This window comes from Elaeis guineensis, chromosome 9, assembly GCF_000442705.2.
Source record: "Elaeis guineensis isolate ETL-2024a chromosome 9, EG11, whole genome shotgun sequence".
Classification (NCBI taxonomy): domain Eukaryota; kingdom Viridiplantae; phylum Streptophyta; class Magnoliopsida; order Arecales; family Arecaceae; genus Elaeis; species Elaeis guineensis.
In genome coordinates, this window is record NC_026001.2 from 95536466 (window position 1) to 95608554 (window position 72089).

At 41.9% G+C, this 72089-nt stretch overlaps 3 protein-coding genes across 3 annotated transcripts; 2 read left to right on the forward strand and 1 right to left on the reverse strand.

Annotated features, from left to right (window-relative positions):
• Window positions 1-15329: 15329 nt before the first annotated feature.
• Window positions 15330-21139, forward strand: LOC105051088 (endoglucanase 12-like). The gene is made up of 6 exons (XM_010931377.2): window positions 15330-15453; window positions 15855-16240; window positions 17179-17486; window positions 18878-19475; window positions 19969-20141; window positions 20301-21139. The coding sequence occupies exons 2-6, from the start codon at window positions 15859-15861 to the stop codon at window positions 20697-20699; spliced, it is 1860 nt and encodes a 619-aa protein (XP_010929679.1). The 5' UTR covers window positions 15330-15453; window positions 15855-15858; the 3' UTR covers window positions 20700-21139.
• Window positions 21140-22991: 1852 nt separating this feature from the next.
• LOC105051090 (uncharacterized) lies at window positions 22992-29852 on the forward strand. Its single transcript, XM_010931378.3, has 2 exons — window positions 22992-23479; window positions 28686-29852. The coding sequence occupies exons 1-2, from the start codon at window positions 23069-23071 to the stop codon at window positions 29604-29606; spliced, it is 1332 nt and encodes a 443-aa protein (XP_010929680.1). The 5' UTR covers window positions 22992-23068; the 3' UTR covers window positions 29607-29852.
• A 2273-nt stretch (window positions 29853-32125) lies between these two features.
• LOC105051091 (trihelix transcription factor ASR3) lies at window positions 32126-36457 on the reverse strand. Its single transcript, XM_019852733.3, has 3 exons — window positions 35576-36457; window positions 35080-35118; window positions 32126-32731 (listed from the first exon to the last, which is right to left on the reverse strand). Exons 1-3 carry the CDS (start codon window positions 36318-36320, stop codon window positions 32445-32447), a joined length of 1071 nt encoding a protein of 356 aa, XP_019708292.2. The 5' UTR covers window positions 36321-36457; the 3' UTR covers window positions 32126-32444.
• Window positions 36458-72089: the final 35632 nt, after the last annotated feature.

A 72089-nucleotide genomic window follows, 5' to 3' on the forward strand; every position in this document is an offset into this window, starting at 1 on the left:
GAAGGGCCATGGAGCGACAATAGGAGCGATTTGGCTGGCCGGTTGGTGCTGCACGTTGGCATACTTCTGGCATGGTTCGCACTTCCGGACCAATTCAGCCGCGTCCTTCCTCATGGTGGGCCAGTAGTAATCCTGTCGCAGGACTTTGTAGGCTAGAGATTTGCCCCCCAAGTGACTCCCACAGATTCCTTCGTGCACTTCTCGGAGAGCATAATCTGCATTGGTCGGTCCCAAGCACCTGAGCAAAGGAAGGAAGAATGACTTTTTGTAGAGTCGGCCTTCCATGATCACATATTGGGAGGCCGACCATCGAAGCCGCCTGGCCTCCATGGGATATTCAGGGCTGATCCCGTCGGTCAGGAACCGAACAATCGGATCCATCCAGCTTGGTTCAGCTGTCAGTTGTAGCACTTCTTCATCCCGATCGATACTCGGCTGCTCGAGGTTCTCCACGAACGTCCGGCCCAAAGAGTCGAAAGCGGAGGTCACCAGTCTGGAGAGTGCGTCGGCCCGGGCATTCTCCGACCTAGGGATGTGGAAAATTTCAAAATACCCGAGGTGCGTTACGAGATCCTTCACTTTCTGGAGATATTTGGCCATGGCTGGATCTCGCGCCTCGAATTCACCTTTGACCTACCCCACGATCAACTGAGAATCAAAGAATGCTCGGAGGCTGTCGATCCCAAGCTCCCTTGCCATCCTCAAGCCGGTGAGGAGCGCTTCATACTCGGCTTGGTTATTGGAGGCTTTGAAGTCGAATCGGAGGGCGTACTCGGTGACTACCCCATCCGAGTTGGTGAGCAGGAACCCAGCCCCGCTCCCTTAAGCGTTCGAAGCTCCGTCGATGTGCAGTACCCAGGTGGAGACCGGGTCTGGCTCGGAGACCGCGTCTCATCCCGGGTCCACACCTTCCGACCCTTGGTCGGCTGTCGGGCATTCGGCGATGAAGTCGGCTAGGACCTGGGCCTTTAAGGCAGGTCGCGGTCGGTACTGTATGTCGAACTCGCTGAGCTTCATCGCCCACTTCGCCAGTCATCCTGATGTATCCGATCGGTGCAATATCGCCCTCAGGGGCTGGTTGGTGAGAACCACAATGGCATGCGCCTGGAAGTATGGGCGGAGTCGCTGTGCGGAGACGGTCAGGGCAAAAATCATCTTTTCTGTCTTCGAGTATCGAGCTTCAGCGTCGTGGAGCACTTTGCTGGTATAGTAGATAGGCTGATGGGTTCGACTCTCGTCTTCTCGGACGAGCACCGAACTGACCGCCTCAGAGGAGGTGGCCAAATAAAGATACAAGGTCTCCCCGACCTCCGGCTTCACAAGCAGCGATGGGGAAGCCAAGTACCTCTTCAGATCCTTGAAGGTCCGTTGGCACTCATCCGACCAAGAAAAGCCCTTCGCCTGCCTCAGAGTTTTGAAGAACGGGAGGCACCTTTCAGTCGATCGAGAGATGAACCGGCTGAGGGCAACGATCTTTCTGTTCAGCTGTTGGACCTCCTTCTTGGTGTTCGGATGGCACATGTCGATGATTGCCTTTATTTTCTCAGGGTTAGCCTCGATTCCTCGCTATGAGATGAGAAATCCGAGAAACCTCTCCGAGGTCACCCCAAAAGCGCACTTAGTCGGGTTCAGCTTCATTCGATGTTGTCGTAGAGTGCGGAAGGTTTCTTCGAGATCTCGGACATGATCCGGAATCTGCGTACTTTTCATCAGCATGTCGTCCACGTATACTTCCATGTTGCGCCCAATCTGGTCCTTAAAGACCTTATTGACAAGTCGTTGGTACGTGGCGCCGGTGTTCTTCAGCCCGAAGGGCATTACTCGATAGCAGTAGAGGCCCTTGGGGGTCACGAAGGCAGTGTGCTCCTCGTCTTCGGGCACCATTCGAATCTGGTTGTATCCGGCAAAGGCGTCCATGAAGCTGAGCAGTCGGAATCCGGACGTCGCATCCACCAGCTGGTCGATCTTTGAAAGTGGAAAGCTATCTTTTGGACAGGCCCGATTCAGGTCGGTGTAGTCAATACAAATCCTCCACTTTCCATTGGTTTTCTTGACCATGACAACATTGGCGAGCCAATCGGGATACGTGGCTTCTCTGATGAAGCCCACCTTGAGCAGCTTATCGACTTCTTTGTCGATGGCCTTTTGTCTTTCAGGAGCAAAAGACCTTTTCTTCTGCCTCACCGGCCTCATCGTCGGGTCGATGTTGAGTCGGTGGGTTATTGTCTCCGGAGGGATGCCCGACATATCTGCTGCCGACCAAGCAAATATGTCGGCGTTGGCCGTCAGCAGCTCCGTCAACCGTTGCCGTTCTGGGTCGGATAGTTGAGACCCGACCCATACCTTCCGGTTGGTGTTTTCCGCTATCGGGATCGACACGAGTTGCTCGGCCGGCGAGCCCCCTTCTTCCTCCTCCCGTGGGTCTAGTTTGTCGATCGCTAGGGAGCCCCTCAACTCGTCGCTTTGAGCGGAGATCTGGAAGCATCGGCGAGCGAGCTGTTGGTCTCCACGCATCTCTCCGACTCCATTTTTGGTCGGAAACTGAACCAAGAGATGGTACGTTGAGACAATCGCCTTGAGGGCATTTAGTCCGGGTCTTCCAAGTATGGCGTTGTAGGCCGAAGGCACTTGGACGACCGCAAAAGTCAAATGAACCATGCTTTGTCGTGGTTCGGTGCCGACCGTCACGGACAGGGTAATTTCACCTTCCATCGCGACGGCGTCCCCGGCGAAGCCTATCAAGGGCGTAGGGACCCTCTTGAGTCGGTCGGTTGATAGTCGCATCCGGGAGAAGATCGAGTAAAACAAAACGTTCGTCGAACTTTCATTATCTACAAAAATTCTCTTTACATCATAGTTTGCTATTGTTGTCGAGACAACAACAGCGTCATCGTGGGGAGTTTGGATGCCCCGAACGTCTTCTTCTGTAAAAGTAATCACATCATCTGGGCGCAGCTTCTTCGCGGGCTCCCCCCCAGCAGACGTCCCCGGGCCAAGTCGTTTGGAAATCATATTGATGACCCCGGCCGTCGGCTGATTAGTGGTCGCTTCCTCAGTCGGCTGGGGTCGTCGGTCGGCCACTGGTCGAGTCGGCGGGTTTCTCCGAAATTTATCGAGATATCCTCGGTGGATGAGAGCTTCGATCTCATCCTTAAGCTGGATGCATTGCTCGGTATTGTGGCCGTGGCCCCGGTGGAATCGACAGTACTTCCGTCGGTCGAGGCCTTTTGCCTTCAGAGGCGGAAGCCGTCGCAGGTATTCTTCCCCCTCGATCTCCATCAAAATCTGCGCACGGAGAGCAGAGAGAGGAGTGTAGGAGTCGTACCTGGGGCGTGTCGGCCCTGGAGTCTGCCGTCGGGGAGACTTCTGGTTTCGTCGCGGAGGCGAGAGCCGACCATCGGTCGGGGGCCTGTTAGGTTCGGCGGGGTCCCGAACCTTCCTTCGTTTTTCCTTCGGACCTTTGAACTCGATCGAGCGTCGGTCGGAGGCTCCTTCGTCCGCGCGCATATACTTGTACGCGCGCTCCAACAATTCGGCATATGTCCGGGGAAGGGTCTTGTCCAGGGAGTAAGTGAACCGGGACGCCCTCAGCCCCCGTTTCATGGCCGAGACAGCCATGTCTTTGTTGAGGTCCCGGACCTCAAGCGTGGCCGTATTGAATCGCGCCACGAAGTGTCGGAGCGTCTCATTTTCTCCCTGTTTGAGGGAGAAAAGACTGTCCGATGTTCGCGGCGGCTTCCGGCTGGTGCTGAAGTGAGCCACGAAAGAGTGCTCGAGCTATCCGAACGAGTGGATACTTTTCGATCGAAGACCGGAGTACCAGGCCCTGGCAGCTTTATGGACCGTGGCGGGGAAGCCGATGCAAAAGAGAGCGTCGGTTGCCTCCTGAATCGTCATGAGATCTTTGTAGCTCTCCAGATGGTCGATTGGGTCGGTGGAGCCGTCGTAGGATTCCACGTGCGGCATCTTAAACCGACTGGGGATCAGTTCGTCGAGGATGAGTCGGGAGAGAAGTTGGGCGGTCTGAAAGTCGACATCGTTTGAAGACTTCTGTCCGTCCACCTGCAACTGTGCAAGCCGACGGTCAATTTTCTCGAACCTGCGTTCGTAGTCGTCCGTCCGTCGGTGCTGGGAGACCCCAGGAGTGGAGTCTCCAGAAAATTCCGAGAGGGAGGCGGACGGCGTTCGCGGTCTCTTCTCCTTCCTCGCTCGTTCCAGCTGGGAGGGAGAAGGCTGTTGGGACCGATGGGCATCGCGCCGTGGCCGCCCCTCCTCCTCTCCGTGGGAGCGCTGTGGCGGGCGCTCCCGCGGAGATGATGGAGATCGACACGGGCGTCGGCGGCTGCTCCTGGAGGGCATCGGACGTGCTGCCGGTTGGCTGGCCGGTGATGGCGGCAGCCGTGCCGGTTGTTGCTGGAGGCTTTTGATCGCGTCCGTCAGCACGATCATCTGCCGTACGATTGCCGCGATCTGCGCCTCCGTGGTGACCGCGGGGTGCGGAGAGCTGGGTTCTGCCGCGGAGGGTGGCGGAGAGGCCTCTTCCCGGCAGGAAGAGCGTCTCGCCGACCCGGTGACTCTCGATCGTTGAGCTCTTATCTTTGTCATTAGTATCTATTGCCCCCCTTCCTGGCGCGCCAATCTGTTGCGGCCAATCCCCTCGTCACCTGATCGCCGGGAACGAGCGCCTGCAAAAGAAAGTCCGCACTGACCGGAGGCGGCTCCGGCGGGGATCCTCCGACGGTCAAGTCAGAGAAGAGACTAGGCAACAGTGAGAAGAAAGCAAAGAACTCAACGAGAGAGAGAGAGAGGGCAAGCCTGTCCGTTTTTTCTCCCCGCCCCAGCACTGTAGCCTTCCCCGATATATATAGTGGAGCGTAGTATGGCGTCGTCATTAATGGCGCAGACAATTGAGGAATTGTCAACTCACTGTAGACTGTCAGAGTCGCCGTGAAAGTGTCACGTCGCCGTGGGACTGTCAAATCACTAGGGTTGACAATGCCCTAGGCGGGATGATGCCCTTAGGCGGTAGTGCCGCATGCTGCTGTCAGGACTGATAGCCTCTGGCAGTAGTATGACGATCGGAGGAGGCCACCGACCTTAGGTCGGTGGCCGGCTGAGTGGCATCGGATGGAGATTCGGACTCCTCCGACGGTCAGTCGGGCACGTTGCGGGAGTCGGCCATCGGACTCCCTGGTGCGGTCGGTCGGGAGAGCGGGAAAGGTCTGCCCGACCGACATATCCTCAGTCGGTAGAGAGCCGTTAATCGGTCGGTAACGGCACCTGGCAATCGGTCGGTCGGTCGGTCGGTCGGGTATGTCCGATTATTAGTCGGCATGAGCGGGGTCAATCGGTAATCCCCAACAAAGACCAAACTAAGTTAGCTTCCCATCATAATCTTCGTTTTAAAGCTTCCATCAGCCTCCTCAACCTGCCACTTATCTGTTGGAATCCTGATGCCGTCGCTAGCATTGTTGCTGGGTGGTTCAGTATGCCTTTCCGCGCGAGCCGGGCAAGTACCTCTGGGGAGGATCTCTTAAGCTTTGATCTAATTATCTTCTGTGAAGATCCCTCCTTAATACCAAACTTTGTGGATGTCTCTGTTGGTCCTTTCTCCTACCCTGTCCAGGTCATTGTGAAACACTCTTCCCCGCATGAGCACAACTTCGCTGATCTATCTTCCTCGGGTGATCAGGAGAATCTGGACAACGAGGATTGAGAGTTCTGGTTTGGGAACTCTAGTCCTCGTCGGGGGTTCAACAACGAACCACTCGGCCGTTCATGATTGGGTGGAATTCACTAGAGACTAACTGTTCAGGAAATCAGGTTGGTCCCAGGCATTAGACCCTAGGCTCAAGTTGGGGTTTGGACTCTCGAGCCATGTTCAACGGCTCATTGGCTGGGTCATTTGAAATATTGCTAGATTATTCCATTCACTTGACTGAGCCTCATCTTTTCTTCTTTCAAATTTCTAATGACCATCCAACATTCCTCTGACATGCTGTCAAATCCACATATCTTGAGATTCGTGTCTCGCATCATCTGTTGGATGAACGTCTGGCCAGGACACTACCTCTCAAGATCTTTTCAGTACCACGCGATGCAGCAGGAAGAAAGAAGAAACAAAACAAAAGAAAAAATAATCAAAATACGTGGATCAGCCACAAAAGGGCTCGCCTCCACGGGACATGCAAACTTCACTATGAAAAAGAAATTTTACAAGAGGAGACCTCACCCTCAACTCTTGTACATCCAATTCTCTCTCACCTGAAGTTCCCCTCACAAAACTCTCTCTCTCTTGGAGACCCCCCGAACCCCTGAAGAGCCTGGCGACCGCTGTCCAGGAGCCTCCTGCTCCTTCTCTCTCAGCACTCTCGCCTCTCTCTCTCTTCTCGGGTTCGTACGGCGCTGTACGGCGAGAAACCCAAACCACTACCTCTCTGTTTCACGCACAGGGCCTTTTATAGACCTTAATCACTACTTAGATCATGATTAGGACTCCTTAATCAACCCAAATCACGTCCCAGACCGTCGGATCAAGACCGGGAGCCACCCATGCCGTCGGATCGCGCTCCGGTCCACGAAATAGTGCCGTGGACCGTGAGAAATGCGTGGAAAATGCCCACGCGGTCCACAGGCCCCGCCGTGGACCGCCCGGTCCACGATGGACCGGGACAAAGGGGCCAGTAGGCCGCTGGGCCTGGGCCGGCCCGCACGCCCGGCTGGGCCGCGCACCCGCTTGGGCCGCGGGCCCCCTCGCGTGGGCCTGGGTCGCTCGTCCTGCGCGGGCTGGGTCGCGCGTCCCGCGCGCCGCCACCTGCGGCTGCGCCGCTGCCGCCCGCCGCCGGTCGCCGGCGGTCCTCCGCCACCTCGAATATCGTGCTAACTTTAAAAGCTTGTATCTCCTCCATCCGAGCTCCGTTTCGGATGATCTTAATCTCGTTTGACTCCATTTTTCGCCGCGAACCTCGCTGTGGGCTCAATATGGGCTGAATCTTGAGGCATCAAATCCTAACAATCTCCACCTCGACTCGATATTCGGCCTTCTCCAAACTCCGAGAGCTTCTGGATCTCCTCGTCCCCATGCCCTGGGGCAATCGCCTGCTGATCATGGATGGGCAAACATGGGAGTCGAGCCAGGCTGCTCGATCCCATCTCCATCGTATGCTGTGCTCCTCCTGACCTGAGACCTGCTCGGGGCATCATCCTGCGGCAATAGGAATCTCACCTTGCGACGTCGCCTCTCGTCCTCCCGAGTCTCCTGTCTCGTGCCCGATCCGCCTCCTAGAGCTCCACCTCGCTCTGGGCTCCGCCTGACTCCCGAAGCTCCACCTCGCTCTGGGCTCCGCCTGACTCTCGAAGCTCCACCTCGCACTGGGTTTCCCGCCAGGTAATAATGTCCTCTGCTCCCCTTCTTCCCCTCCAGCACAATCCTATCGCCGCATAGCACCCTCAGGATTCTTCCACCAGCTACCGTCCTGTAGCCTCTCGAATTCAGTCTGCTAAGTGAGATAAGATTCCACCTGAAATCTGGTATGTATCGGACCTCTCTCAATCTCCTCACTGCACCGTCATGTGTCCTCTAGCTGATCGTCCCAATGCCTCTGATCGCACAGCTCGATCCATCCAGCAGATATACAGTGCCCTCACTGTTCTCTAGGGAGTCAAACTGCTCCTCTCTGCAACGCACATGATAGGGGCATGCAGAATCTAATATCCACTATTGGAAAGAAGTAGATACCTCATCAGATATCTCCAGGACATCGCCATTTGAATCGCTGTCGGTCATCGCTACAGCAGCCACCGTACGATTTTTCAGTTGAGGGCAATCTCTGGCTAGATGCCCCAACTCCTCACACCGGTAACACCTGGTTTTGCTCAAGTCCCTCCTGGACTTAGACCGCCCTCGTTGCAATCTCCTGTCGCTCCGTCTACCGCCTCCTGCACCTCCAGAAGCCATCAAAGCTGAGCTACCGCCACCTGAGCTCGAAGCTGGGTTCTCCCTCCTGAGAACCTCGTTATGGAGTATCGCCGCGGTGACCTCGTCCATCTTGATAGTGCTCTTCCCCACTAGAAGAGCAGTCACCAAGGACTCGTACGAAGGTGGAAGCGACGCCAGCAAAACCAGTGCCCTGGTCTTCTCCTCAACGTTCTCGCCAACGCTGAGAAGGTCGGTGAGGATCTTCTGGAAGTGGCTCAAATGCTCCTGCACGCTCTGTCCCTCAGTCATCCACAGTTGGTAAAATTGCCTCCAGAGGAAAAGTGTGTTGGTGAGAGACTTCGCCATGTACAACTCCTCGAGCTTCGACCACAGTATCGTCGGGAAAGTCTCGCTCAGCACATGGATCACCACTTCATCCGCCAGGTACATGCGGATGGTACTCACCGCCTGCATCTGTAGCCATTTCCAATCCCGCACCTCTATGGTGGTCGACTTCTCATCACACAAGAGAGCATCGATCAACCCCTGTTGGATGAGCACGTCCTTCACCTTTGCGTGCCACAAGGAGAAATTGCTCTTACCATCGAACTTGTTGATCTCCATCTTGATTGTTCCTGTCTTCTCCATCTTCAGTTTTGCTCACCACCGCTGCAATCTGCGTCCTTGTACCAACCTGGCTCTGATACCACTTGTTGGATGGATGTCTGGCCAGGACACCACCTCCCAAGATCTTTTCAGTACCACGCGATGCAGCAGGAAGAAAGAAGAAACAAAACAAAAGAAAAAATAATCAAAATACGTGGATCAGCCACAAAAGGGCTCGCCTCCATGGGGCATGCAAACTTCACTATGAAAAAAAAATTTTACAAGAGGAGACCTCACCCTCAACCCTTGTACACCCAATTTTCTCTCACCTGAAGTTCTCCTCATAAAAGCTCTCTCTCTCTTGGAGACCCCCCTGAACCTCTGAAGAGCCTGGTGACCGCTGTCCAGGAGCCTCCTGCTCCTTCTCTCTCAGCACTCTCGCCTCTCTGTCTCTTCTCGGGTTCGTACGGCACTGTACGGCGAGAAACCCGAACCACTACCTCTCTGTTTCACGCACAGGGCCTTTTATAGACCTTAATCACTACTTAGATCATGATTAGGACTCCTTAATCAACTCAAATCACGTCCCAGACCGTCGGATCAAGATCGGGAGCCACCCATGCCGTCGGATCGCGCTCCGATCCATGGAATAGTGCCGTGGACCGCGATAAACGCGTGGGAAACGCCCATGCGGTCTACAGGCCCCGCCGTGGACCGCCCGGTCCACGGTGGACCGGGGTAAAGGGGCCAGCAGGCCGTTGGGCCTGGGCCGGCCCGCGCGCGCGGGCCTGGGCCGCGCCTGCGCGCGGGCCTACGCGCGCCTGCGCGCAGGCCTGCGTGTGCCTGGGCCGCGCGCCCGGTTGGGCCGCGCACCCGGCTGGGCCGCGTGCCCGCCTGGGCCGTGGGCCCCTTCGTGCGGGCCTGGGTCGCGCGTCCCGCGCGCCGCCGCCTGCGGCTGCACCGCTGCCGCCCGCCGTCGGTCGCTGGCGGTCCTCCGCCGCCTCGAATATCGTGCCGACTTTAAAAGCTCGTATCTCCTCCATCCGAGCTCCGTTTCGGATGATCTTGGTCTCGTTGGACTCCGTTTTTCACCACGAACCTCGCTGTGGGCTCAATGTGGGCTGAATCTTGAGGCGTCAAAACCTAACATCATCGTTACTGAACACCCCACAAAATCTACCACCCAAACTGCTCTCTCTAATCAGAAATAAACTTGTTAAACCAATAGCCTACGTTTGTGAGGAGTTGTCTCTCATTCCAGTCTCCAGCGTCTCTCAAGCATCTACCAGGTATTGCCCAGAATTCAATGACACCCTCAGGGCATCAAGAAGCAAAACGTAGTCCACGTCTATGGAACAAAAAGCTAAAAGTCTTGGGTTTGGAAGAGAGTAACTTGGAGAAATTTGACATCTTGTTCATCAACTCTTTGACATCAAGCGACATCATACAACTTGGCAGGAAATGTGGACTAATCTTCTCTGAGAAGGGTGCTGACTCACCCTTGGATAAACTGAAGGCCTTAGAGATTCAATGCTGCCACTGCGGCATCAATCTCCTGAAGATCCCGGGGAACTGATGAGACCTTGGGGAGAATACAAGTGCTGTTTAGTCAAGCATGAATAGCTATGTAGAAGAAATCATTTTGGTTCAGGGGTACGAACCCCCTTGTAGTAGTGTAGTGGCTAGCTTATCGACCACTCTCTGAGGGTTTTTTTTTTTGTATGTTATGGCATTTAGTAATTTTCAGCTGTGTGTCTGCCTAAGTTTATCGATTTTTTGGATCCGGTACATAGTGCTGCTTCTGGCTATGAAAACATATTTTGTCCCTCTTGGCCTTCTGGTAATGGTGCAAGTTGGATCTCAGAGATGGTGCCCGCATTGGAGCGCTCCATCTCTCACTTGGTGGACATTTGGAATGGTATGACGGTGTTATGTCGGAACATCAGAGGTCTGGGGCAGCCTCCGAAGAGACGTATCATCAGACAGATAGTTAAGGATTCCAGGTGCTTGATTGTATGTATGCAGGAAACGAAATGTAGGATCTTTAATGAGAGATTGTTGAGATCAACTTGTGGTGCCTCCTTTGACCAATGGCATAACATGCAACGCTCGTGGCTCTTCTGGAGGAATCACCACCTGTTGGAACTCATCATTCATTGACGCCATCCCATTGCAGTTAGGCTCTTATTCTATCAGCACCCTTATTCTTGTTAAACACACTAAGAGGAGATTTTTGCTAACTAATGTTTATGGTCCTAACGATCAGGGTGAAAGAGTTTTGTTTTATCAGGAACTTGAAAACATCAAGCGTTCTACAGCTGAATCTTGGATTCTAATGGGTGACTTCAATGTTACGAGATTCCCATCTGATAGATTAGGAGCTAAAAGCAGTAGTGCCGAATCAAGAAATTAAGTTTAATCATTTTATCAACCGACTGAAACTGTTGGAAATCAGTGCTTATAACGGAAGATTTACTTGATCAAATTATAGAGAATCTTCGAGCCTGGCCAAGCTTAATCGTTGCTTCGTCTCTATCGATTGGCACTCTAACTTTCTGCGAGCTAATCTGTTGGTCTTAGAAAGGCCGACATCTGATCATACGCCTTTGGTTCTATCACTGGGCGCTCAAAATGCTGTACCCAGCAAGTTCCATTCCCCGTTATGTTTCGAGAATGCTCGGTACCTTCCACCCAACTCCAAGCAGTTGATACAATACTGGTGGTCCTTAGCTCCAAGTGATCCCAATGCAGGCAAGAACTTTGCCTCTAAGTTGCGCTATCTTCGTTCCAAGTTACGGGTGTGGAATCGACTCCAGGTGCATAATGTACAGGGGAAAACAAGAGAATTGTTGAGTCTTCTGGAACGTTTGGATGGCATCGAGGAAGATAGAGTGCTATCTAACTCTGAAAGTAGGGAGTGAAGCTTGCTTAAGGATCAACCGACGAATGTGCTAAAAGTGGAAGAAACCTACTGGCAGCAGTGCTCAAGGAAACAATGGATCAATGATGGTGATAGAAACACTAAGTGCATCAAACCGATGTCGCAAGAATCTGATCATGGAAATTATGTGCAAGGGAAATCATATTACTTCAGAAGATGATATTCACAAATCTCTTCGCGAGCACTACGCTTCGATGTTTGGCAACTCCACTGAATCTAGCTGTGAGGTGGTCTGGGGAGATCTTTACCCACAAAGGAATGTTGACCTGTCTTCGTTGGATCGAGTCATTGAAGTGGAGGAGATTCGTCATGCTTTGTTTTGCATGGCTAAGAATAAGTGGCTTGGACCTGATGGGTTTCCCATGTCCTTCTTTTAGTTAAATTGGGGGAATGGGATCGGTACTCAAAAAGTACCATACAGTGCTATGTATATATTGGGATGTTCATCAAAAAAAAAAAAAAAAAAAAAATTGTTATGTAATGTTTATCTAAACTATATATTCAAATATTTTAGAATTTATCTATTTTTTTTTTCTTAGTATTTTAATGCACGCGCGTGTAAACGTGCGCGGTCACTCATCTTTAGATGAATATTTTCGAAGCATGTACAGTATTCTACGATACTTTTTAAGTACACCAAAGGATCTGTTCCAAAAAAATTTGATAATTCCTAAGACATCTGAGCTTGCAATTGTTTCAGACTTTAGACCTATATGCCTAGCTAGAACATGCAGCCATCAAAATTTTTTCTAAAATCCTTGCCAAAAGGCTGAGCAAGGTTATTGGGGAGTTGGTCTCTTATTTATTCTCAGAATGCCTTCATCCGAGGGCGGCACATTCTTGAAAGTTACATAACAGCAACCGAGATTGTAGCCCACTCTAAACACACCGAAAGAAAACGGGTTCTATGTAAAGTGGATTTTGAAAAAGCTTTTGATGGCATATCATGAAAATTCTTATTGAATGTGATGAAACATCGCGGCTTCGGAATAAGATGGATATCTTGGATTGAGTCCATACTTCACAACTCAAGCTCAGCTCTCATTTTTAACGGTAAGGTGGGGAGATGGTTCCCTAATAAAAAAGGTATTCGGCAAGGTAATCCTTTATCCCCACTACTCTTCATTTTGGTGGCTGATGTATTAGATAGAATTCTATGGAAGGCTGCGATGGAAAAAATGATTAGTAGAGTGGGTTCTCTAAACTGCATAGCTGAAACTTGGTGTGTGCAGTTTGTAGATGATACATTAATCTTTTGCAGTTTGGACATGGGCAAGAGAACTCTTGGTACTGAGGCATTTTGTTAACAAATTGAACCTACAGGCTGGACAGGATCACAGGGATTGGAAATGGCATCCATCCTTGGCTTACACAGCCAAACATGGTTATTCTTTCATCATCAATGGGGGTATAACTTCATTCTTCAGTAAATCATTTGGAAGTGTCCGATCCCTGAGAAAATGAAGATATTTAATTGATTATGCTATCACCAGAAGGTGTTAATGGCTGATATGCATGCGAAGAAAGGAATATAAGGTCTCAACCTATGCCCATTGTGTTCAGTGCATGAGGAAAACATCAACCATTTACTTGTAGGTTGTGACTTTTCAAAAAATTTGTGGTCTACTCTACTTTATCACATGGATTCTGTGAACACAGTAGAGATCAACTTTTGACTACATATATGATCACTTTCCTCCAAATGAAATTAAGGAGGTATGGAACAATAGGAGGTTCGGCCTTGGTATATGGTTGCATCATCGCTCTCTTATCTCCCTCTCTCTCTCAACTCAAGCTCTAGTTCCTATTTTGAAATGGAGTTTGCGCAGTTGAAGCTCTTCTGGCTACTTCACCTCTGACTTGAGTAACTCTCTTTGCTGGATCACTTGCTTTCTCTTAACGGGTGAGGGACTTCCTTATGTTAAATGATGTTTCTACAGCTTTGCCATCTTAAACTCTGCGTTTTGGGTAGAAAGCGTTTTGGGTAGAAAGCTTATCAGTATTTTTAATTTTCAATAAAATAAGGGGGGGCCACAAGCTTCCCTTTTTAACTTCAAAAAGAAATTGCTCTACTTCCTAGGATCAATATCCATCCACTGGTGGAACTATTATCTTGCAACCGGACTAGCATTGGTGTATCCTTCCAATAATTGGAGATTCCGTATAAAACAACTCAAGTTCAATAATCCTTTTCAAGACATCCAAGGACTCTATTAATAGCCTTCCATGATCACTTTTGGGATTACTAATATATTTACTTAATTTATATACTATAAAAGCAATATTTAGTCTAGCATAATGCATAATATATATTAAACTACTAATGATGCTAGAATACTATATTACAATAATTGCTTCGTTAGAATTTTTAACTAATTGAATACTTGAACTATGGGGGGGATATTTACTTTTTAAAACAAAGATGCATGAACTTTCAATATTTAATTTTTATTTTATTTTCCACTTCATCCACTATTTTGTTTATAATAATTTTAAAATGTTAATTATTCTCACTCAATATTTGAGTTTACTAATGGACCCCAGCAAGTTACCTTCAAGATACAATTGGGATTTGTAAATAGCAACCTTGAAACTTATATAAATCTCTTATCAAGAATTTTTGGATTTATATATTTCCAATGCAATCGATATGACAACCTAAAATTATGCTTTAGTAATAGGGTGCCAAAGGTTGTGTCAAAAAATATCCATTGAGAAAACTAACCGATAGGGGAAAAAAAACTAATGATAGAAAACTAAGATAATAGTTTAAAATAAATAAATTAATATAAAGATATTTTATCATATTTAAAATATCAATAGAAATTTTTCTACGGAAGGTTCGATCTACCATCAATTGTAACTAGGGGTGGCAATTTATGTTGACGGGTCATAAACGATATGGCTCATGTAATCTAAACACAAACACGATATGATTATTAAATAGATTAGAATTCACAATTCGTACATAAACTATTTATTAAACGGATCATTCATGTAATCCGATTATGAAACGCATCATATCGAATCGATATGAATACGATACGCTTATAATATGATTAACAAAATTAATAAAAAAGTTTTTAAAAACATTAAATAAATCTAATTTTTTTAAAAATTCAGTTAAATTGTAAAAGAATATCGGTATGTATAAATTAAAGTAAACAAAAAAAAAATAATTAGGCATTGTTAGGATTTAGATTGTTATAGATTTGATAAAAATAATATTTTTTTAATAAATTTATAAAAATATTAAATGAATTCTATAGAAATATTTTAAATTTATGAGCTAATTTGCGAATGATACGAATTTTGTGAATCGTAGGTATATCGATCTATTTTTGATCCGGATTCGCATAAGCTCAATCCATAATCAAAATTTTTCGTATTGTATGTGTATTGAATCCATATATCATATCAAAAATTATCACCCCTAATTATAACATGCTGTTGGATGAGGTTTGCAATTCAATAGGACAGGGACATAATAACCGTGCAGCTGGGCGTCAAAATTTGTGAAAACACCGTTCTCGTACGAATCACAATGTCCAGCCCACTTGCGTGAGACCCCAAAAAGGGAAACATTCTTCCGCCGCTTCTAATTCCCAATCGAGCTAACCCGCATGATCGTCCGCGTGCAAGGTTCAGCAGACGACAAGCAAATTACACAAAATAAATATCGCACACGTAGCACTCATCGGCGGGACCCACCCAAAATCTCGCGTAATTTTGGCTCTCTCTATGGGAGAAACGCATCCGGACGGTTGCCTCCCGCACGCGCGCGGCGCTCCTCCAAAGACGGAAAGCAAATCTACACTTTCCAAAATCGAGCGATTACCAAAGCAAGCATCCCTTCTTCTCTCCCGACTGTTATCATTTCTTCTCAAGTTTCAGACTTTCTCCTCGTTAGGATTCAAAAGGGTTAGAAGAAGGGGCGAAGGTGGGGTCCAAAAAAAACATCCTCTCTCATATTGACATAGAAGTCTTGGTAACAGACCACTCGCCTCCTTTCTCTTGTAGACCGTTTTTTATTTTTATTTGTTTAACCAAAACTCATCTTATCCTCATATATTATATTATATTATATATTGAAGTAAGTTTCCATAACAATCGTTTGGATGCGGGTTACAAATTGGTTTCACAAGTATATGCATTCACCTTATAATCCGCTTTCCGTTCTTATATTTATTAGTATTGGATCCTAAAGCCAATTTGGTGGGCTTTTGAATTGCTTTCAAAAGACATGCCAACTGATTTTTCTCTGTTTTCTAGACCTTATACTTCAATCTGGCGTCTTGGAGTTATTGATATATGATCCTAAACCAACCATTACTGAAGTTCTTTGTTTCTTTGCTCGATTCATCTCCGTTTGTTTAATTATATATGCAGCGAGATGTACTCAACCAACCATTGGGGAGGCCCGTTCGAGATCCATGTTGATCCGATGTTGTCGGAGGATGAGCAGAGCCGGAACATGGACTTGGACCGAGCGGCGCTTCAGAGGCAGGAGTTAGATGAGACCGAGCAGGGTTGGCTTCTCAGGCCGCAGGACACCGAGATGAAGAAGAAGAAGAAGTATGTCGACTTGGGATGCATTCTTTGCAAGCGGGAGATGCTTAAATGGCTGATATTGTCCGTGTTGATTGGGTTCATCGTCGTTGGGATTCCGGTCATCGTTGCTAAGACACTGCCAAAGCACAGGGAGCCAGTCTCACCGCCAGACAATTATGCTGTTGCTCTCCATATGGCTCTTAAATTCTTCGATGCACAGAAATGTATGTCCTTTACAAAGCTAGCTGCAAACTTCTTTCTTTTCAGCAAATGCAAACTTGTGGAACCTTGATGATGGGCATGAGACATATTAATATGTACGGGGCACTTCTGTATATTGCTAAGTTAAACACCTTGGATATAAACTCTTCTCAGTGCTTGTGAAATCATTTAGCTTGGTTGGCACACTGGATGAAGCTGATCTTATTCTATTTTTGTTTAAGTTGCATCGCAGGCATTTTAAAAGAAACAAACATATTTGTACAAGGCACTCTTAAGTACCAGCTAATATTTGTAGGGTGTTCATGAATTGCTCTAATTTGGTTTGCAGTCACTACTTTATTGAGTACCTAACTGAAATCCTTGGCTGTAATACATGCTTAAAAAAATGGTGTCTACTTCATGCTGTCTCTTGCACTTACTACAAGCAATGTAACTCAATCTGCATTTCTCTTTTGATACTTACCTTCTGCTTCCTCATTTTCTTTGCATGCATAGAAAATGTCTGATTGCATTTCCTCGAACATTTCAATATGGATTCACCTCTGTTAGATTTGGATCGGTCAGCATTAATGCATGGAGTTTTGTTCCCCACATATATTGATCTCACGAGGATAACAGTTTGCTACTGGTACTGTTCATCTTGTCTACTCTAGCATATCTCAAGATAAAATGATTAGGGCCAAGATTAGGGTGTTAAATTCCTAGAAGGTCATCTTAGTTGCATTTTTTCTCCCTTGTTGCCACACTAAGGTGCCTTTTTGGCTTAGAAGTTCTGAAAACTCCATAAACCATCACAAAGTCAGCATAAGCCTCTTTATTCATTTCTTTTCAAATATTTCCTATCTTCTGTTCATGGAATTTGTGCAACTACCCAGTTACTCTGTGGAATATAAGTCTATTCTGTAAGTGTGATTTATGCTTCAAATATTTGGCTAATCAGCTGGCCGCTTACCAAAGAACAATGATGTGCCGTGGCGAGGAAATTCTGGTCTGGAAGATGGCATTGGGCTTGCAGATTTGAAGGGTGGGTTAGTTGGAGGATACTACGATAGCGGGAACAATATAAAATTCCATTTTCCTATGGCTTTTTCAATGACACTCCTAAGCTGGTCAGTGATAGAATACAGTCATAAATACCAGGCCATTGGAGAATATGATCACATCAGAGATATCATCAAATGGGGAACCGATTACTTACTCTTGACTTTCAATTCTTCTGCGACCACCATCAACAAAATTTACAGCCAGGTAAAGGAAAGAAATCCCAATGTTTTCTTGCAATCTAATGTAACATGGTATTATCTCTTGCTGTAAAACATGTCTATATATTCCTATTAGAAGAAGTTCCATATTTTTTACCGGTATACCTTTATTGTAGGAAAAGTGTTTTGGTTTAGTTTAACATCCGTTTGTGATCAGATTGATATGGAATCATTTCATGGCATTGGAACTTCAAACGTGGAGCAAAACTCTCCATAGTCAGTCTCAAAAATTGAGATCCACAAAGCATACATTTGTTTTAGACATTTACAATTTGAATCTACTATCATTCAACAATAGTTAAAATAACCAGGTTACTGCAATAAATGACTTCTCTTTAATTGTTTCTGAATTGGATTTATGCTTTAAAGAGTTTGCTATGAAACTTTTTGTGCAGTTATCATGAATTAGTACGCTGCTGAAATCCCTTCTTTCTCCAATCTAGAACAATCTTCTGGTCTAACTTTTTGGTTTTCAGTACTGGCGATATTGAGTCCATTGCCTCTTCTAGTCATAGCCATTGAAGGATTGATTTCAACTGAGGATGCAAAATGGATTTATATTTGTTTTGCAGACACTCATGGCTTGAGCAATTGTGGTAGTTCAAAGTTTTGCAGACACTCTGGACTTTGTTTCTTTCCTTTTTTTGTTAAAAACACTCAAAAAAATTAACAATTGGTTCGAAGGGTGGGAATTATTTTTCCACTCATGTTGGAGAAATCAAATGAATTTTTTGCGTATATCAAGTTGGAACTTGAGAATATTTGGAGCAAACAGATCTATAGGCCGGTAGACAGATCTATCAGCGAGAAGGTGTAGGCATAATGCTCTGGATAATGCAGAAATGCTTTTCTTGTAACTGATGAAAATTAAAACCTTGCTGTTACTTCTGATAATAAGGTGGATAGTTGAATTCATGATATGATTGTCAGTTTGGTCATGAACTATTATAACTAGGGTCAAAATGTCATCTCAGAAATTATGTTGGTAAAGAGGTCTTTAACCTTTGCATTACTGGTATACTCCAGTGAAGCTAATAAGCATAAAATTCTTTCATAAAAACAGCATAAAATTTCGAATTCGGTTCATATGCTAGTTAGACAATCTTGACAGATGAGTTCAAAATACTTTAACAGAAAAGCGGAGAATTGATAAAACAAACCAACATTAGTTGTTGCAGTTAAAGTAACCATAGTGTTACTCTTAAAAGCATTCATATTTGTCACAGCTAACCGGCTGTTCATGGATTTATTACTTGCTGTGTCCATGCTAAACTCATCTATTTTCCATTGCATAACCTATTGCATTCCATTACTTTTATGCCTAGCATTTTAAAAGAAGCAAATGTAACCAAGTTTTTGACATCTAGTTCTGTTCAGGTGGGAACTGCGCAAAAAGGGTCGACCAGTCCAGATGATGAATACTGCTGGCAGAGGCCAGAAGACATGAACTATGCTCGACCAGTGCAAACTTCTACCTCTGCACCTGATTTGGGGAGTGAGGTGGCATCAGCACTAGCTGCTGCTTCAATTGTCTTTAAGGATGACACTGCTTATTCGAAAAAACTGATGAGTGCAGCAAAAACAGTATACAAATTTGCTACAGAGTCAGGGCAACAAACACCTTATTCCCAGGGAAACCAGTTTATCGAACCATTCTACAACTCCACAGGTTATTGGGATGAGTTCATGTGGGGTGCTGCTTGGATGTACTATGCCACAGGGAATTACAGTTATCTCTCCTTTGCAACAGATTCTAGTCCCGCTACAAATGCTGGAGACACCATACAAAAACCAGATTCAGGTGTTTTTGGTTGGGACAACAAGCTTCCAGGGGCTGAGCTACTCTTAACAAGGATTAGAATCTATTTGGACTTGGGGTATCCTTATGAGGAGATGCTCAGAGCTTACCATAATACCACCGAGCTAAACATGTGTTCCTTTCTCTATCGCTTCCATGTCTTCAACTGGACTAAAGGTAATAAATTTCATCTTCCTCTTCCTTTAAAATTGTTGATATAAATTTACAGTGCTCGTATTGGTCCTTTTTCCAAGGGAAATTAAGAAATGTCTTTCCTCAACAAGAAGGAGACAAAAAATAAGAAAATACATATTTGATCAGGTTGATTAGTGGGCAGATACATGAGAAGCATCATATGTAAGACAAAAGAAAAATCTGAAGATATGTATTTGTATCACCCCAATTCTAACTCCACTATAAGCATTGTGCTTTCGTTTTATCTTCTGGTTTTACTCGGTCTCTATTCACTGTTGAAAAAGATATCAGCAGATTGCATGTCTAACTGAATCATAATGGAGGCTAGCCATTTTGGTGAATCGAATCTTGCTGGTTGACCATAAATTAAAGTACCAAATGCATTTTATGTGATGGCATCCCAATCATCCTCATGTTCCATTAATACCAAATGCTATTGAATCATATTGGCACATATCTTTTTTCTAATGTATAGGGGGATTGATTCAGCTGAACCATGGGCAGCCACGGCCATTGCAATATGCAGTGAATGCCGCATACCTTGCATCTCTTTATGCAGACTACTTGAACACCAGCAACATCCCTGGATGGTACTGCGGCCCCTACTTTATGAACTCACGCACCCTTTATGGCTTCGCAGCCTCACAGGTTCTGGCCTAGACTTTTTACCCATCAATGTAACTCGTAGAGTATAAGAATTTTTCTTTTGACAAGATGCCAAGATCATAGATATTTACAACCTAATGAATCAGGGTTGAATCATAATAGCATGACTTCAACTGCTTTAAATATCATGAAATCTTGCAGGTGGACTACATCCTTGGGAACAATCCCAAAAACATAAGTTATGTGGTGGGTTATGGAAAAAACTATCCAAGGCAAGTGCACCACCGTGGTGCATCTATCCCTCATGATCGCATCGCTTACTCATGTACTGCTGGTTGGAAATGGCGAGACAGCAAGTCACCGAATCCTAATGTCATCACTGGGGCCATGGTTGGTGGACCGAACAGATTCGATGGCTTCTCCGATGTGCGGAACAATAAAAACTACACTGAGCCAACTTTGGCTGGGAATGCTGGGCTCATAGCAGCGCTTGTGTCCCTTACAAGCAGCGGCGGTGATCGTATTGACAAGAACGCCATCTTCTCTTCTGTGCAACCTCTTGAATCATATCCACCCCCTCCACCAGTATGGGAGCCATGAATTCCTACTGATCAGTAATTGATGATTGTTAAAACTTAATAACGATAACAAGTGGTCAAAGTTTAGGGTTGAAATTTAACTAGAATACTAAATGAACTTAATAGTATGATGTTCCAAACAAACAACAAGCACTGTATTGATTGCAAATAACCCATTTTAGTGTAAAATAGTTATTAATACTTGTGTGAAAATTGAAGGTTAAAATTTAAGTTAAATTATACAATGAACACAAGCCTCCCTCTCCTCCTGAAAGGCAAAAGAAATAGCAGCTTCATTGTGCAAACAAGTATTCCTATGCTTTGTGTAGTGGACGCATATACTTGGCTAGTTATCAGCATATAAAATTTTGATTATATAATTTTAATATTTTTTGAGCTTTCTTTCGAACTTTTAATTAACTAGTAATGTTTTGCATATTCTCTCCTTTTGTTGTCAAGGTATGGTTGACTGTCTTTTAACATGCTTACCTCCAAAGTGGAGTATGATGAACAGATCAGTGTTTTTACTTTCAAGCAACTGACATTTTCTGAACTTCAGAAGCTTTTAGTCCTCTCGAATATTTTTATCTTTTCATAATGAATCACCTCTTATGCTTGACAATTCTGCTGAATGATTATCCTAGCATGTTTGCCTTTGTTCACTTTCTTATCATCACGGATTTGAAGAAGAACCAGAGGGACTTGCAATGGAACTGATGACTCCTCTTAATCTATCTCAAGGTCTCAGAAGTCAGAACAGTTAATGATCTAAATACTCTCAATGAATGCATTATTCTCATCAGATATCTGTGCTTTGAAGGTATAAGACAACACATAAAGAGGTTTCTTTGAAGAGCTAACTAGATCATATGGAGTTTTGGATAATACAGAAAATAAATGGTAATAGTGAAAACGCTTAAGACCCCTCAAGCATGTGCTACCTTGAAAGCCTACAACTGATAGAGTTTGCCTCCGAAAGATAATCGTTTTATGTTAAGTACAACAATCTCAATATCTGATTTAAAATGTAAACTAAAATAAACAAGGTGTTAATGGACATGGTTAGGCTTTCGAGTTTCATATATATGCAACCATTTTTGATGGGTCGCAGCTGAGGACCGCTTCAGTCCCCTACAAGGCTTTGATATATGTCTTCTCATTCAATTTTTTCTTTTGTTTAATAAGGATTAGGGTGCAACCTAATCATTTTTATCAAGCAAATGGAAGCACGAAAAGGAAAGAAATAGGGAAAATCAAGAGAAAAAAACTAAACTGTAAAACTAATTACAAATGATAAAAGAAGAAGCTTTGCATCCTCTAAATCTTCAAATGCTATAAAATAAGAATTCAACTTCCTTTTGAACTTGTCGAAAGCATATCTAGTCCACTCTCGGAAGTATTTTTGTTCGTCCTCTTTTTGTTGGAGAATATGCTCGTATTTTTTTTTTCTTTCCACACCAACCAACATAGAGTCGAAGTTTGAGTACTAAAAATCTTTTCTTAGATAGTTCTCTTTCCGGTACTACCACCAATTTCTCATTCAACGTGATAGACGACCAAAAAACCACACATGAATCTCAAAGTCTATCATGTATTACATCAAGAGGACGTTTGGTTCGCAATCAAAAATGAAATAGAAATAAAAATCGGAATGACTTGAAATCAGAATTGAAATGGCTAAATCTTCCGAAGCGTTTGGTTCGTGACCGAAATCGGAATTAGAATTAGAATGAAAATTTAAATCCATAGAAAAAAAGTAGGGATTGAGTTCTATATAGATTGAGCCATTTCCATTCCACTCCGAAATCGGAATCGAAATGGGACTCCTTCCAACCAAATAGTTAGAACATGAGTCATCCATTCCGATTTCGATTCCGAACTTCTACTCTTCCCAACCAAATATCCCTTAAGTATTGTAGTGGAAATTGATCCACTATATTATGTACCTAAAACTAAACTCATTTAGAAAATTTTAAATTTATATTTATCCATGCAAGCTTAAGTTTACAATCAATTTGCCAGACCTTGTCAATATGTCCGCACCCCTTTAGGTATCTATGGCTACCATATTTTAACCTAATGCATGTAAATGTTAAACAACTTCCTAATTAGATCAGATCACAACCATCCATCTATCCATCTAATCTTTGGCATGCATGGCCTGTGATATATCCACCCAAGTAACCAACTTGATCTAAAGTCGGCAGAAAGGTATATATATTCATGAACCAACGGCCAGGATAATCGCTTATCCTCATCGGACGGGTCGATCTATTGCTTTCCTATTGAGTAGTTTGATATGAGCGATGAAGGCAGAGGCGGTGCATTCGTTATTAGGTGTTAAACGGAGACTCCGCGAGCGAGCGAGCGACCGAGAGGGAGAGAGACGCCATGGATGAGAGCTTCGACGTGCGAGTGAAGCGGCTGTTCGGTTCCCGGCTCTTCGAGTCCGTCCCCAGGAGCTCCTTCCCGGCGTCTTCGTGGTCCGTCGCCGACGGCGAGGTTGAGCGCCGCGAGTGGAACCGCGACCGCGACGACGGCTCCGACCGCGACGACAACCCCTGCTTCTCCGCCTTCGTCGAGGGCGGTTTCTTTGAGAAGAAGGTCAAGGGCGCGAGGGATACCAAGAAGGATCAGTTTGAAGACGACCTCGACGAGCTGGATGAGGGCGAGGATGGCGGCGGCGGAGGAGGAGGAGGAGGAGGAGGAGGAGGAGGAATGGAGGATTGTGGGGATGATGGGGATATGGAGGAGAGGGAGATCAGGTCTTCCATCGGGATGGATCCAACCCTAGATAACGAGGTTCGCTTCTCAGTACTTTTGATTTTTCCCCTTTCTTAAAAATCCCTTGACCTGGCCTTTCAATGAATGTTTCTAATTGGACAGTATGTTGTTGGAATTTTATAATTGTCTCTTAATTGTTGTTGTCTTTTTTCGCTTCTGGGTTGTTCTGTCCGCTTGATGTATCGTTTACTGTTATAAAAAATTGAAACTTGAATCCAGTTAGATAACCCCAAATCACCGTTCGAGTTCGAGCTTGGATTCAGTGTAAGGTTTTAGGAATTTGAACTTGTTCATGTCTACTGCATTGTTACCAACGAGTATTTTGATTACTTGGCGGCGGTGAATGTAGATTTGTATCAGTTACTGCTAGGGTTAGATGAGGTGTCGTTATCGTCGGTATTGTATTTGGCGTGTTTTCCATGGCGTGGAGAATGTGGTGGCTATAGGAGTCCTCATTTTCCTACCTTGATTTTGATGTGGTGCTATTAGTTATTATTATTGGATTCGGTGAATTTTCCATTGCATGGAGGATTTCGTGACTGCAGGGATTCTGTAATGGTGGTAGTCATTACCATTGAACGCTCCACCTCAACCATGGGAAGTTCTGTTTCCTTTTTTTTTTCTCACTTAAAGAAACCAAATTGGGGCTCAAAGGAGTTGAACATACTTATGATGGAATTTCTGTTACCAGCATGACTGTCTTGGAGCCATATGAATGAGAAATATGACTATACCATCTTGCTTGACTGGAAAAATCCTTCATATGTTATCTAAATGTGTTTTATAGCAAGTATGCTTGGCATTGTTACATAAGCCTAATTTGATTGGGCTCCTCAGATTGGACAAGTACTTTATAAGTTAGGGAAGTGGATCACTGGTCATGAATGATGATTTGGATCCTGTGGCAAGTGGTGTTGGAGCCATTCTGCCTGTTGGGGCTTTCCAACAGGCAAGTATGCCTTTTGATCCAGTATTGATGTTGATTATCTGCCTCAAGCTTTCAGGCCAATGATGTAATCTAATTCATTATAAGCAAATTCATAGAGTTGACATAGTATTATCATCATAAGGATTCCATATATGTGAGTAAAAAAATTGAATTATCCGTATTACTGATTTTCTCCATGACAATGGAGATTTTCGACTGCACAGTGATGAATGTTGACCATGACTAGAGTCCTTTATATCATGAAGAGAGGATCAGGAGGTTGGAGGCATTGAGGGGCACTATACTAGAAATTGAAGGAGTTTCATCATTCATATCCTTCTTTTATCTGTGTTTGTGAAAAATATATCTGACTATCAATATCCATTAGTTATCTTGGACAGTAGTTCATGGAACCAAGTATGATTCTTTTGTTCTTTTTTGGAGCCTCTTCATTTTCATTTGTTTTTATCTTTTGGGTGAAACTCATGTTATGTTTTTTCTTTCTCCCCTTCATTGGATGGGAAGATGAAACTAGCCTCTGTTGATAGTATGAGACTTCAGTAAAGATTTGTAGCATTGACTATAGTTTGGCATCCTAGAAAGTTCCTCTTTATGCTTCACAAGAGATTCTTGTAGTTAGAATTGTGACAAATTCTCTAGTTTTCTTTGTTAAGGACAGTATACATTTACTTTGTTGATATCTTTGAGTTCGTAGCTCCCTTGTACAACATCAGGTTTACTATTTTTTTGTGTGGACAGTTACAGGAAGTCACTCCCATATCATGCCATCATTTGTATGCATACTAGGAAATGAACTTTAGAAATAATGCTTGAAATTCCTAAGTTCAGAATATCTAGAAATGCAGTGGACACTGATAACCCAATTCTGATTGTATTGGCATCTTTTGGATGAGGTGGTTTTTTGTAAATGATCACATGTTTGAAATTATAGACTTCTCCAATTACTTGTCTTAGGTAGGGAGGCAAAAAATGAAGAATAAAAAAGATGAATAAAAATTTTTAGGGAATTCAATAATTTTGATATTAAATTTGATAAAATATGTGGACTATTTAGCTACTAAAGGGTGTTATATGGGGAATGATAACATGATAATGTCATCTCGATCAAACTCTTATCGTGGAACCTTTTTGGGCTCCAAAAGTAAGGGTTTAGGTAATTGAGTATTGTAAGCTGAACAAGTTGATGTTGAATCGCCTTTGATAACCAGAGATGACACATCTAGGGAATGATATCATAGGAAGCATTTTGGACCACGAGTTCTAAATGATAAATGGATGAACAAGCAGTGACGTAAAAAGGACACTTCAGTTTCTTTTGTAACTTATAATGTTTGGCTCTATTTACTTGACACAGTGAAAATAGATTATCTTGCTTTTCTTTTTAGTTTTGAGTGTTTGGGATGTTGATGCTTGGCAGGGAATTTGAAGTATCATTAATTAGTGATTCTTAGTATGTAATTCAACATGTAAGCATGCAATTCCTTTTATATTTTGTGCAAGTTTTCTCTTTGCGATATTTTTTTTCTTTTTTTATAGTTAAAGAGTTATACAGCCATGCATGTTAAAAGCTGAGTTTCTTAGTAATAGTGTGCTACATTAAGCTTATATGGGATGATGTTGGAAGTGTTAATGGACAATGTAAATAGCCTCAATAAAATATAGTTTTTGTGAACATTTATTGGACAACTAGGATAAAAAAATTGTTTTGAGACCTTCCACAATACAACATTAAGAAATTTGGTACTATCAGTTTGACTTTCTTAAAGAATTGAGTGAATACTTATACAGTCAAGAGTGATAGTTTAGCAAGCACCATCAATTATATTGAACTTTTGTATCTCCATCATGGAGATGGTTTGTAGCTTATTTGCCTGTTCACACCAAACTTCATGGAAATTGGATATTATCATTCTTGTATCATTAAGATGGATTCACCACTTAATGTCATTTTGTCCGCTCTTTCAAGACTTATTTCATGCAATATGCTTATCATTTGAAAGCCACAAAAAGTAAGGAAAGGATTAATATCATTCAAGTGGGAAATATATGGTCCTTGAACCAGGATAATCAAGATCTTATCTCTAAGCAAGGTTTTATGTCCTAGCGGGATGGGAGGCATCCCAACTGCTCTGTCCTATTTATATGAGAAAACGGGGCCAGGATGGGTTCGGGACTTCAAAACCCATTCATGCAAGGAGAGAACAAGAAAGAGGAAAGAATGAAAAGAAGGAAAGATGAAGAAAAGAAAAAAAAATGAAAGAAAAGAAAAAAATGAAATAAAGAAAGGAAGAGGGAAGAAAAAGAATGAAAAGGAAAGGAATTAAAGAAAGATAGAGGAAAAGAAAAAATAGAAGGAAGAAAGAAAAAGAAAAAAATAAAGAAAGAAAAGAAAGAAGAATGGGAGATAGATAGAGGATATCCATCCAGATGTATAATCGAATTCAAGACACCTTTGTCCCACGGGATTTAAAACCTTGTCTTTAAGTACTTTGGATATTGTGGTTAGGTGGTGGATAATAATACGAAGGATTTAATTTAAAATTAGGTTGTGATTTTGGAGATTGAGAATTAAAGAAAAAGGCTTTTTGCATATGATATCTTTACATGTATTACTTGAATTTGATCATCTTGGTGTTTTAGAAGAGGCAAGTAACCATTGAAGGAAGAAGGCTACAACTATGACACATTGGTTAAAGATAAAATCACTAGGGGCAATACATAGGAGTTTTAGATTTTTTTTTTTTTTCAGATAAATATACCGTAATGACACCTTTCCTTGTGTGCTTTTTCTTCTATGAGATGCTAAAAGTAGATCTGGTAGAGTTTGATCAAAAAGTTTGGACTGCTTGTTTTTATTGTAAAAGGTAGAACTCTTTTAAATGGAATAGTTTGAGATCGAGAAAACTGTACATGCTTATCTGGGATTGGATTAGGCATCAGGCATGGCATGGATGTTCAACTTTTGCTTCTTCCAAGATTCTTGGCTCGGTTGTATCAGGGAATGAGTTAAAGCTTTCCAAGTATTTTGACTGTATTTGAGCTCAGAGAATGAAAATATTGTAAAAAAATGCCTTCATTTAAAAAAAAAAAAAATCTAAGAAGGAAGAAGTGGGCCAGATAAAGCATTAGATTGATTAGTCTTTAAGCTTCTGTGGAGTGGTGACTAATGTTTTTGCTCAGCAACTAAAAGAGTTTTTGGTGCAATATTCTTTATCATATTCCATTAATGTCCTATGTATACTGGATTAAATGTTATTATCATGTTTATCAACTCTCCAAAAGAAGAGCCAAAAGAAGGGTATATTTTGTGATATTTAAGCATGTGAGAGGGTGGGCATTTTGAAGGGAAGATAGAAATTTGAATAAAATCAAGTCCTGATTATCTATGTCAATTTTCACTGCTTGGTATAAGTTGACTGATTGCACAAGATGATTGACTCTTGCCTAAACTCTTTAGAATACAATGTAATGCAAGGAGCTTCTAAATCAGTGGAAACTGAAGGAATCAGTGATGTGTCTTTCCAAAGAATTTAAACACTACAAATAACAAGTTTTCCCCAATGTAAGTGATAGTTCATGCACAAGAAAGAAATAGATGGCCTTACTAATACCCTTCGTATGATATTATTTAAGCAAATCAAAAAAATGTGACTGACTGAATTGTTTGCATCATTTGACTGCAGATTTAGAATCACATGCTCAGTGGTTTATTATTATTTTTATAATTACCATTATTATTTTGATCATTATTGTTTCTTTTGCTCTTAAGTCTTATCATGTTTTTGTATGTGGAAAGAATGATAAGATTATTAGTTATGATTGGTAGCAGTCATCGTGGACTAATCTGTAGATCGAATTATAAATAAATGAACCTCGAAGAACAGTTCAATTTGGGCAGCCAAACCAATATTATTGCCAATTATTGTCATAATCTTTTTTTAAATGTATGTTAACCATGTTGTAAATTGCATATCTTCTTCTTCTTCTTCTTCTTCTTTTGTGTGTGTGTGTGTGTGTTTGGGAGGAGGGGATCCAGAAGGCTTTACTGGTCAGTGTCACAAGTTAGCATCAGACCTGGCCAATATTGGGTGATGTAAGGTTTCACTCTCTAAATGGCTATGGCTATCTCTGACGGCAATGAGATTTTTTCCCCTTCTCTCTCTCTCTCTCTCGGGTTGAGGAGGGGGAGGGGGTGAGATGAGCTGCTTTGAGTTTGAATTCAGTAATTGCATCAACAATTTGTTGGTTATATCTGACTAAACGACTTTCTTGCAGGATGAGGAGGATGAATATGATAGAACAGCAATCGGTATGGAGAATGCTGGGGATCGTTTGTATATGAGGAATGTCACAGATCATGGCCCACGCATAAACTTCCACATGCTGGTTCCTGATTTACTGGAGGATTCATTTGAGGAAATGCATGATTTCCAAAGGGATCCACGTGCAGATCACTTTGCTGCAAATGCAAGGCTCAAAGAAGACCAGAAAGCTGCAGAGAATTGTTGCCTCCTTCAAAATCATGATGGTAGAGAGCCTGCTGTAGAGTCAGAAGTTAAGATAGCCGAGGATGATACCAATTTAAAGCCCATTCTGAAAAGAAAAGAGGAGCAGAATGATTCAAAGCCAAAAAAACGTGTTAGGTTTGATCCTCAGTGTAAAGATGTCTGTGCTGAGATGAATGAAGAACATGAAGATCCTTACATGGTTCTGCAGTCCAAGGAAACCACTGCAGCCATGGAAGTATCATTGCCTGAAGAATCCCCTGGAGTTCCCGATTACATACGAAATCCCTCTAAGTATACCCACTATACTTTTGACTCGTCAGACGAGGTTGACGACACAACTAACAGGCAGGCTTTTGCAGAATTCCGTAATTTGGTGAAGAGGTCAAACCTTGATCAGATGCAAACCGAGTTTCCGGTGGACCTTCCAAAGTCTCTGAAATTCATCCCTCAAAAGAAGTCAGGTGATGCTATGTCTGTGGACGGTAGCTCAGGAGATACTCAGCACTCTTCAAGGGAGTTTGGTCAGATATCAGCTTGTTCCACGGGCATTGCAGCAAGGGACCAAGAGAGTGATGCATGCAATAGCGAGGAAGATGATGTGGAAGTTTCTACACTAGTAGCTAGTATCAGCTCAAGGAAAGCGGGTCGCATGTACCGGTCAAGGTCAATCTCAGATGATTCTGCCTGATTGTTCTGTTGTATTGAACTGTCGTTGTCTAATACATGCAATCAGAATGCCATCATCAGCATTTAGATCACAATTCTAAGTTACCATCATGTATGTAAAGATATTTAAGCTGCTTTCTGTGAAAGGGCGCTGCAGAGGATTTCATCATGCAACTCGCTCTGTTTTATTTTTGCTCTTGCTGAATACCTTACCTTGGCAGGACATATTATGTCCTGGATTCAAAATCAAGTTTGTTACTTTATCTCTCTTTATGTTTCTTTGGTTAAGCCGATTGACTACTGCAGCTTCGATTTCCTCAGCATATATAACATTTCGCACATTTCAAACTTGAAATGCTAAACCTATTTTTCTCTGAAGAGAAGTATCGGCATCATACATAATTTGGAATAGTGTTGCAATTGTTTTTATCTTTATTACTTGGTAAGGCTATAAACAAAGATAGGAGAGGTTAAGACTGATTCAAAAGAAGGGACATTGCTTGCTCGGGTGGATGCCGCAGGGAGATTGTAACGTGGGGATGGGAGGCTAGCTTCCTTTCGCTTGATCCTACCCACCGGATAAAGAACCAGGAGTCGTACCTGGGGCTCGCATAAAGGCCATCTATAACATTGCGTGGAATGCAACCGTTGCGGTTCAATTTTAGAACACCATAGGTTTTGCTATCTTTCAGGTGACGTCCCGATTGATAAGTTTTATAAGCTGTTCCTCGACGGATCTTCTTAAAATAACACCACTGAACGAAGTTTCAACAATTCAACCCGGCAAGTACTTCCTCTTAGAATTAAAATATTAGGGCATGTTTGGCTTAGAGAATTTGGACTCTAGAATGAAAATAGGAACAAGCAATTTTTATTCTAACCATTTGATTAGATGAAGTTTCATTTCAATTCTAATATTAGAAGAGAGTGAAAATGCTTCCATCCTCCAAATCCCAATCATAACTCTACCTTAGTATTCAAATTCTTGTATAATCAAAATCAAAATTTGAATTAAAATGAATTAGAATGAGAATTGAAAATTTTATATCCGCCTATATGTTTTGTCCGTGATCAAAATCAGAATTGAAATAGAATTTGAATGCTAGGAGAAAGTAGGAATTGGGTTTGGAGGGATTAGGACATCTTTATTCCTATTAGAATCAGAATAGAAACGAGACTCCTCTAATCAAATAGTTGGAATAGTTGTTGCAGCCAATCCTCTGTTGCACCTGTTGCCGAAGAAGAACATCTGTAAAAGAAGTCCACACTGATCGAAGTTGTGTCCGACGGAGACCTTTCGATGTTTAAATCAGTGGGAAGTGGTGAACAACAGATAAATTTTTAAAGAGGTAGGATATTACTCCAGAAGTATCTTACCAATGCTGTTCATTTATCTCCTTTTATAGACGACTTGTTAGTAATCGTTTGTGACGGTTAGACGCGTAAATTCTGCTTATTTCAGCACCTATATGATTGTGGAATGGGCGGTTAATACCCACTAATGATCATGGTATGTGACCATTATATGCTTTCTGCGCCAGCGATTTCTGACATACCGACTCTATGTCAGTAGTTTGAGTATGTCGACAGTATATTGGCAATTATAAAAATCCAAATGACCATCGGTCGGTAACTCTGATATACCAATGGTCATCGGTCGTGAAGTTGGTTGAGTTGCCATAATTGAATTGTATTTGCCAAGTTGAGAATAGTCGATTGTTGGTCGACTTACTGATTGATTGTCGGTGATCTATCTATTAGGCCAATTGAAAGATGGATGATATGTTGTAATTGAAGTGAAACTCGTTCTGTGATATAATTTTGATGGTTCATCATCTATAATTAATAGATATTCGATCGACCGACTGTGAATCGAAGAATCAAATTGAATCACTCCAATAGAAGTCACTGATTGTTATTTTTATTTTAGAATCTAACTCTTTTCAATTAAATATATTTTAATTTTAATTTTAATTCTGATGATGACGAACCTACTGCAAAACAAACACAATTGTTGAATGAATATAATATGTCTGCTTGACCCACGTGGGTGCCAAGAAAGTCCTCTCTTTTGAAGTGGGGGAGGGGGTAATACGACTGTTCGTTTCCTTTCACGAAACAGACATTGCGGTAGTTGCTCCGGAAACAGTTGCCAGAGAAAATTGTTTTATTACAAGTATAAAGGTTATAATCTCTTCTTATGAGATCCCTTCTAATGACGTTGGTGAGCACTAGGATTACATAAAATGTGATTGCGTGCTACCATTCTATGGAATAAATTAAGTGGACCAAAAGACTGTAATTTGGCGTGCACGCAATCTTCTGGTGTTCGGGCCAAAGAATTGATTATGTTATTCAAAGTACCAATAGTCTAAAATCAAGTTTCAAACAGAAGTGTGATGCCTGCCATAAACAAGGGTCGCCAACTCTCTTCAAAGAACCAGAAGGGAAAAGTAATCAGCTCATCAGCAGACATAACAGTAGAATCTATAAAAAAAAATGGTACGTACTTCTATCAGCACCCAAAATGATGAAAGTATGTGCTATGAAGCTCACCGTTTTCAATTTACTCCAATAACTTAAAAATCAACAAAGATACAATCTTTGATACTATCAAGATTGCAATGTCAAATAAAAAGACAGTGAAGAGAGCTGTAACTTTCATCTCTCCCTATAAATTGCTATCAGCTATCAACTCTATCACTCTCTGGAGGTAAGAAGAAAAACTTTACATCAAATAAGGCCAATATTCTCCAACAGGCATTATTTATCCACCTTCTCTAGAATCTATTGAGTTACAAGCTTGTCTAACTGTACAGTCTTTCAGTGGCCTGATCACATCCTCAATCTCCAGCAGTCCCTACAACTTGTCAGCAATTCTTCCAAGTGCATCTGCAAGTTTGCCAAGAACACTTAGCAAGCTATTTGTTTGGTCCTTCCTCTGGTCTCTGTCCAATTGGCAATTAATATTCTGAGCTTCAAGTTGGGCTGTCAGCATTCTACTGTTTCTCTCTAGGACTTCAATCAACTGACTCTGTAGATTGATGTCCCCAGCACCGTCTTGTGATGTTCGCCTCCGCTTTTGTCCTTCCTGGGATGGGGACCCATTCTCAATGTTATCAGCTGGTTGCTTATCTTTCGTCATACCTGCATTATTAGCAACACTAAAAGAATATGAACCATTTCTTGTCCATTGGTGCCCTGTACAAGCTTAGAGATATTTCCAATAGAATGGACACCTTAAAGCTGAACCAAAAGCATCATGTGGTTACAATCAAGCTTGAATTGATCACACTACTACATTGTACACAACCAATTATGCTTCTAGCTCCATAAAGCTCATGAACTGCTTTACAAATATAACCCAAAACTATATTTAGACAGGGTTAGTAAGCTAGGTGCCTCTGTTCAAGAATTTGTCATTTGCAAGGTTTCTACTACTAATCAGCTTGCAAGTTTACCATACTGTTTTCACCTGTGTCTAAAATTCTTGCAAGTTCTCTACTACAATATTTCCTTTGTTAATTTTACCTGCCGGGTTAGAAAATCAACATGAGAATATTGTGAGTTGAAACATGGCCTCAGAACTTTGATATATCTGTGTGGGAAACAGTTGAAGTGTTTGATTAACAAAAGAAGAGATGACTTCATAAACTGCAGATAAGTTATCATTAGGTAACCAGAAAAGACCCACTTTCTAGATCTTATCCAAATGACCCTTGTACTTAGGTTCATCAAGTGCAAAAGGAAAAGAGATAGATTACATATGAACCGAGACAATAAAACATAATCCATTGGTCTGGGAAATAAAACAAATCCTATCACTGCATCGAACAAAATTATGTCCAAGCTCGATAATATGAAATTGTGAACCTGTAAATTTGTAATGATGCAAATCTACTGGCTATTCTGTATACATGAAATGACAACATAAAGGTGAGTTACACAATAAAAATCTATAGTGTGCAAAAATTGGCCAAGAGTCAAACTTAGATAAATGATAACTGACCACAAAAAGTACTATAAATAATTTTCCTTCAATTAATAGATATATTTATTTCATTGGTAAAAATCAGATGGAAGGAGCAAAATTGAACATTTGCCAAAATCTATTCTCAGCATGTCTTTCTGGTTCAAAAAGCTGGTTCCTGTATAGGAGCGAATGAGGCTCTTAACATGTCTAGTTATCTAGGATTTCTCCTCTAGCATCTAGTATAGTTCTCCTGATGTGAATTGTTAAGTCATCCTCCAACAAAACAAGCTGCCATTTCAGCAAGATAGGATTAGAAGAGCAGAAAGCTGAAACAGAGGTACCAGAAGTCCACCCTTGCTGCATCATTTAAGGTACGGAACTACTTGTTCCTCTCATCCATTCGTCTTTAAATTTTGCAACTCTTTTGATGCCTAAATTGTTAGCTCCACATCCTCAAATTTTCTAACTTTATCATCTCAAGAGTAAATACTCTACTTCCTCACACTACCTATCTTTTAGCAAGTTCTATAACACCCATAAAACTTGAAAGCCTTTTTATATTTTAATGTCTATTGCAGGTAGGTGTGGGAAAATAAATGAACAGATTGAGCTAGGCTCAAGCTTGGCATGCAACAGGCTTGGTTTCAAACTAAATGAACCAAGCTTGAACCAGCAATTCAGGCTTGAAAATAATTTCAAATCCAAGCCAAAAAAACACCGGGCTCATTCAAGCTCAGATCGATAAGGATTGGTTTTCCATAGAGCAACATAATCAATAGCATTTCTAGTATTTTTTTTTCTAAATTTTGGTTTTATAATTCAGACTTTAATGGACATGTTTTAAACTTCAAATCCTTAAATATTAATTCAGATTGTTGATGCTTGATATCAAGCTTTAGTTCATGCTTGAATTGAGATTGTTCAAACCTGAATTGATTTCCAGCTTGATTAAGGATTTACAAGCTGCTCATTTTAGCTCATGTTCAGCTTGATTCAGGCTCGATTTGAGCTCAAAACAGTAGTAAACAAACCAAGCTCAAACAAGCATTTCAATCTCGAACAAGCATTTCAAGCTCGAAATTAATTTTACGTGAGCTTCATCAGACCCATGCTTGATCAAGCTCAACTTATTTGCACCCCAAAATGCAGGCAATCTGTTCCAGTACTCCACAAGGAAAATCTTTTTTGCTTGCCTAATAATTTATTGATGACTACCATTTGTGAAAATATTCTTACCAACCGAATTTAAGGTTGAAGACCGAACCATATATCCAAGAGGTTGGTTATGCTTGTGTTCACGAAAGCATGGAAAAATGTTGAATATAGATAAATACATGAGTCCACTAGCCAAGGCTGCTAATTTTCAAATAAAATGCACAACAAAAGACCAAAGACAGAATAAATCATCAACAATTTTTTAATGAAGTTAGGAGCAAGCTTGTTAACAATTCACAATTACATTGAAGTGGAAAAAAACCAACCATGATCTGAAAAACTAAAATTAGCTTAGAGAAACCAGTACCTTGATCAGAACTTTCCGCATGAGATGGTTCATACTTCTCTGCACCCAAAACCAAAAATCAAAGAAGCATCAATATATAGACTGAAATACTCTCTCTCATTAACCCCCGAAGAAGAAGTTCAATTTTGGTTCAAAGATTTCATTTTGATTCAAAAAGTACCAACCATATAGCTTAAAGTCTCGGTATATACTATCATACTATCTAACCATTTCATCAAGAAGAAGTTTAATTTTGGTCCAAGGATGTTATCTTTTGATTGGAAAAAATACCAACCAGATAGCTTAAAGTATCAGCATATACTATTATACTATCTATCCATTTCATCAAGAAGAGGTTCAATTTTGGATTCAAGGATTTCATTTCAAAAAAGAAGAAAATTTGGATTCAAGGATGGCATTTTGATTGGAAAAATACAAACTATATAGTTTAAAGTATCGGCATATACTATTATACCATCTAACCATTTCATCAAGTGTGATGAAGTAATCCTGTTACCTGAGATCGGCACCACGGCCGCCACCGGCGCTGGCGGTGGCGGCGGGGGCGGTGCCGCTGGCCTCTCCTCCTCCTCTGCGGGCTCCTCATCTTCTTCCACCTCCTTCTCCTCCTCAAAATCTGAGAACAGCCCGTCCTCCGCTGCCGCTCGCCCACTGTCGAACACCGCCTCCTCGCCCGCCACCACTCTCTTCCCGGCACCACCCTTCCCCTCCTCCTCCTCCTCCTCCCCCTCCCCCTCCTCCGGAGGCTCCGCCGCCGCCGCCGCCGCCCCGTCGAGGATGTCGTACACCTCCCGGTCGAAGAACCCCGGTAGCCGCCTCTCCCGACGGAGATCATTCCTCATAGCCCAAAACGACTCCCACCCTCCCTTCTTCTCCGCCGCCGCCCGCCCGCTCTCCCACTCCTTTATCTTCTTGAAGTCGCCAGCGAGGTTGCTCCACCTCTTCCGGCACTGCACCGGACCCCGGTTCACCCCATGCCGGCGGCAGTACGCCGACACTGCCGCCCACTTCGGCTCCACCGGGCTCCCCGCCCCCACCAACGCCGCCGCCGGTCGCCCCGTCGCCGCCCTCCCCCGCCCCCGGCTCTCCACCACCCTCTTCCCCTCTATCAGCACCAGTATCTCCTGCCGTGTCCATCGCGGCAGCCGCGGCGGCCTTCCTCCTCCCCCGCCGGCGCCGGCTCCGGCGCCGGTGCCCCTCTCGTAACCGTTGGAACCTCCGGGCTCGACGGCGTTAGCCATTAGAGAACCGTAGCGCTCTAAAATCTAACAGAAAACTTAACGGCGTAACGGAGTCAGGTGGGCGTCCCTGACTCCTCGATTGGCCCTTAAAAGAGGGGGAGGGAGGGAGGGAGAAAAGAAGGAAAGGGATTCTTACGGACGAGGTCCTTGATTAGGTCCTAATTAACCTAGTCTTTAATCCCTATCTATCTATCTATATATATATATCTAATTAATTATATAAAATATCATATCATTAGTGTATAATTCTACACCATAATCAAATATCTTGATATTAAAAAAATTGGAAGGGGGATGAGATCTTCTCGTGGGAGGAGTCTATATCTGCTTTGGTTATTAAATATGAGAAAGCTAAAGGGATATCCCTTTCCTTCTTTGCGATGATAAGGCACCACCAACCTCCTCATACGTTTCCTTCTCTCACTGTCTCTTCCCCCATCCTTGATTTATTTATAAGCTTTTGCTTTGTAATCATATTATATATTGATCTTTCCACCAATAAACCTATATTTGTGCCCATGGTGAGCTTACCACTCTTTCTTTCTTGTTGAATATGGCAAGTTTGACATTCGGAGATCATTTATTCATATCAACAACATCTAAGTTCTTACAATTTATTTTTAACTATAGTTAAACATTAGAATTTGAAATAATATTATTATACTGAAGTATTATGTTTCTGATAAAATAAAGTTTGGTGTAAGCATCGATACTAAACAGTGATAACATAAATAAGATGAGCTGCTTAGTGATTACTATACAAATAGTTCATATGGGAATTTTAAAATAAAAGATATTTTTATTCCCAGTCAGTCCCCAGAAGAGATTAGAACCGGGCTATGTTAGGCCAAACAAATGTTTAATCTATTTTAAACTTGTAAACGAATTATTTTAGACCATAACAATGGAGCCAAGGTGTACAGACCTTTTTCTTTTATTTTCAGTTTTATGTTTCCTTTTTCTTTGGTAAGCCATAGTCATACTAGATCACAAGGATAATTCAACTCCCTACATGGCTAGGCAAGAATATAAATATGATATGTTCAAATATGAGCTTGGCTCACTGGGGGTGACCATAAACGTGATTCAACTCCACAGGAGTAGACAAATTCCTTGTGCCTTTTGGGCAGGAGGGAGGGCTAACTAAGCTAGTCGGGGAACACTTGTCCACTGAGGTGATTGGAATCACTAGGGTGGTCACAATCTCCTTGTGAAGGGAGAGGGCCAAAGGGCGTGGGGGTTGATGGGGGGACCGGCGAGATGCCCTCCCTAGGGCCAAGGATGGCTCAAGAAATTATTACCTATGTTGTGTGAGCTATGTATCTGTGCACATGGTCAATAACAGCCGCTAGTTTTTATGGACCCCATTCATCAAGCATGCATCTTGATGCATCACTATAAAAATTAATAGTTGTGATTAGCTATATGCACGATCATACTGGTACACACAATATAGACAATAATTTTTCAGATGACTTAGGCTGAAGTTGACACGTAGAAGATCGCACCCTCCATCGGATTGTTCGGTCCAATTTCTTTATCATTTTGCGTTACTTTCATGTCCATTTCCTTGAGGACCCTTTTTTATCCGATCCATTGAGCTGGACCTTTCAGCCCGCAAAAGATACCATGGTGCCTCAAATTGGTGCCAAATGACATGAGGTTTGATGATCCCCACAAAGATTTGATCATTGGATGATGGGAGGGGGGCCTTCCTTATTAATTAGGATCTCTACAATGGTTTGTTCTTCTTTTTGAGAGAGGTTGCTTCTATGATCTCCTATAATCCTTATTTTAGAAACATAATAGAAAGGGTGCAAATGGATCAAGTTAGGTCCAAACCAATTTGGCACTATCTATAAATTTGGATTTAATCAAATATGTTGTTGAGTCAAGCATTATTTAATTTGCAAATATAAACCAAACATTTAATGAATGGAACTATATTCTTTTGGGACCTAGAAACCTAAACACGGCCGATGGTCAGCCTGCTTGAATCAAATTAAGTTGAGGTCCAAGCCAATGTTCTGTAAACAGCCAAGGTCCCTAGTCTCACAATGCGGTTATTTCAACAAAAATTCGCATCCTCTCCAATACAGCTGATATGGGGTCTAATATAACATATGGCTATCAACCTTGCACAACTCATGGATGTATGTGATTGATGAACTGGACCTCTATAATTCAATCCCAAACTAGAGAGGATCCAAACTCTACTAAGAATTGCTATATCATATGTCTGCTATAGGACACAGAGAAATGAATACATCATTCTCTACTTATAGGAAATCTTACAGCTAGATTTGCATAGAATCTAAAGCCTTGTGGAGTCGATGTCATCCTATGTAACATCTTCGTAATCGATATATACCAATCTAATATCAAGGAAAATATATAGAAAATTACAGGCTCGGGTCTAGTGGGTGCTCCAAGATTTGCCTGCAATTAGAGGATTTAGGATGGTGACCTTTATAGACTAATCATTCAAGTCTTTTCCTTGTGTGTGGGGGACACAAGAATTCTTATCCTCCAATAATGGCATGCACTGTTTTAAGGCAGTTTGGCCGTAAGATGTGATTCCCTGCGCCAAATATAATAGCATAACAAAGTGTGTGGGGTTCTTCCATAGGTGCTGAGGTAACCTATAAATGCAGTGTCAAGGGATTATATATGTTTGATTTGGAATGATAGCTGTGGGTCTAGCTAAAACCCTACTGTTATCTTGGTGGCTACAGTTGAATGCTTTTAATGGGAGGATTAGAGCCACCCAATTCCATGAGGTGGATATGGTGTCAAGAGGATTTGGAAAGATGGATCCCAGTTTACCCAGTTACACTAGTTGAAGAATAGAGCATTCTAGATGAGGCAGAAAGAACCATATCTGCCTACTTTAAATATTCAAATCAAAAGTTGGCATTGCCAATGACCCTTTGGTTCAGTGGTGAAGGCACCACTCTCTTGGTGGAGAAGGATCTGCCCTAGTTTTGTACTTGTAGGGATTTGCATGAACATATGTGACAAGTAAGAAGAGTGGCAAGAATACAACCCAGGTTGTTATGAAATAAAATATATTATACATGTGAAAAATAGGCTTCCTAGTCAAGCTTTCTGCACTAGAGTGAGAACTTCACCTTTTCTTTGTTGGATATGTTCACAGTTGTTTATTCATAAATTTGATCATGGTAGGAATGGTTGATGTCAAACAGTTAAAGGAAAATAGTTGAGGGACATTCACTAGTGGAAACTTTAATTAGAGCTATCATGAAGCAGCCACCTTAAGTAAAAGTTTAATCTAGTAAAATTTGGCCCTAATCCTTTTCACCACTTCTCTCTCTCTCTCTTGCTGTTTTTTCAAAGAATATTACAAAAGAGGTGATCTCTCTTGCTGTTTTTTCAAAGAATATTACAAAAGAGGTGATTTACTAAAGCCTGGGTTTGGTAATAGTTGGTTTTGAAAATGGTAAAGAGAGAACTTGTTTCAGCTAGCTTATTGTTGTGCTCAACTGGCTCAAAAGTAAGTTTGTAGTTGAAGAACTAGCTTTTTGTGTGAATGTGTAAAGCATTCCACAGCCAACATGATCTTTATAAAGGGGCAGGGGGTGTGAGAAAAGGTGAACAACAGAAGATTAAACTTGTGATCTTTGCAAGCACATGTCCATTATATTGACCATATGCATTAATAGCAGTAAACCGGCTTTACCAAAAGATTTGATCTAAAAAAGAAGTTGGAGAGGAAATTTAATTATAGTCAGCCAATTAAGGGAGTGTTTGGTTCGCAATCGAAATCAAAATTGAAATTAGAATGGATTGGAATCAAAATCGAAATGAAAATTTGAATACTTAGGAGAGAATAGGGATCGAATTTTAGATAGATTGAGTCATTCCCATTCCATCCCAGAATCGAAATCACAATGAGACTTTTCTCAACTAAATGGTTACAATGAGAGTCACCCATTCCCATTCTGATTTCAGATCCCTAATCTCTCCAACCCATTAGGATTTGATGTCTTGAGATTCGATCTACACTGAGCCCACAGTAAGGTTTGCGACGATGAACGGAGTCTAACAAGCTCAAGATCACTCTAAACAGAGTCCGGATGAAAGAGATACGCTTAATTGAAGATGGCATGAAATTTGAAGTGGTGGAGGCCGACGGCGGGCCGGCAGAGGCAGTGGTGGCGCAGCCGCGTGCGGTAGCACGCGACCAGGCCGCAAGTGCGCTGCCCCACGCGCGAACGCACGGGTGCGCATGGAGCGTGGCCCAGGCCCAGGCGCACGCACGGGCGCGGCCCAGGCCCATGCGGGCGCGCGCTGCGCAACCCGCATGAGGTGTTTTCCATGCGGTCGCTTCGACAGTTCAGGGGGTCTTCCTAGAAAGAGCTTTTGTGAAGAAAAGCTTCTTGTGAGGAAGAGATTCGGTATACGAAGGTTGAGGGTGTGATCTCCTCTTGTAATTTTTCTCTTTTCTAATAGTGAAGCTTGCATGCCCCGTGGAGGTGAGTCCTTTTTGACTGATTCACTTATTTGATTGTTTTTATTTTATTTCTTCTCTCTTCCTGCTGCGACGTGCAGTATCGAAAAGGTCTTGGGAGGTAGTATCATGGCCAGACATCTCCAACAAATGGTATCAGAGCGAGACGGTACCATAATGTACATTGCGACGGTGGTGAGCAAGATTGAAGATGGAGAAGACAGGATCAATCAAGATGGAGATCAATAAGTTTGATGGAAAGAGTAATTTCTTCTTATAGAAGGTAAGGGTGAAGGACGTACTCATCCAGCAAGGGTTGATCGATACTCTCTTGTGTGAGGAGAAGCCGACCATCATGGAGGTATAGGATTGGAGACGGCTACAGATGCAGGCAGTGAGTACCATCCGCATGTACCTAACGGATGAGGTGGTGATCTATGTGCTTGACGAGACTTCTCCGACAGTACTGTGGTCGAAGCTCGAGTAGTTGTACATGGTGAAGTCTCTCATCAACACTTTTTTTTTCTGAAAGCAGTTCTACCAACTGTAGATGACTGAGGGACAGAGCATGCAGGAGTATCTCAGCCACTTTTAAAAGATCCTTACCGATCTCTTCAGTATTGACAAAAAAATTGAGGGGAAGACCAGAGCGCTGGTCTTGCTAGCGTCGCTTCTCCCTTCATATGAGTCTTTGATGACTACTCTTCTAGTGGAGAAGAGCACTATCAAGATGGATAAGGTCACCACGACGATTCTCCAGAACGAGGTTCTCAGAAGGGAGAACCTAGCTTCAAGCTCAGATGGTGGTAGCTCAGCTTTGATGGTTTTTGAAAAAGCAGGAGGTGGTAGACAGAGCGATAGGAGATCGTAGCGAGGGCGGTCCAAGTCCAGAATAAGAGACCTGAGCAAGACCAGATATTATCGGTGTGATGAGTTAGGACATCTAGCCAGAGGTTGCTCTCAACTCAGGGATCGGACGAGGACTACTGCAGCGATGGTCAGTAACGACTCAGAGGGTGATGCTTTGGAGATATCTGATGAGGTATCTACTTCTTTCCAGCAGTAAATTTTAGATTCTACATACACCTATCATATATGTTGTAGAGGAGTAATTTGACTCTCTGGAGAGCAGTGAGGGTACTGTTTATCTGTCGGATGGATTGAGTTGTGCAATCAGAGGCATCAAAACGGTCAGTTACAGGACACATGATGGTGCAGTGAGAAGATTGAATGTGGTCCGATACATATCTAATTTCAGACGGAATCTTATCTCACTGAGCAAATTGGATTCGAGAGGTTACAGGATGGTAGCTGGTGGAAGAATCCTGAAGGTGCTGCGCGGCAATAGAATTATTCTGGAGGATAAAAAGAGGACGAGAGGATATTACTACCTGACAGAAAGTCCAATGCAAGGTAGAGCTTTAGGAGTCAGGAGGAGCCTAGAGTGAGGTGGAGCTCCAGGTGGAGGTGGATCGGACAGAAAATGCGAGATTCGGGAGGATGATAGGTGATATCATAAGATGAGATTCCTATTACCGCAGGATGATATCTCGAGCAGGTCTTAGGTCAGGAGGAGCATAGCATATGATGAAGATGGGATCGAGCGGTCTGGCTCGACTTCCATGTCTATCCATCCATGATCAGCAGGCATTTATCCCAGGGCATGGGGGCAAAAAAATTCAGAAGCTCTTAAAGTTAGGAGGAGGTCGAATGTCTAGTCGAGATGAAGATTGTTAGAATTTAATATCTCAAAATTCGATCCACATTGAGTCTACAGTGAGGTTCATGACGACGAACGGAGTCCAACGAGCTTAAGATCACCCCAAATGAAGTTCGGATGAAAGAGATACACTTGATTGAAGATGGCATGAAATTCGGAGCAATCGAGACTGGCGGCGGCCGGCGGAGGCAGCGATGGCACGGCCGCACGTGGTAGCACACGACCAGGCCACGAGCGTGTGGCCCAGCACACTGCCCAGGCCCAGGTGCGCATGCGGGCACAGCCCAAGCCCACGTGGACGCGCGCTGCGCGACCCGCGCGAGGTGTTTCCCATGCGGTCCACACACAACACATGGACCAACGGTCCATGATGACCTGCGTGGATCAAGGGGGCATTTTTCCTCGATTTCACATGGTCCACCATGGACCAGCTGTAGTTTCCTATATGTTTCTCCCAGTTTACACCTCTTTTCATGGACCAAGTCGCGATCGGACGGCCTGGGGCACTACCGGTCATGATCTGAAAGTTCAGGGAGATTTTTGGGTGCTGTGAGGAGTCTATACTTCTATTCTTTCATGGATTTAAGGCTTTAAAAGCCCTATTCGATAAACAAAGAGCTGTGTGCATGCAGCTTTGTTCAGCAAAGAACCCAGAGAGCAGAGGTGAGGCACCAATAGGAGCAGGAGCAGGGGGCTTCAGGTAGATTGTTGGACAGCAGATAACGATCGCTTCTAGAATTTAAGGGGGTTTTCCTAGAGAGAGAGCTTTTATGAGGAAGAGCTTATTGTGAGGGAGAGATTGGGTATATGAGAGTTGAGGGGGTGATCTCCTTTTATAATTTTTTTCTTTTCTCATAGTGAAACTTGCATGCTCCGTGGAGGCGAGCTTTTTTTGGCTGATCCACGTATTTGATTGTTTCTGTTTTATTTTTTCTCTCTTCCTGCTACGGCGCACGGTATCAAAAAGATCCTGAGAGATGGTGTCCTGATCAGACATCCAAACATAACCAAATATCCACTAAAAACTATGATACAACTTAAGATGCTAGGAACAACTGAAGTACCATTTTTGATATGAGATGGGAAGACTTGTTCTGGCCAATGAACATTCAATAGAAAGAGAGAAGTTTCTACCATGAGTTTGTAATGGTAAGGAGATGCATGTGTTGGATGCTACTCCTAAAATCTGCTGATAACTACACAAATAGATTTGTAATTAATAACTGCAAAGAGATTTATAAGTAATTTTAGAATTAAATATTAGAAGAGATTTGGAATGCATGCCAGGAACTAGGTACGTGAAGATATTGTCCTATGAATTTCACTTTCCTGTGTAGGTATACAGTCAGATTGTCTCTATGGTACAACGAATTGGGCTGAACTTGAGGCCTACCATCATGAGCACAATCGTGCGAAGTTCTAACCCATTGAACTCAAAATGGTTGCCCCAGGAAGAAAAGCAAGAAAAGGTTAAGAAATACTAAATGAAAAATTTGAAAGAGAAAGAAATTGAATGAGAAATTTGAAAGTGAGAAAGGCTAGTGGAGGCTCAGCCCTCGAACTCATAGCAGAAAACATGATCGATTTCGGATTTTGTTATACTTGTTGCTGCTCCTCTCTGACTCAGGGGATGATATAGCACGGGCATCACGATGATGTGGTCACCAGGCTGAAGTGGGGGATGCCAGAACTGGTCCTTGGGTTCCTGTAAGGAAAAGTCCGCATGCTGGAGGAACCACTGGGAGATTTTTTGATGGGAGATCCTCCGACGATCAAGTCAGTATCGAAGTTGGAGAGGGAGAATAGTAGAAGATTGGCAGCAAGAGCCTAAGCGTGAAAGAGAGAACCAAGGGTGGAAAAAAGGGACCCCCTATGTATTGATTTGGGCCCCCCTTTTATGAGGGGAGGCTCGTTGAGTGTCAAGCCATCGCCCGTCGGAGGAGTGACCATCAGAAGGTCAGAGTAGTGGGTGTCAACCGCTCTTGATAGGATTAACCATCCGCGAGTGGGAAAAAGCTGCCAATGCTATCATTCATCAAACTGGGATGTTCTGCAGGCCAAAGGCCTTTCGGAACTTCGACGGGCTCCCTGAGGGCTGGGGTGGAGGCCAAGTAAAGTCGGTGGTCGCACCAACGATGTGGATCTCGCCTAGCTACCGTCTTTATCGGGGTGATCGGACTAGGACCGAAGCCTATGAGCTGCAAAAAGGGCCTTGCACCGCTATCTGGGCTGTGCGGTCCAGATGGTTAGGTTGTGGCGGCACATACCTGCCACATCTTTGTGCATTGGACACGTCACCGGGCAGATAAAGTATGGCCCATCACTTGCCCCCCACTCCCCAATTCAAGGCATTCATGCTGGGAAGTAGTTCGTTGGATGGACCTCAGGATGATGTGTTGAAGCATACTTCCTTATCGTCCAAGGTTTCGTCGATACTGCTGAGGCAGTCGAGCTCGCCTTCAAACATCATTTGATCTGAAGCAGATGCAGGTAAGTCTGAGAATACTACCGATCGACTTCGAATGGTTGACAGAGTGGTCCCATGGTAGGTGTTCATGTTCATCCGGCGCTCGTGGATCTGACAACCAGATGCTTCCAGATACTTCAGTTGTAGCCCTAAAGGTGGTCGTGGAGATCATCATAGTAGGATCTTTATCGGTGTTAAGCTGGCTTCTTCCACCTCGGATCACATCGAGATGGCCTTGGATATAGTCGAATATTCTTTCGATAACTTCAGGGTCATTAGAAGCACTCGTGGGCCTCGACTCGTTGGCTTCCAAGGGCCTTCTTTTGCAGGTTGCTGTTGCTTCGATTGGATTATGCCCAATCCGATACTTTCGGTGGGCGAGCCCAAGGTCCCTTTGGGATGAGCTTGGGAAGCTTCGATGGTAGATTTTGTCTTAGTCATGGTTGACCGACGGGTTCGCTCATCGAAAACTGTTCATCCACAAGTGCCTCGAGAGCTCATCTGCCATTATGGCATGCGGGATTTTTTAGGAAAGATTTGTCTCAAGTCAATCCCAGATTGCCACGTGGTAGGTCGAAGAGAGTTTCGAAGCATTTCATTGAATGCCCCTTGGCAATGGGAGTGTGCAGTTCATGATAGTGGCAATCAATGTCTCGAAGCCAGACGTGCGGCATGACCCAATCGCTGAACAGTTGGGCATGCGCTGCTTGAGAGTTGTATAAATAGAGTGTTGCCATTTGTAGTGGATGCATCCGTCGGAGAGTTCAAGCCTTCCCTTTGACAACTCATTGTAATGGAGCCATCACCGCGGTTTGTGAAAGAAGCTATGAAGAAGATGGTGGTGAAGGAGAGGCCTCCACCAAAGAAGCAGAGGGTTGCATCGCCTGGGCCACCACCGATTCCTCTGAGGGCCCTCAGTGAGGTGTCCTCCACTTTCGGGTGGATGGCCTGCCCAAGGACTTCCACTGAGGCCTTCAAGGAGGTGAGGCTCTGCTGTGTCACGAAGTATAAGGCCTCTGAGGCCTTTAGAGGGGAACTCTTGGATACCTTTGTCGCTGGCTTCATCCGGGGGTTTGAAGACTGCAAGGCTCGACTGAAGCAGATGGTGCCAACGTTGGACCTACGCCACCTCCATCCTAGGAACAATGATGAGGAGTTCAGGATGTTTATCTCGGATGAGGACTAGGTCCTCCTCATTCCCTTTGCTTCTGCTATTTTTCCTTATTTTTCTCCCTTCTTGGTTTTGTAAGGTGCCTCTCTGGTACCATTTTGTAATCATTAAATTAAATGAAAGAGTTTTTGTATGTACCTCTTGTTGTGGTTTGATATCACTTGTTAGGAAAGAAAGAAAGAAGAAAGAGAGAAAAAAATATCATAAATAAATCAAGATAATATGGATTGGCCTCAAGCCTACCTCTACGGGGCGTGCAAGCTTCACTATGAAAGAAAGAAAATCAAACAAATATAAGAGAAACTCACCCCTCAACCCTTGTACAAAGATCTTTCAACAAGAAGTTTCAAATTACAAATGCTCTTTGAAACCTCTGCATGATCAGAACGTCACCAGCTATCTTCCATAATAAATGGCTCGTCAATCAAAGTTATATAGCTTCCAAAAATTCTAAAATAGTATTTCACTAGGATACCAAGCTCAAATCAAATCCTAGAATTCTTCTGGACCGTCTAATTGTAATCGGCTCGAACCAGAGCCGTCCGATCATGCAATCAGACATCCCAGGCTCTTGATCGAACTTGAAATCAATCTGGGCCATCAAACCTTTATCGATGCTGATTTTGGCCATCGGATCGCACGTGGATTACACCATCTACACCATGGACTGTCGGTTCATGGTGGACCGTGTCACATGGCCCTCTCCCCCACGTTCACCCACTGGGTCGGGGCCACGTGCTGGGCTGTGCCCACATACTGCCCACTTGCACCGACCCATGGGCTCCTTCGATGACTTGTGGATTGTACTAGCCTACTACTGGTCTTCTCTCATGCATGTCTCTTCTGTTTGAACTCTGTTTGGGCTGTTCTTAAGCTCGTTAAATTTTATTTTTTAATTTGGATGTTGTTTTGGACTTATTATAGACTGAATCTCAAGATATTTTTCTCAACAATATCTACCTCGACTCGATGTTTGGCCTCTATCTATTTTTGAGAGTCTGTGATCCGTCTTGCCCCCACATCCTAGGACATGCCTGCTGTCTCATGGATAGGCAAATATGGGAGTTGAGCCAAGCTGCTGGATCCCACCTCCATCATGAGCTGTATCCATTCTGACCAAAAATCTACTCAAGAAAGTCTCCACAGTAATAGGAACATCACTTTACGACGTCGCTTCTTGTCCTCCCAAGTCTCGCATCTCGTACTCGATCCACCTCTTTCTGGAGCTCCACCTCACACTGGACTCCCCCTAGCTCTTGAAGCTCCACCTCGCACTCGACTTTTTGTCAGATAGTAATATCCTTTTATCCTCTTCTTTCCCTCCAATATCATCCTATCGCCATGCATAACTTTTAGGATTCTATCACCAGCTATCCACTTATAGCCATTTGAATCCAATCTGCTCAGTGAGATAAGATTCTATTTGAATTTAGATATATATCAGACCTCTCCTAATCTTCTTACTACACCATCATGTGTCCTTCAATTGATCATTTCGGTGCCTTTGATTGCACAGCTCGATCCATTCAATAGGTGAACAGTGCCCTCACTGCTCTCCAGAGAGTCAAACAGCTCTTCTTTACAACATACATGATAGGTGCATGCAAAATTTAAAATTTATTACTGAAAAGAAGTAGATACCTCATCAAATATCAACAGGACATCATCCTCTGACTTGCTACTGACCGTCGCTGTAGTAGCCTTCTTTCGATCTCTGAGTTGAGGGCAATCTCTGACATGATACCCTAACTCATCATATTGGTAACATCTGATCTTGTTGGGGTCCCTTGTCTTGGACCTGGATTATCCTCCTCGCAATCCTCCATCACTCCATCTGCTTCCACCTGTTCCTCCAAAAATCGTCCAAACTGAGCTGCCACCATCTGAGCTCGAAGCTTGGTTCTTCCACTTGAAAATCTCATTTTAGAGAATCACTGCGGTGACCTCATCCATCTTGATAGTACTCTTCTTCACTAGAAGAGCAGTCACCAAGGACTCATACGAAGGGAGAAGCAATGCTAGCAAGATCAATGCCCTGATCTTCTCCTCAATCTTCTCACCTACACTGAGAAGATTGGTGAGAATCTTCTGAAAGTGGCTGAGATGCTCCTGCATGCTCTGTCTTTCATCTATCCTCAGTTGGTAGAATTATGTCCATAGGAAGAGAGTATTAGTGAGAAACTTCACTATGTACAACTTCTTGAGCTTCGACCACTGTACCATCAGAGAAGTCTCACCAAGTACATGAATCACCATCTCATCTATTAGGTATAAGCAGATGGTACTCACCATCTGTATCTGTAGCCACTCCTACATTTTTTCCTCCATGGTCACTGGCTTCTTCTCATACAAGAGAACATCGATCCATCTATGTTATGTTGGATGAGCATGTCCTTCACCCTCGCTTGCCACAAAGAGAAATTACTCTTTCCATCGAACCGATGGATCTCCACTTTGATTGTGCTTATTTTCTCCATCTCCTATCTCGATCAAACCATCTCTGTTGTGCATGTACTAGCGTACATCCGATAAAGGATCCAGAGAGGGATTGCCAATCGGAGGATGGCTGATGATAGCCAGAGGGTGGCTGATGATATGGCAACAAGTCTTGTGGATTGGTGGAGATTAAGTGAGATTGACCACCCAACCTGTCGCTTGAGATCAATTTGGCTTGATGTGGGTCGGTTCAGGGGTACCTTGTGGATAAAGACTAATAAACCCCCTTTCTATTAGGCAATCATCTTTTGAAAGGTGGGTTAGGGGCTAAGGTCTAATATGTGGTATCAGAGCGAGCGAGGTTGCAAGTTCAAAATCCCATAGGCCCCCCGAATGTTGTTGGGGGGGCGGGGCGAAGATTATTATGTAGGTACCAGCGCACACCTGGTGGGGGACTCAGAGAGGGGTTGCTAGTTGGAGGATGACTGATGATGTGGGAACAAATCTTGTGGATTGATAGGAATTAAATGAAGTTGACCACCCAGCCTATCGCTTGAGATCGATCTGGCTTGATGCGGATCAGCTTAGGAGGATAAATGCTAATAAATCCCCCTTCTATTAGGCAATTATCTTTTAGAAAGTTGGTTAGGGGTTGCGGTCCCAACAATCTCTGTCTGGATCATCTAGTACCACTTCTTCACGGTAACTAGGCTCCGATACCAATTATTGTGATATGATACCACTTGTTGGGAAAAAAAAAAGAAAAAAAATACTATAAACAAATTAAGATAACGTAGATTGACCATAAGTCTACCTCCATGAGACGTACAAGCTTTACTATGAGAGAAAAAAAATCAAACAAATATAAGAGAAACTCACCACTCAATCCTTGTACAAAGATCTCTCAACAAAAAATTTTAAAATCCTCACAAAAACTCTCTAAAATCTCTCAAGAAGCCTCTCTGTACGATCAGAACGTCACCAGCTATCCTCCATAATAAATGGCTCATCAATCAAAATTATATAGCCTCCAAAAATTTTAAAATAGTATTTTATTAAGATATAGAGTTCAAATCAAATCCTAAAATCTTTCTAGACCGTCCGATCATGATTGAATCGAATTAGAGCCATTCGATCGCACAATCAGACATCCTAGGTTCCTGATCAAACTCGGGACCAATTTGGGTCGTTAGATCTTCACCGATGTTGATTTGGATCGTTGGATCATGCTCAATCATGCGTGGATCGCACCATCTGCACCGTGGACCATTGGTCCATCATAGACCGCATCACATGGCCCTCTCCCCCATGCGCCCCCACTGGGTCTGCTCGTGCATGCCTGCACTGGGTTGGGGCCGCGCACTGGGCCGTGCTCGCACGCGCTTGCAGCTGGCCTGTGCACTGCTGGCTTGCATTGGCTTATAGGCCCCTCCGACGGCCCATGGGCTATACTAGCTTGCCGCTGGCTTTTTCTCATACGTATTTCTTTCATTTGGACTATTTTGGGCTCGTTGGATTCTGTTTTTCATTCTGTACCTCATTTTTAGCTTATTATGGATCGAATCTTGAGATATTTTTCTCAACACCTCTCTCATGGATGTGTTCTCCCTTAAGATTGTGGTTCCTTTCAGAGCTTTCAATGCAATAAGACTTCGAAGTCATCAGATTGCTGCCTTTGGAAAATGCCTAATTTTCATCATCGAGGGTTCCTATAGATTAGGTACGTCCCTCTAGAAAATCATAACTTGTCTTTAGGTTGTTGTCAGGAGCCTCCATCAATGGGGGGTCCTGTTTCGACTTCGGATAGCCTCCTATTTTTTGGCACCATGCCAAACCCCATTTTGAATTCTCGATGCCTTGATCGATGTGTCTCCAAGGGTTCGGTCAGCTAATCCATTCGCTAATGTTCAGTGTTAGAATCGAACACTATTCATGCTAGGACTGGATCTTCTCCCAAAGGCTGTGTCGGTGAGCCATACTCTTTGGGTATTTGATGCTAGATGCATGTGTGTAGATGGGGATGCAAAGAAAGGGTCGTGTGACATTCCGATCTTTAACGGTATGACTGTCGAGTCCACTCCTCTGATGATGTGTGCCCCGTATTAGTGGGGTTGTTGGAGGTATTAAGGGATGATTCGGGATGATTCTTCTATAAATGGAGCCTCCCATTGCTTGTAGCTGAAATCGTCTGTCTTTGCTTTTGGAATGTTGCCTTTCCGGTCATCGAAGTGCTGTCATTATTTGTTCGCATTAAGTGCAGTTCTTTTGTGTCTCCATGTTTATCTCGAAGTTTGCCTCGAAGGAGAATGCTAGAGGGGAGAGCGTCGGGTGATGTCTTGCTTTAGCTTAGGAGGTGTTGGAAATTTTTACGGAAGCACAACGGTGGCCGTCGGAGATGCTCTTGGTGTCGTTCCCTGGGAGGGCTCCGACCTCTCTTCGAAGGGACTCTAGAGTGGTTTGCCATTTTTTTCTTTCACCACTGCACCCGCCGGTCCATGGTGGAGGCCGTCGAGGTTGGCTTAGGATGCCACTCCACGAGAGATTCCTGGTCAGCTCCTAGAGCCACATGACCCTCTTTAGTAGCCACATTGTCTTCCATCCCTCTAGAGAAGTGCATCATGAAGGCGAGTGTGCTGCGATGGACAGTGAGACTGACATCGTCGAGTCTTGCAATTTCTATGGTACCGATTTGATGGGGGCTCCGACAATAGCAGGGCTCATTCCTCTTCTTCTTTTGTTGTAATGGACTTCATTTGTTCTAAGTCATTTTGTAGTAAGACCTTCTTTTTTTAATAAAATGCACATTCTGTTGCTTGTATCTTTTGTAATCGTCCGATATCATTAAGAAATCTTGATCTGGGATGACACTTAAATTTGCTTGAAGCCACTTCCTACCATTAGAAAGTCGCACGAGACTTCTCGTGGTCTTCGATCTTGTCCCAGTGATAGAGTATCAGATCTGGTATAGTCAGCTGCCATTTGAAGTCATCAGTGCATATGCTCCTGGTCTGATTATCCCCTTTGGGTGATCTGGCATGTTTTCGATCACAGTTCTCATAGTGTGCTCTAGCTCCAAGTCAGTTCAAGGGTAGTGATTTTTGATCAGGAGTCATCAGCTTCGGTGTGGGTGTTATGGGGGTCTGATGCTTGCAACCAGTGCAATATTGTCCGATCTCGTTCCCTAACTCCAATGATTTGAGATTGTCATTTGTCTCTAACCCATTTGTTTATGCAGTCTGTCATCGAGGCAGTGTAGAGGATTCTTCCCCCTCTTATGTTTAGGGTGATCTTCTCCTCTTTCATCGGGAGTTCCGTGATCATCGTCATAGAGCTCTCTTTGTCACCATTCTTCCTCCCTTCCCCTTTCTGACGATCTTGTTTTGCCTCCCCTAGCCCGAGCGTGCCTTTGAGCTCAGGTTAAGAGGTCAGTTTGACCTTTCAGAAAGTTTCCATCGGGGGAGAAAACTAGGTACTCATATTCAAATCTTTGTCACCCCATTGTCACAGCGACGGACTCATTAAGACATAAGACCTCGGGCGTGGCAGCATTAAGATGCACCACATGGTCGGTTGACGGCTCGTCTTCTCTCCATCATTTGGAGAAGGGGCCATCATCGATCTTTGGCTACTGTAGCAAATCATCGAAGTTTGTAGCGGTTATGGCCACGCTTGGACTTCGTGGACATCTAGGGTGTTAATCATGTCGCGATCGATGACTTGCTCCATCCTATCTTTTCGATGTACCTTGAGAGTTTCAAAAGGTCTCTTCTGAAAAGCTGCTTCATGGGATGCCATGCTTTTATTACTGCATGCCTTGGAAATGAAGGCTGGCTCTGCAAAGGTGCAGGATCCAGATTCTAGGTCGACGATCGAGGCGATCTTGATAACCACTCCATGGCTGACACTTGTCGTCGGTCAATAGGAATTGTTGAATAGTGTTTGACACTGGCCCTCTTTATAGAGAGGACCTACCGCCATCCTGGGATGAAATTTGTCTGTAATCCTTCATGGCATGGTGGACCAAACTCTCTCGCCATTGGCAAGTAGCAAACATCTCTTACATAGGTGGGGAAGCTTGTCCTCCTAGTCGGGATCGCTCGTTCCTCCAGTCAGATTGTTGCCGGCCGTTTTCAGGGGGCGCATCGCTACACAAGCCTTGGCTTGACATGGAAGGTATTGAAAATTACCATCTCATTGTTGGAGAGCTCGGGCTTGCGGCCTTGGGGGATTACTCCCGCACAGTGCCCGAAGAAGGGGTCTTTGACTTTTCTAGGGGACACCTTCTTCCTCCTCACTGAGATGACTTCAATGACAGTCTCTGGCATCCACGGAGTATATACTACTGAGAAAGATGGCCATCTGGCTATTGATACATCTTTCGAGAGGACTACGACCTTTGTCGATGGGAGGATCCGTGCATGGGGACCTCGCATAGGCACCCTGTGTGACCTTTTAGCATGACTTGGATCAATCGGTGTGGCTCGTTAGCCAAACCTTCGGCATTGCTCCTCTTTATGATGATCTTTCTTCTCTCTTCTCTCTTTTTTTTCATTGTCATTTTTGTAATAAAAACTTGGCTCACAAGGAATAAAATCTTTCCATTTATTTTCTTTATTCCATCGAATGCCCTCTTTTCAACTTCTACACCTTCGCTGTCGTTGTGGCTCATTTAGCACCTAGGAGGTCTTCGGCCCATCCATCCATGGGTGGCTTGCCCATACATAGGCCTAGGATGACATTGTTTCATTCCAACAATGCACTTTCATGACTCGCCCACTGATAAGCTAAGACATCGGGTGAGGTCGGTGGCGATTGCTACTACCGATGATGCTCTCGTTTCACTTGCCTGTAAGCAAGAAAGGGCATCGGACTAATGTTGCAGACAATCTTCATGGTCGACAATACTCTCGCTTCACTTGCCCTGGGGCAAGGAGCAGCATCGAAACGATGTCAAAGATGATCTTCACAGTCGACGATGCTCTCACTTCACTTGCCCTGTGGTAAGGAGCGGCATTGGACCGATGTTGGAAATGATCTTCGCAGTCAATGATGCTCTCGCTTCGCTTGCCCTGGGGCAAGAAGCGGGGCATCGGACCAATGTCAGAGACGATCTTCGTGGTTGACAATGCTCTCGCTTCACTTGTCTTGAAGTAAGGAGCGGCATCAAATTGATGTCAGAGATGATCTTCATGATCAATGATGCTCTCGCTTCGCTTGTCCTGAGGCAAAAAGCAGCATCGAATCTATGTCAGCTCCAGTCTGGCATAGTCGCTGGGGCATCGACACAGGCTTCGAGACTCGAATGCCTCTTGCGGTTGGAAGGATTTCACTTTGGCAAAAAATGTGTGCGCATGCACTCCTGCACGCATCTCTGCTCGCCTGGTAGTCTAGCTTCCCTCTGCCCAACATACTGCTCTGCCCATCACAACCTTCTCAGTTACCCAAGAGATCAATTGGTGCGCCATGCAATTTGACCGATAGCATTTTGAGCCGATTCAAGGTTCAGCTTACTTGAGGTTTCTCGAGAGAGTGGAGGCTGGGTGTTAAAATCAATGCTATTTTTCTGCTAGCCGGTAGCACCCTAAAATCTGCCGATCTGCCTTTCCAGTTCCCAGACCTTCCTCTCAAGCCTGCTCCCATGTCAAGAGCAATGTTAGTGCGTGGAGGTCGTTAGGGTGGAGCCCTTCCTAGGGAACTCCAGCAATCAGTCTTGCTGATGACAGTTGCCAGTGTGGAGTCTGGGCTTCATCCATCAGCCTTCACACTCACTCGACTTGCTCTGCTTAGGATAATTCTGTCAAAATGGAGTCGCCAGTGGAACCTGTGTTCCCTTTACACCATGGAGCTGCAGCTGTTGTGCAACGGTCGCAAGCGTTTGGACTCATTTTGTCAGAGCAGTGATGAGATCCGAACGGACGATGGTAGGCTGTCGAGGAGCTTGCCCCCCGGCCTTCCATCCATTTGGAGTCACTGTGCGATGAGAACTGTTGGCACGACGTGGTGAGGTGGTTCTTTCACTGGACTCTTGCTGTTTCCTTGCAAAAATGGGATGTATGATGCTTGTCCTTCCGCTAGCACCATTCTGTTGCTGCTCCTCTCCAGCTTAGGGGGTAATGTGGTGCGGGCATCGCGATGAGGTGGCCGCCAGGATGGAGCGAGGGACATCGAAATCAGTCCTCAGATTCCTGCAAGGAAAAGTCTGCATGCTGAAGGAACCAGTGAGGGGTTCTCCGATAGGGGACCCTCCAACGATCAAGTCAGTATCAGAGTCGGAGAAGGAGAATAGCAGGAGATTGGCAGCAAGAGCCTGGGTGTGAGAGAGAGAACCAAGGGAGAAAAAAGAGACCCTCTGTGTGTCGATCCAGGCCCCCCTTTTACAAGGGGAGGCTTATCGGGTGTCAGGTCACCATCCATCGAAGGAGTGGCCATCAGAAGGTCAGAGTAATGGGTGTCAGCCGCTCCTAACAGGATCAGCCATCTGTGAGTAGGAAAAGGCTGCCAATGCTGCCGTTCGTCAGATCAGGATGTTCCACACATCAGAGGCCCTTCGAAGCTTCGACGGGACTCGCTTAAGGCTGGGGCGGAGGTTGAGTAAAGGCAACAGTCACACCAACGATGTGGATCTCATCGAACCGTCGGTCTTACCAAGATGATCGGATTGAGATCGAAGCCTATAAGCTGCAAAAGGGGCCTTGCACCGCTGCTTGGGCTGTGCGGTCTAGGTGGTCAGGTTGCGGGGGCACGTGCCTGCCATGTTTTTGTGCATTGGACACATCATTAGGTGGATAAAGTATAGCCCAACAATACTTGAGACCCAAGATCTAAAGCTCAATAGTCTTGCAACTAGACCTTATCATGGGTCAGATTTCGACTCAAAAAATGTCAAATTTTATATAGACCTGATCCAAAGCCTGCTTTAAAATAAATAGAGTTTTGGTTCGAGACCCATCTCATGATCAGCTCTACTTGCAAGTGAAATTCTTTGTACACCGCTTGTGGTGTAGAAAATCCAATGTGGAGTATACCGCCTCATTCGATTGGACCACGTGGCCATCATTTTCCAATACATATTTAATACTCGCAATTCTACTTTTTCGTTTGAAATTTTAAATGATGAAAATACCCCTTCTCTTCTAAAAAAATTATGACATTCTATGTCGATATTATGACATCTTGTGTTAAAATTATGACTTCCTGCACAAGATGTCATAATTTTGATAGAGATATTTTCATCATTGAAAATTTTATAATGAAAAATTTATATAAAATTTTTCAATGACAAAAATATCCTTCTCTCTTTATGATATTTTGTGAAAAAATTATAATATCCTATACATAAAATCATAATTTCAATGCAGGATATCATAATATCGGCATAGAATGTCATAATTTTTTCAAAAAGAAATAAGTATTTTCGTCATTCAAAATTTCAAATGAAAAAATATAACTGCAGACATTAAATGCGCATTGAAAAATAGTGGCCGCATAGTTCAATCAGACGAAACAGTGTATTCTATATCAAATTTTCTATACTATAGGTGGCATACAAAGAATTTCTCCTACTTGCAATAAAGACCTTAATGATCTACTCGAGGGGGTGCCTCGTAAAAGCCCAACATCATGCGCCCAATAAGATCCATAAGGTGTACATTGCAATGCACAGGTCAGCCGAGAGTCAGCCTAACTCAAATTCAAATCTAAAATCAGCATTTTGAAATCCATACTGCTTATGATATGAATACCGAGTTATATGCATTAAATATGATTGGGACATGTGGCAAAATACACCAATCATGCACAGGCACATGCAAGCGCGCATGCCATGACACATGTGCACAACAAGACTGGTCGAGCTGAGCCAATCGAGCAAGCAAACGTGTATGGTCACTGGACATCAATAAATATAAATGTACTTGCATTTAATTATCTGATGTGGAATTTTTTAAAATAAATTTAAAAAATTTAGATTTTTTCAAAAAAAAAAAATTCTACCCAAACTTTTGAACCTTTTCAAAGGGGAATTAAAATTCCAATAGTATGCGTGCACAATACAGAATCATAATTGCAAAATAATAATATGAAGAGGATTGTTGCCGAGAAGCAATCCAAAAGAGGAGAAAATTTTAACAATTACAATAAGTATATATGCTAAACTCTTGTATAACTATTTGATGCGGTGATTTTAAATATAAAATAATAATAAAAAAAAAAATAAGTAAAAAAAAAATCAACCCATAATCATAAACATAAAATTTATAGTGGTTCAATGCAGAGTCCAGCAATTACATCCACTTCCCAAATCTTCTTATTCGATAATTTCATTATAATTATCAAAATTACAGTCCGATTATTTTGATCAGGATTATAATCATCCCAATTGATTTTGCACATACTCACTAGCCAAAATCTTCCAATTAAGTTTCACTCAATTTAATCAAATATAACCGTCCAATTACAAGCTTGGACCAGCCTAAATCTCCAATTTTTTTTTCCAAAAAAATTTGTTACAATACAAAGAATACAATAAATGAACAATTTAAAGCTTAAAAATAAAAAATTTTTGAAGCTCAAGGAAGTTGTAGGTGAATGCTATTGAATGCAATGACCTCCTTGATTGCTTGAGTGATACTCAAAGGAAAGCTTTGAACAATAGCTCAACTTGTTAGTCGCACAATAGATGCACTCAAGCTCTCTCTCTTCTAGATATTTTCTTTTTAATTTGAAGGTGGAATTGAATGCTCTCAAGGTTTACCCTATTTCTTCTTTTTTGCTTAATTATCTTTTCTTTTCTTGGATATGCTTGAATATTTTTTTTTTTTTTCCTCCTTGCTTTTCAATTAAATTTCTTGCTTAAATACCTCCAAAAAATAATTAAAAAAGACAAAATAGCTATTGGAGGACTTAAAATAGTCATTGGAGCCTTTTTCTAGCCATTAAAGTTTTACAAAACCAACCGGCTGTCAAAAGTGGAGGAGTCGACTCATAATATTCAAGGATCGATTCGATTTTTTCAGGAGTCAACTAATGAAGCACTATGTCTCAAGATTGCTCTCTATTTTTTGACTGTGGCCATTCAAGAGTCAACTTGGCTACCATTAGGGTTGACTCATAAAGTACCAAGATCGATTCGAAAACTAATCAATTTTCTTTGCTCTTTGCCTTCACTGTGAAACTACTTAGGGGCCGACTTCTTTAGAGTCAGCTCAAGGATTATGGGATTGACACGAAATATACTGTGGTGGACTCTTAAAAAGATTTATTTTTATAACTCTCTATCTGGCACCCTGAAACTATTCTGAGTTTGACTCTTGTTTTGTTGGGATCAACTTGAAATTTATTGGGATGAACTCTTGAAAAGACTTATTTTTACAACTCTCTATCTAGCATCCCGAGACTATTTTGGGATTAACTTTTATTCTATTGGGGTCAACTCAAGTTTCACATTAGTCAACTTGATATGTGTTAGGGGTAGCCTGAGGATTGTGTGGATCTTATTTTGGGCATACCAGAGTCGGCTCGAGTGCTCTGAAGTTGAAATCTCCTTCATCCTTTATTAAGCATCTTAGAAAATTTTTATTATATTATATTATAATAATATAATATAAAATATATCATATTATTATATTATTATTATACTATTATATAAATATTATTATATATAATAATATAATATGATATTATATTATTATATTATTAAATTATAATATATTAATATATTATATTATTATAATATACTATAGTATATTGTAATATATTATATATATTATTATATATTATATTATTATTATTATTATTATTATTATTATTATTATTATTATTATTATTATTATAAGGTTAAAGATATATTAAGAATGAATTTTTTTTTTTTTTCAGTTGATGAAAAAATGATTTAATCACCTTTTAAATGGGAAAGATTTTTTTTTATTTTATGGATAAATACTATTCATGAAAAATTAACTCGTTCATCCCGAAAAATATGGCTATATGCGTAAATTAATTTATAAAAAAATTGATTAATTTTTTTATAATATTTATTTATAAAAAATAAATTTTGAGAAACAATGTAATAGAAAAATTTGCCGTGGGACGCATCCACGGTGCACGACTAATCCGCTGCACAGCCATCCACACCTGACAGCTAGTTGGCTGCGCTGCTTAGCATCCCACCAGCCTCTACTTATGCGAGTCTCATGAATAGAACCTTGGTATTGCCACACCACATTTTTTTTTTCGGTATTGAGAGAAAGAAGGGGGAGAGGGGGCATCGCAAAGAGTGATGAGCTTTCCCAGTCTCCTAGAACAATAATGGAGTTTTCTTTTTGAATGGTTTAAAAGAAAGCTTATCACTATTTTATGATAGATAGTTAAAGTAAAAGAATTGAATTAAAGTCCTAAAATCATGCAAGCTGAAATAGCATACTCATCAATAATAGGTAAACCAAGGACTTTCAAAATACGGTGAGCATATACCAAACAATGGCACAAAACCCTTGACTTTATATTTGTTACAGAAAATGAGAAAAAAGGCATTCAATGTTCAAGAACTCCATAATCATCTAAGCCAAATATTTTAAAATGCATCCTTTCCGAGGTCTTAACTCCGGGTCTCTGGTTGCTAAACATATTCTTATGAAATCATACTCAAGTAAATTGAAATGACACTTGACTCCTATGGGTTGTTTGCATGAAGGATATAAAGAACTCATATTCAATAAGATTAGCATTCTCTAATTATAAAAAAAAAATTATGAAAGTGGAGGCAAAAACTAAATCATCAAAATGCTAGCTATAATTTTTGAGGTTAAAAAGAAAAATAAACGAAAAGATCTTCCTTAATTTACTAAGCAATTCAAAAATATTACTTCAAGTAATTCTTCAATTGATGGACCACCAATTGATTACACATTGCGCCACCTTAATTTGAGTAATACTACATGGAGCAGTTGTCAAGTGCCATAAATTTATATATATCCAAATTAGGTGGTATTCTGAGAGACATTATTATTTATACTGTATGCATCATGAGGCCGTACAATCGGCGAATAATAGCTGCTAGTTTCTATAGGCCCTATTAAGCAAGCATATATTTCAATCCAATTTCATAAAAACCAGCGGCCGTGATTGACTGCTTGCATGCAGTGTAAGAATTAATTATCTCTATTTTGGATGACATTTTATCAAAAAAACCTCGCAAACAGCCAAAACTATCCATGGGATAAATTTATATAAATAAAGCGCCTTGTTATGTGTTAGACCAGAAAATTCTATTCAGCGGCTGAATAAAGGATAAATTTTATTATATTAACTTATTTCTATCTTTTTCTCCAGCATTTTATAAAAAAAAATTATCATTTATTTCAAAAATTTTCATTCCGCAACATAACTGGAAGTTATTCGAATAAAATATGATTCATCCAAATTAATCAAAACTTATCTGAAAAAAATATTATTCCTATTCCATCTTCTCAACACAAGAAAAATTATTGACCAGAATAGTTTTACCACATATACCTTACACCATCTAATAACAAAGTTAACACACTATCCAAGGAAGTTAACTTTTTCTCCTTCAAAACAATAAAAGTTATCAACTGGCCTATCATAGTTAATAGTAATTTTTTTTATTTAAAATTTTTAATCAAATTTGAATAACAATTGTTGCTACTCCTTTCCAATCAAAGGATGTGACATGGGCGACATGACAAGGCACCACTAGGCTAGAGTAGGGGATGTCAAGCTTGGCCTCTAGATACCTGCAAGAAAAATCCATATGATGGAGAAACTGATGAGCGGTTCTCCGATGGGGGACCCTCCGATGCTTTAGTCATGGTCGAAGAGGGAGAGCAATATGAGGTGAGTGGCCAGAGCTAAAGAAAGGAGCGGTTCTCGTGATGTTGGCTTTTCTCTCTTTTTATGAGAGGAAACCTATTAGGTTACAGGTCCATGCTCGTCGGAGAAGTGGCCGTCAGAGGGTCAAAGATAGTGGGTGTCAGTCGATCCTGACAGAATCGATCCTCCACTAGTGAAAAAAGGCTGCCAACATCATCGACTGTCAGATCGAGATCCTTTACGCACCAGAGACACTTCGAAGCTTCAATGAATCTCATAAGGGACCCAGGCGGAGATCGAGCGAGGTCGATATTAGCCTGATGATGTAGACATCTCTGAGTTGCCGATCTTATCCGGGTGATCAGATTGTAGTCGAGGTCTATGGAGCTGCCGAAGGGGCTGCACGATGTCGCTCAGATCGTGCGGTCTCTATGGCCAGGTCGCATGGCCATACACTTGCCACATCATCAGATGGACAAAATATGGTCCAACACTTGCCCCCCACTTTTCAGTTCGAAGGATCAATTCTCGGAAGTAGTTCATTGATCCATCCCTGAGGTGGCATGGTGAAGCATGTCTCCTCATCATGTGAGGCTTCATCGATGTGGCTGGGGAAGATAAACCCACCTGATATGCAGGAAGTCATCGATCATCTCTGAGTAGTCATTGGGATGGCCTTTTAGTCTACCTTATGACCATCGGGCGCTCCTGGGTCCGGCAACCGCTCACTGCTCATAGTGATATCCTTGGGACGGAATTAGGGCTGGTGACCTCCTCGATCGTGATCCTGAGGGTGGCCGTGGAACTCATTGTGATCGGATCTTTATTGACGTCGAGCCAACTTCTTTCACCTCGGATCTTGTCGAGGTGACCTCGGATCTCGTCGAGGATTTTCGAGTGACATTGGAGTCATTGGACATCTTCTTGAACATTGAGGTGTTGGCTCTCGAAGGTCCTCTGAGGTAATAATTGCTCTGGATTGGGACAAATCCGAAGTCTCTCTCAAACAAGCCCAAGGAGCTATGGAGGCGGGCATCATTTCAGTCAAGGTTGGTTCGTGGGTTTGCCCATTAGGAACCAAAGCATTCATTCGCAAAGCACCTCGTAATTCCCTCCACCATAATGGCAGACGGGATTTTCCAGGAGAATGAGCTGGGGATTTGTCCTAGGCCAATTCTGAATTGCCACGTGGTGGATTGAGGTGGGTTTCAAAATGCTTCACTGGCTACTCCTTGGTAATGAAAGCATGCAGTCAATGTCTATGGCGATTGACATTTCAGAGCCAGATGCATGGTGCTCCCTAGTTGTTAGTTGGCCGTGCATGCACTGCTTGAAATCTGTATAAATAGGCTGCCTTCTTGAAGCAGATGCATTCATCGGAGAGCTTTCGCTAGTCTTCCACTTGATAACTTGAAGTGATGAAGTTGTCATCACGACTGGTGAAGGAAGTGGTGAAGAAGAAAGCTGAGTATTTGAGGAGAAGATCTTTGCCTAAGAGGATGAAGGCCGCCTCATCGAAGCTGCCTTCGGGCCCGAGTCGGGCGCCGCCTCCTTCGAGGGCCCCAAACGAGGGGTCCTCCACTCCTGGGAGACCGCCCACTAGGGCATTGCTGCTGATGCCTTTGCCGAGGCATGACTCTACCACGTCTTGGAGTACAAGGCCTCAAAGGCCTTCAAGGGGGAGCTTCTTGATGCTTTGACCATTGAGTTTATCCAACGCTTTCAGAATTGCAAGATCCATATAAATTACATGATGCCGCAGCTGAACTTGCACCACCTCTATCCAGGGAACAGCAATGAGGAGGTCGGTGCATTTTTCTCAGATGAAGATTTTGCCCTCCTCATTTTCTTTGTTTCTATCTTTTCTTTCTTTTTCTTTTTTAGTACGGTGCCTTTGTAAATATTAGAATAAATGAAAAGGACTTTGGCATACACCTCTCCTGTAGATGAGCTCTCCTTTATAGTCATTGCTTTTTTCGAAGTTTACAAAACCACATCATTGTAGAACCGTTGGGTTACTGTCTTCAGGGTATGTCCGATCTCTATTGTCGGATAGGTCTATAAATTAGTTGGATCTCCTTAGGAAATCATCACTCGTTCCTAGGTTGCCATCGAGACCTTCACCCGCAGGAGGTTCCGTCTAGGAGATCGAATAGTTTCATGTCTTCGGCGACTAGCGAATCGATGTTCGAACATGTGGGGGTTCGGTCCGTATCCCTCCAATCGTTCGAATGGCCAATCCATTTGCTAATGTTCGGATGAGTACCCGAATATTCCATGCAGTGTTTGGGATGACGTCAAACACTCTTTCCTAGTTTTTCTTGGGGACTCGTGCTAGGACTGGGTCTCCCTCCAAAGATTGTGCACTAGCGAGCCATACTCTTCGGGCGTTCAATGGTGGATGTCTCTTCGATGATGGTGATGTATTGAAAGGGACAACTGATGCTTCATTTCCTGGCAACACAGCTTCTAAGGCCTCTCCCCTGGTGATGCATGTCTCGTGTTAAAGGAGGTAGTTGGAGGAGCTAGGAGATGGCTTCTTCATAAATGGGGCCTCCCGTTGCTCATGGCTGAGATCATCCAATTGTTTCTCCAAGATGCCGCCTTTGTGATTGTCGGAGTATCGTCATCAGTCACTCGTTCCGAGTGTCGCCCTCTTGTGCCTCCACATGACCGAAGTTCACCTTAAAGGAGTGCGCTAGAGAGGAGCTCACCTTGTAGCATCTCACTTTGGATTGGGAGGTATTGAAAACTTCTACGAAAGCATGGCGGTGGCCGTCAGAGCTGCTCTTGGTTTTGTTCCCTGAGAAAGCTTCGGTTCTTTTTTGTGGGACCACTAAGCGATTCCACAGCTTTCCTCCTTGTCGCTGGGCCCATCAGGTCGTAGTGATGATTGTCGGAGTGGGTGTTAGAAAATATATTCTAAAATCAATCATCTAGGTTGTAGATGATTGTGCTCCATATATGTATATGAATTATAAAATAATAAATATTATCTGACAGATTCATCATAAGAAATACATATTTCTAAATAGAACTCATATGTTATGAAGAAATCCTTAGAGCTACTTTCAAAATAATAAAGGAGATTTTATCGTGTGGTTCTTAAATCCTGCTCACGATCAAATGATACAATTGCTACAAGGATGATAATTGTATCGAGTGTAGGTGATTGTGTACCATATTAGTTAGTTGTCCTCTTAACCAAGGCGTATGGTAACATAGATATGGCATATGGGTGAAATGGAGGAGTATGTTTCACTGAGTGTGACCACCTCTAAAGCACTCTGCTGTCAAGAGTTGCTCTAATGGGATATGGATATAAGTGTCCCTCTGATCTGAGGCTGCCTCGGTAACTTGCAAACAACTCACTGTACTTTGATGTCGGACTATCCAAATTTTTAATTCAAAGATGGAAGGTTTCTGGGTACAGTCAAGTACTTGTGAAGTCTGAGTATGAGTCAAGATGGAATTGACCACTCCAAGTAAAATTGGAGATGATGCATCACTGTATTTCAATTCAGTAAAATTTTGATCAAAATAATCCTAGTGAGGAGTCACAAAATTTTTAAGGTGGAGACACAATGTGGACCACTCATCCATGATTAATAGTTTAACTTTAAGTCGTCCTTAAGCATCGAGAGTCAAAGAGATGAATTATACGGTAACTATATCCACATAGGTTCTAGAGTATTGCTGGGCATATATTCAGCCTATCCAGACGTCAGATCCCATTCTTAGATGGTTACATCGATTGATATAGGAATTGTTCTTATGTTACCGATTTAGGTTCGAATCAATGGGGTCACACACATAGAAGTGTCTGTCCGATCAAATGGCTGATCGACGATTATGAATCATTGAAAGATTTAATTATCAATGTGACTGATGATGAATCTTGTGTAAATATTGTAATAAATTATTTACTAATAATTGATAAATTAAAAAAATAATTAATTAATAATTTGATTGTCTCAATTTGATTGAGCAATGGAGATTGGATCAGATATAATTGAATTGGATTTAATTAGGTTAGTTTTAGATTGATTGGATGCAGCACTAATGAATAACAAGACTTGTTTCAATTAATCTCAGAAATGCAAATTAAATTTTGAATTGAGTAAGATTCAATAGAATTTTATTTAGATTTGATTGGATCAAACTCTATTGAATAATAAGCTTGATTGGATCAAGCCGTATTAATCAATAGCTTCCCTGATATCCATAATGATGAAAAGAATTAGTCCCTGGATTGATAAGGTCTTAATCTAACTAATTTTCTAATTGGATTAAGGTCTAATTGGTTTCATAATTAGACTAGGACCTAATTAGTTAGTTTGTTATAACTAATTTCTAAGTTGGTTCAGATTGGGTCCGAGAATTAGTTAGAGTTGGATCAAGAATCATGAGTCCTATTTGGAATAGGATTTAACCAACTCAACACCACCCATCTATTTAAGTTTCTCCACGCCACATCTCCTCTTCACCATGAGAACCCATGCCCCACTCAAGGATGCCATGCCCTCTTGTGTTTCCATGAGAAATAACACGCCCCTCCCCCTCTTCTTGTCGCCTAAAAACAAGGAGGGGGCGTCCAAGAGTTGGACGCCCCAAATCCCACACACCCAGCCATCTTCTCCAACCCCTTTTGAAGAATTTTATGAGAGCTTTGCTTACTAGTTTTTAGGCATCAAAGAGAGCTCCTCTTGCTAATTTTACAGTAGAAAAATAAGGAAGAAATATTCTTCCCAACGAGAAGAAGAGAAAGAAGAAGAAAAGTCTTTTTTTTTTTTGTGCAATCTTGAAGAAGAAGGAGTTCTTCTCCCAATTTTTTTTTTATTTTTTTCTAGGATAAAAATCAGATTGGATCTGATTTTTAACATAAAAATTTAGAAAAAAAATATCAAAAAAATCTGATTGAGTGTTTGCTTCATAGGGCTCCAGATCAAGGAGAAAGAAGGAAGAATAAGAGAGAAAAATGGTTCTTCTCTTGGATCTCCCTTTTGGGTTCTTCTAGGGCTTAAGATTTTATGTTATTTTCTTTATGAGAAATCAAATTAGATCTGATATTTATCATAAAAAATTATAGAAAATTTTTTTTTCTTGAAGGTGTGAAAGGAAGAAAGAAAGGTTCTCTCTTGTGCGTAAAAAAATTGAGAAGAAAGGGTTCTTCTCTTGATCTCTATCGTAAAAATCTAATGTGTAGATCCAGGAAGAAAATGAGAGGATCTTCTTATTTTTTATCTTCTTCATATTTCTCTTAGATCAGTTAATAGTAAGGTGTCTTCATGAGCTAGCACTCCCAGAGAGATCGATCAATATAAGAGCTTCATGTGGATACCCGTAGAGATCGGATGCATGTGCAACTGTTGAGTATCATGAAAAATTAACTATCATAGATTTCGAATACGGTGATCTACTATCCACACTCAAGTATAGAGTTTTGAACTCAATTTATAATTTAGATATGATCTAATTTGATATAGATGTGATCTATGTTTGCTGAATTTTAGATTTCAGATTTACATACATGCATATTAGTTTATGTCATAGATCTTGTATAATAATTTTAGATTTAATCTATGTATATATTGTAGATTAAATTATTTAATCTATGTATGTTCCACTGTAAAATTTTAAAAATATATGCACTAAACCACCACATTTTTCTTCAATTGGTATTAGAGCGAAGGTTCGTTATGACATGAACATATATGCATATAAAGTTGAAATCAAGATTTAGTAATGCATGAGATGTGTTATAATCTGATTTTAGTTATGATCAAATATAAAAATCAAATTTGATATAATTTAGATTAGATCTAAATTTTTGCATATATGATATATGAGTAGATTAGATAATTTGATTACACTACAATAAAATAGATTATTAGTGATAAAAATGAATTACACTACAACAAAACAGGTTATTAGCGACGAAAAATTTTTGTTGCTAATAACCAATTTTCATCGTTAATAAATATTAACAATATAATTTTCATCGCTAATATTTCATCGTCAATAATCGCATCATTGATAATATTTTATGATGAAAATAAAATTTTATCGCTAATAAAAGATATTTGTGATGAATATTTTTCATCATATAGAAGAAGAAAAAATTTAATTGTAAAAAAAGATATTTGCGATGAATAAACCGTCACTAATAAATAAAAAATTAATAGCGATAAAAATATTTTCATCGCTATTAATTCCAAAATTTTAGCGACTAAAAGTTTATGTCGCAAAAAATATTTTTTACAATGAAAAAGTTTCATCGCTATTAATTTAATAAAAAAAATTTTAAGAAATAAAATAGAATAATAATAGTAATGAAAAATTATATCGTAAATGATTCAATTTGTGATGAACATTTACGTTGCTAATAATTATTTACGATAAAAAAAATTTATCACTATTAATTATATATTTTTAAATAATTAAATTATGTTAATAAAATATTTTTGGTGATAAATTTTTCATTGAGAATAATTCCATCACAGATAATTTAGTCATATTTTTTTAAAAAAATTTATGATTATATATTTTTTATTTATATGTATAATATTTTTTATAAATTAAAAAATAAAAATAAGAAATTTGTATAATAAATTTTACATAATAAATTGATAAATAAATTTTATTATTTTATTATATTAAATTAAAATTATAAAAGATTTGAAATTAAAAAAAAGTACCTCAATAAGTTGTCAAATATCGACATCTGAAGAACGAGTTGGGGACGGAGAGCGCTCGACAGAGCTCAGACTGGTTTGCTGCTACATCATCAGCTGTATCGTCTGCTCCATCTGCACCATCTGCTCCATCATCTGGATCTGAAATTGCTAATACTTGTTGACGCATGTAGCCAACTCCTGAGCTTGGTGCTCAGCCTGCTGTCGATCTATGACAGTCTACTATCGATCTTCGACAGTCTGTCTCTGTACCTCCATCAGTTGAGCCTCACACGCAGAATGGATGTCAATCCTAGATAAGCGTAAGGATGAGGGAGCAGTGATCCCATACCTTAAACCCCTAACATAACATGATCTTGTACCGAGCACCTGATCACGGATCTCATGATCTGTGGATGTGGTCGAGCCCTTAGGGGTAGGCTAGGATCTCATGTTTGTCATATGATCCTGAAAATTAAAATTAGAGTTATTTTAATTTTTTAATAAAAATTAAACTGTGAATGAAAAAATAATTGAAAAAACTTACAAAAAGTTCTTGACTTCCCGTCGTCCACTCTCCCGACCCCCGCTGATGGATTCGCTGGTAGATATCGATTCTACCAGAAAACTCACCACTCTCAGCATCTCTCTGTAATTTGAGAATTAATTAAAAAATTTTAAATAACTAAAGAATTATATATTAATTAAAAATTAAAAATTATCTACTATGTGCTTCATGTGACGAGCGAACGATCTCGAACTTCTACAATGCGGCACGATCTATCTCGCCTGATTTGCAGCATTGTGGGCACATCGTCTCTATAAAATTATCAATCAAATTAGTAGATAATATATTTAATTTAAGAATAAATGATTCAGTCATTAAATTCAAAAAAAAAAATTAGATGTGTAACCTGATATGCCGGATCCTCGTACTGCCGGCATATGGTAGTTCAATCGTCCATAGTGATACTGTCATAGGGCTGCTGCCGTACTGCCTCCTCCCTATGATCCTACACCATCTGATACCAATACTGATGCAGGTGATGGCGATAATCTTTGAAATGCAAGGATAGATGAGTATCGACGGCTCGCCTCACACGATCCTTCTCAAAGTCAACGATGTCGAATACACCCTGCCAATAACAAATATTAGAAAAATACTATGCAAATTAAATATTCATAATATAATTTATTTTATCTGTAAGTAGATGTAGAAAACCACTCTCTAAGCTGATAGAACGTGATGCCAATCGAAGAGCATCATGGAGGCATAATTGCGGTATATGATGCCCAGCTCAGTCTGCCATGGCTCGCATCATCCCCTAATGGGTCTGGTGTAGCCGACTGGTATCTCGATCTGGAGACATTGTCTCAGGTGCTCGCATCTCCAATGCTCTGGAGCGAGGTTCTTCGATGGACTTCATCCTCACCTAATCAACCGACTCTGAAACCAAATTGATGCGGGATAACCCTAAAGAAGAGAGAAAAAGAAAATCAATCCTAATGATCAAGCTCTCTTCTGTTCATCAACAATAAATCACGTCCAGTCAGAGGTTTATTATTCTTAGGATAGACAGTATAGTTGTCTATACTCTGCTCAAGAGGCGTGATTGATATATACGAGACTAAAGCGAGATCAATCTAAATGATACAGACGAATGCCATTCAAGAGACCAGTAAACAACTAGCAATAAAGAATTTCATAAACAGATAGCAAAAATTAAACATGCTCACGAGTAAATACAAAAAAAAAATATAAATGAATGAAATAAAATAAAATATTAAATCCATGAGAAAAATCCAAGAAGATGATAAGAATCCGGATCGTGGTAGTTAAGAAACTACTCTGATTAGGGCTCTTAATCTTTTAACTAAACAGATCCATCGATAAAAAACTAGGTCTTTACCAACATCAGAAAAAAAAAATCAAAGATCAACTGATAAGGAACGAAGGTCCTTGACAGTATATGATCTGTAGAATAAGAAATCACTCCTTCTCTCAGCATGATAGATGAAAATTCTGGAGGAAACAGATCTTCTCTTAGCGAGATAGGCTTGCGTGGGTAAATGATGGAGTCGAATCAGAATCGCAGGAACACTGGATCTTAAGTAGAAGGAGTAGGATAAAAAGTGGGCCTCACACTCTCTCCTTGTGGGGTGATTTTGGATCTCACACCCTCTCCCTCTCGGAGCGATTAACACAAGTATTTATGGAGTTTATAAAATCATTCATTATCCTCTTCATGGAAGATACAAAGATTTATATAGGAATCTTTTATCTTTTACAAGAAAAAAATCAGTCCTTCATAAAAAAATAAAGTATTATATGTGATAAAATAATCTACCATGGAAAAGAAATCAATCTTCAACAAAATAAGTAAGTAGCCAAGAACTCTTAAAAAATTCTAGGAAAGAAATGAAACTCCATATGGGTGCTTGATGCTTGACACAACACGCTGGCATGAGCACGGCACACGCTGGCATGCATATTTCTTCTCTTGGTATATGGAGAGTGGTGGCTCCAAAGATGACGTGGACAAATCCAAGTATGGCCCTATGGACCCAAAGCTAAATGCATTAAAAATTTATTGACTGAAAATAAATGACTGAAGTAGAAACAATCTAATGAGGCTTCTTCGATCCAAATCAAATTTAAATCATGTTGCCAATTTTTTATGGCTCTGGTGTCCGCACCAATTCTCCTGAGGTGGAGGAAACTCGATCCTGTCGAGTGTGGGTCGATTCCGCTCTAGTGACGTTCAAGTAGATTGAAATCAATGCATTGCAGCTCTTCTCGAATGATCCAAGTATCTTCAGACTCCAGTCGACCTCACCATCTGACCAGATATCACTGATAGCCTCGACTCCGGATGGAGAGGATCTGCTCATCTAAAATTTTCTCAATCTGATCATGTTTTGTGGACATTTTGACTGGTGGACATTTAGGGACAGGTTCGCTCTCAAAGGTTGGTTCAGCCTCAAATGGCTCACTAGGTATCCGAGTTGGTTTTTTATAGGCGACAAGATATGTAATGTTAAAAGTAGAGCTAATCTCAAAATCAGAAGGTAGGTCCACAACATACACATTTGATCCGATTTTCTTTATGATCTTAAACGGACCTGCTCCTCGGGCATGTAACTTCTTCACGATTTCGGGTGGAAACCGTTCATGCCTCAATTGAACCATCACATAGTCTTCTTCTGCAAACTCTTGGACATGGCGATGAGATTCTGTATTCTATTTATAAACTTTATTGCTCATACTAATTTTTTTACTGATCTCTTTATGCAGACTCTTGATATGCTGTGCAAATGACTCTGCAGATTCGAAAATTCTAGCATGCATGGGTAGTGGGATGAGGTCTATTGATTTTCTAGGTTGATATTCATGAACTACTTCAAAAGGACTCATGTCAATGGACCTATTAACAGAGCTATTATATGCAAATTTAGCTCGGAGCAGCAAAAGATCCCAGTTATCCATATGTTCCTCAATCAAGTAACGCAAAAGATTTTCAAGACTCCTATTAACCACTTCAGTCTGACCGTCGGTTTGTGGATGATAGGCAGAAGAAAACTTTAGTTTTGTGCCTAAAAGATGTCATAGAATTTTTTAAAAGTAGCTCATAAATCTAACATCCCTATCAGAAACAATGATTTTAAGCAATCCATGTAGTCTAACAATCTCATTAAAGTATATCCTTGCAACTTTCGACGCATCAGACATTTGACAACAGGGCAAAAAATGGATCATTTTTGAAAATCTATCTACAACCACTAGAATAGAATCATGCTTCCTAGCTGTCCTAGGTAATTCCAAAATAAAATTCATACTAACATCTTACCAAGGACAGTCTGGTATAGGTAAGAGTGTATATAGGCCGGTATTTTATTTTCTCTGCTTGGCCATGGCATATGTTCTATATTGGGCAATAATTCGGGTGACATCTCTTTTCAAGTTTGGCCAGAAGAACTGGGCTTCTACCAACTCTATAGTTTTATTCCTACCAAAGTGTCCAGCTAATCCTTCAGCATGTAATTCCCAAACTAAAAAATCTCTTAAAGATATACGGAGGATACATAGCCTAGTTTCTCTAAATAGATAACCATCCTGAGGGTATATTCACTACATTCTCTAGATGGCCCTTTACGTAAAGCGGTAAGTATGTCACCAAAATTTGGACACTCCTCATAATTTTTTTTAACCTTATCAAAATCAATAATTTCTATACTAACGGTGGACAGCAAAGTATGACGACGACTCAGGACATCAGCAGCACGATTCTCTATACCTGCACGGTGTTTCAAAATAAAAGTATAGGCTTGCAAAAACTCGACCCACCTATCGTGTCTATGATTCAATTTCTTTTGAGAATTCAGGAATCTAAGGGCCTCATGGTTAGAGTACAAAATAAATTCTTGCGGTAGTAGCTAATGCCTCCAATATCTTAAAGCTTGGATTACCGCATAAAATTTCTTATCGTAGGTAGAATACTTGAGTTTAGAATCGTTAAGTTTCTCACTAAAGTATGTTATCGGATGACCTTTTTGACTAAAGACACCACCAATCCGAACTCCTGACGCATCATACGCTACTTCAAAAACTTTAGAAAAATCAAGGAGACGTAAGATTGGGGCATGGATCATCTTGTCCTTAATGTCTAGAAAGGCTCTATTGGCTGCCCTAGTCTATTCAAATTTTTTCTTTCTAATGCAGTCAGTGATGGGAGCGACTATGGTACTAAATCCTTTTATAAACCTACGATAAAAGATTACTAATCCATGAAAACTCTGCACGTCATGCATACTCTTGGGCACCGGCCACTCAACTATTGCTCTAATCTTTTCAGGATCAGTAGATACACTATTGGGGGTAACAACAAAATCTAAAAAGATGATATGGTCTATTATAAAAGCGCACTTCTTAGAATTAGCATACAAGCTTTCTATTTTAAGAACTTGATACACTCTTTGGAGATGATCTAGATGGTCTTCCCT

Coding starts and splice junctions, on each gene's coding strand:
- LOC105051088 (XM_010931377.2), top strand. CDS start 15,859: ATGTACTCAACCAACCATTGGGGAGGCCCGTTCGAGATCCATGTTGAT. Junction 16,241..17,178: donor ATTCTTCGATGCACAGAAAT/GTATGTCCTTTA, acceptor TTGGCTAATCAG/CTGGCCGCTTACCAAAGAAC. Junction 20,142..20,300: donor ATGGCTTCGCAGCCTCACAG/GTTCTGGCCTAG, acceptor GAAATCTTGCAG/GTGGACTACATCCTTGGGAA.
- LOC105051090 (XM_010931378.3), top strand. CDS start 23,069: ATGGATGAGAGCTTCGACGTGCGAGTGAAGCGGCTGTTCGGTTCCCGG. Junction 23,480..28,685: donor ATCCAACCCTAGATAACGAG/GTTCGCTTCTCA, acceptor ACTTTCTTGCAG/GATGAGGAGGATGAATATGA.
- LOC105051091 (XM_019852733.3), bottom strand. CDS start 36,320: ATGGCTAACGCCGTCGAGCCCGGAGGTTCCAACGGTTACGAGAGGGGC. Junction 35,119..35,575: donor GGCCGTGGTGCCGATCTCAG/GTAACAGGATTA, acceptor TTTTGGGTGCAG/AGAAGTATGAACCATCTCAT. Junction 32,732..35,079: donor TGCGGAAAGTTCTGATCAAG/GTACTGGTTTCT, acceptor CTAATAATGCAG/GTATGACGAAAGATAAGCAA.